This window comes from Odontesthes bonariensis, chromosome 4, assembly GCF_027942865.1.
Source record: "Odontesthes bonariensis isolate fOdoBon6 chromosome 4, fOdoBon6.hap1, whole genome shotgun sequence".
Lineage (NCBI taxonomy): Eukaryota > Metazoa > Chordata > Actinopteri > Atheriniformes > Atherinopsidae > Odontesthes > Odontesthes bonariensis.
The window spans coordinates 21024659-21093690 of record NC_134509.1 but is presented as its reverse complement, the minus strand read 5'-3'; the positions used below and the strand labels follow the sequence as shown (position 1 = coordinate 21093690).

General features: G+C 42.8%; 6 protein-coding genes across 11 annotated transcripts; 3 read left to right on the top strand and 3 right to left on the bottom strand.

The window, feature by feature from the left end:
* Positions 1–5135: 5135 nt before the first annotated feature.
* On the top strand, positions 5136–11969 carry LOC142378670 (E3 SUMO-protein ligase CBX4-like). Its single transcript, XM_075463455.1, has 5 exons — positions 5136–5360; positions 5544–5587; positions 6096–6161; positions 7355–7421; positions 9432–11969. The coding sequence occupies exons 1-5, from the start codon at positions 5292–5294 to the stop codon at positions 10890–10892; spliced, it is 1707 nt and encodes a 568-aa protein (XP_075319570.1). The 5' UTR covers positions 5136–5291; the 3' UTR covers positions 10893–11969.
* A 5930-nt stretch (positions 11970–17899) lies between these two features.
* Positions 17900–21004, top strand: cbx8b (chromobox homolog 8b). Its single transcript, XM_075464472.1, has 5 exons — positions 17900–18067; positions 18180–18223; positions 18433–18498; positions 18620–18686; positions 19500–21004. The coding sequence occupies exons 1-5, from the start codon at positions 17900–17902 to the stop codon at positions 20319–20321; spliced, it is 1167 nt and encodes a 388-aa protein (XP_075320587.1). The 3' UTR covers positions 20322–21004.
* Positions 21005–21899: 895 nt separating this feature from the next.
* c4h17orf67 (chromosome 4 C17orf67 homolog) lies at positions 21900–25299 on the bottom strand. Of its 2 annotated transcripts, none has more exons than XM_075464470.1 (4): positions 25188–25299; positions 24070–24170; positions 22679–22838; positions 21900–22076 (listed from the first exon to the last, which is right to left on the bottom strand). In XM_075464470.1, exons 1-3 carry the CDS (start codon positions 25240–25242, stop codon positions 22722–22724), a joined length of 273 nt encoding a protein of 90 aa, XP_075320585.1. In that variant the 5' UTR covers positions 25243–25299; the 3' UTR covers positions 21900–22076; positions 22679–22721. The 2 variants fall into 2 exon arrangements, with proteins under 2 accessions (XP_075320585.1, XP_075320586.1); XM_075464471.1 differs by having other exon boundaries at positions 22711–22838; positions 25188–25298.
* Positions 25300–33536: 8237 nt separating this feature from the next.
* Positions 33537–42839, top strand: dgke (diacylglycerol kinase, epsilon). The gene is made up of 10 exons (XM_075463454.1): positions 33537–34263; positions 35407–35686; positions 35769–35912; positions 37966–38123; positions 38390–38438; positions 38544–38657; positions 38768–38839; positions 40563–40690; positions 40864–40975; positions 42138–42839. Exons 1-10 carry the CDS (start codon positions 33812–33814, stop codon positions 42357–42359), a joined length of 1731 nt encoding a protein of 576 aa, XP_075319569.1. The 5' UTR covers positions 33537–33811; the 3' UTR covers positions 42360–42839.
* Positions 42840–45345: 2506 nt separating this feature from the next.
* Positions 45346–53536, bottom strand: LOC142378668 (E3 ubiquitin/ISG15 ligase TRIM25-like). 2 transcript variants are annotated; one of them, XM_075463451.1, is made up of 10 exons: positions 53300–53536; positions 52553–53163; positions 51260–51355; positions 50924–51157; positions 50407–50575; positions 50277–50303; positions 49924–49980; positions 49535–49726; positions 48241–48276; positions 45346–45764 (listed from the first exon to the last, which is right to left on the bottom strand). In XM_075463451.1, the coding sequence occupies exons 2-10, from the start codon at positions 53150–53152 to the stop codon at positions 45628–45630; spliced, it is 1548 nt and encodes a 515-aa protein (XP_075319566.1). In that variant the 5' UTR covers positions 53153–53163; positions 53300–53536; the 3' UTR covers positions 45346–45627. The 2 variants fall into 2 exon arrangements, with proteins under 2 accessions (XP_075319566.1, XP_075319568.1); XM_075463453.1 differs by having other exon boundaries at positions 53411–53536.
* Positions 53537–57531: 3995 nt separating this feature from the next.
* Positions 57532–68502, bottom strand: LOC142378667 (E3 ubiquitin/ISG15 ligase TRIM25-like). Of its 4 annotated transcripts, none has more exons than XM_075463448.1 (10): positions 68235–68502; positions 67332–67974; positions 65148–65243; positions 64784–65017; positions 62932–63112; positions 62651–62713; positions 62470–62556; positions 61267–61410; positions 61044–61103; positions 57532–60949 (listed from the first exon to the last, which is right to left on the bottom strand). In XM_075463448.1, exons 2-10 carry the CDS (start codon positions 67929–67931, stop codon positions 60420–60422), a joined length of 1995 nt encoding a protein of 664 aa, XP_075319563.1. In that variant the 5' UTR covers positions 67932–67974; positions 68235–68502; the 3' UTR covers positions 57532–60419. The 4 variants fall into 4 exon arrangements, with proteins under 4 accessions (XP_075319563.1, XP_075319562.1, XP_075319564.1 ...); XM_075463447.1 differs by having other exon boundaries at positions 67332–67942; XM_075463449.1 differs by lacking the exon at positions 62651–62713 and having other exon boundaries at positions 67332–67942.
* Positions 68503–69032: the final 530 nt, after the last annotated feature.

Sequence of the window (69032 nt, the reverse complement as noted above, 5' to 3'; positions counted from 1 at the left end):
TGCAGCAGTGACTCACACGTTGATCTCTCTGCAGACGAGCAAGAGAAGCTCTTTCTGTGTCCCAGCTGAGGCGGTGAAACAGAGTGATGGCAGTTTGTATTGTTCTGCCTCATATTGTCCGCTTTAACTGGTCCTTTTTCAAGGAAAAGGTTCCAAAGTATTCAACCAACACAGCAGAAAGGGAGACTTCACCAAAGGGGGCTGCAGGGGAGGATCTGCAAAGTTTAAAAGTGATCAGAGTTGGTGGTCAGCTGTTAAATCCATGTAAAGGTTTTACTTTACATTAAGATTATCAAACGTCTCCTCGGTTGTTCAGTGCTGATCTTGAAAAAGCAACTGCTGACAGTTTGAGTCTCTCCTCTTCTTTCCTGAGAGGTTAATCTTGCTGACTTTAAGCTAAACATCCTCACATCTGTACTGTTTAGGACTGGTGACGCTTCGTCTCTCACTCCATCTTCATGTTTCTTTTCTGCTGTCATTGGATCTGTAGTAACCTGTGATGCAGGCAGAGCGTTGCCTACAAATCTTAATCAGAGGGCCTTCACTCACAGAAAGAGCGTCATCAGACCCTCAGACATTTGTCCATGAACATCAGCTCTTATCAGCCGCCGCTCCTCCTCCTTCACACCGTCAAACACTGCTCAGAAGCTTTAAAGTGTTTTATGCAGAACTCTGTAATTAGATTATTATTTGTGATACAACGTGAAGAGATTCTGCGGTTTTTCAGGGAGGTTTCTTTCTATCGGTTTCACTTCTCTGTCACAGTCATGAGTTTCAGAGTATTTTGATGCTGTATTCATAACAGAAGTTCATATGTTTATATCTAAATGAGCAAATCATGAGAGAACAATTACACGCGGCTAATGAATTATTTCAGAAGTATGCTCTTCTTCTTTGGGTGATTAGAGTATTAGAGCAAACTGATAAAGAGGATAGCCGAGCTTCTTTCTCTGGACTTCTTATGTGTCATCTTTATCATCTTTTAAAGATGACACATCTTTATGCAGTCATTTTTATGAAAGCTGATATTTGCTCACAGCTCTTTCAAACGTTATTGAAAAAAGGGAAGATTAATTATTCCACGGAATTTCGCAGGAACTTCAACACAGAGGTTCTTTTTTCTTATGAAGTTCAGGTGAAGTCATTGTTTATTCATCACCTGTTTTCCAAATAATTTTCTCAGCCCACACGGCTTGAATTTCCACGCACGTGTCATTGAAACGAATGGCGCGTGTGACAGCTGGGGACAAACTGATTCCTTTCCATCAAAGACTCCAACTTTGTGATCATTTTCGTTTATTTTTTGTTGGGGTTTTCTTTTGGTCATATGAATACTTGGCACAGAGTGCATCGTGCACGCGGCATTTGGCGCGGTGCAGCTCAGGTGAAGTCTCTGCGAGACCACGAGCACGTGCGGCGTCACATTCCATCCATCCCTGGAGCACGTGCCATGTTCCACACCTCTACAAAACTGTCGCGTGGCCGCTGCGTGTCCATTACCAACCCGTTGCTCTGTTTGAATATAAAAAAAGGAGGTTTGACGCCTTCAGCTTCCCCTCGGCGCCACACTGATGACCACATTCCTTCTGCTCTGCCTTCATTTCGCAATGACGCAGCTGAATTAGCAGCAGCGCTGTGCTCATGTCCGCGCGATGTGGCTGCTGTGCGCGAGCACGAACAAGTGAATAATAATGGATGCTTTAACAGTCCCTGCGCTTCTGGACGCTGTTCTGGGGTTAATAAATGCGCGTGAGTGCGTTACGGTCGATCAGTTCATGCGACATTTCACTGCTGATTTGCGCTCTTTGCCTTATAAGGAAAGACAGTCGTGCCTTTCTGCAATAGGCCGAGCGCTGCAGCCTCCGGGAACCCTGCATTTTAACCCCTTCACTGCTGAATTTTATTTGGTCCAGTCGTCTGAAACAATGCAAGGGGGCTGCATTCACATTTTGCGGGTTTTTTTTAAATGCATGACAAATACTCTTTAGCTGCAGGTTAATATAAAAACAACTAAAAAACTACAATATGTGCGCCAGATGGGAAAATAAGCTGGATATGTGGCCAAATTAGTGACCCTTTTGCTCTCATATAAGAGTCTTTAACCTCCTGTGGGTGTTATTAATGAGCGCCAGCATTTCGGGCCCAAAGCCTCGGTTTTGTGCGTGAGTGTATTCGTGTCCTCTCGGCTGTAGGCCCGCGCCGGTTCACACAGGCCACGGGCACTCCGTGGGTTAGTGAAACAGAAGCGGTTGCAGCCTGTCCTGTCCTGTCGCGGCTCCGCTGCCCGAGATAACCCCTCCGGGGTTAAGTCTTCGCCTGAAGAGGGTGGCCTACATCGACTTAAAACTCAAGCACGAGCTATCTTTTAACCCCGCGGAAATCCAGCAGAAAATCCCCGCGACACGGAGCTGCGTGAAATGTCATCTCTTTGTGTGACCTTGACTCAGTGGGAATGGAAATCTGTTCATTGTAATGCGCACACAGCGGACTGGCTTTTGCAAGCAATTTAAGCTCACGCGGGCACTGATCCACAGCACCCTGTCATCATATCATCCAAACCGCAGAGTTTCAGATGGATTTTGCTCTCCTATTTCACCGGAATCCGCCTTATAATGGAAAAGGCCTAGTTATGGTTGAGGCGATAAATCAACGTCAAACCAGTTCTGGCCTTGACGTTGCTTGGGCCTGTTGTGAATGCGCGTGGAAGGTTTCTCTTACATTGGTTGTCTTATAATAGTATGTAAACCACTTAATGATGCGACCCGGGTCATAAATACATTTAAAAGAACCCCGCAGGTGCTGCTGAGAGCGCACAAATAAAAGACATTTATATGGAAATATATATTGCATTCCAATCTGTTGATGTGATGTAACTGAAAATACAGGATTAAATGGAAGGCCTTGCCAAGCAGCTAAATACGGGTTAGAGGGGAGCGCATTCAGGCCAGCATGGTTAAGAATAATACTGTCACCATTCACAGCAGCCTGTCATAGCTCCAAGTCCAGCAGCACGGGAGGGGGAGATGCTGCCTTCAGGTTCTCCTCTCAACTCGTATTTTATAGAACCCCCCAATGACCCATAGTGAACAGCTCTAACTTTTAAGTTGAGATGAGGAGTTACATGTGTTTATTTCACTCTAAGTCTGTGGCCCTTATCACAGTACCCAGGCTCACAAGAAAACGTGTAACAGGCACATTTGTCCACATGTCCAAAATGTAGAAGTGTGACAGTGAAAGCTCCTAAATTGTAACATGGCAACGTTTTTGTTTGTCTGTTGTGTTAATCAGCAACCACACAGGCACCACGATGCAAACCTGTGAGCATGTAACCGTGTGTTTGTTCATATTTATGTCTAATCGTTTTATTCAAACCTAAACCTCATATTGTTTTAAGCATTACCCTGACAAAGTAGAGAAAAAGCTCAACTTTTAAACTTGGGTCTCTTTCTTGACAGCCTCCCCATAAGCATTTTTACAACATGTGATAGTTTTGTCACTTTTATGACTGTTTCACTTAAAGGGATAGTTCGCCTCTTTTGACATGAAGCTGTATGACATCCCATATTAGCAACATAATTTATGAACATTGACTTACCTCCCGCTGCAATGTGAGGTCTGACTTTTTCTCTATGGACGACTTTGTGATGCAAATGTATTACTCTTTTGAACGCATATTGTTTTGAGAAGCAAGACGCTTTATTTTTTTGACCCCAGCCAACTAGCCGGACTACTTAGTTCAACACCAAAACGAGGCTGGAGCTCGGCTCACAGGACGCAGCAGGGGGTAAGTCAATGTTCATAAATGATATTTGCTAATATGGGATGTCATACAGCTTCATGTCAAAAGAGGCGAACTATCCCTTTAATAAAAAACATGAGCATGTTATCATCTGCAAAGGAAAACTTAGGAATTTCACGTTTGAAGACTTCAAAATATTGTAATTTTACCTTTTTTTGAGTTTCATGTAATGCAATATGCAGGTATAATTAGACAGGTTAGGATTTTAAAAAGTAGATGTAGACATTTGTAGACTTTGTAGGATTCTAGTAATTTCACAATATGTGAGTCTTTATTGCAAAACTGCTTGGCTTTGTGCTGTGAGACAACTCAACTGTTCAACGTTGTGGTGTGAAACTGAGTCGATCACAGAGACATGAAATGGATAAATGAGAAGCTGAAATGATATCAATGAAAACACCTGAGATGATCACAGGAAGATACAAGGCTGACGGTTCGAGACTTAAAATGGCCCTCGTGACCAAAAAACATTAACGCACAAAACAACCCAAGCAAAGATATAGCAAATTGGCACAAAATGCTACCAACTTTTATATAAAAATGCCAAAAATAAAAAAAGATATGACACAAACTGTGAAGAGGACAAAGTAAACCAAACACATTTGGGTCTTGAAAAAGACAAAAAAAAGACATAAAATAACCAAAATAATGGCTACACTTAGATGCAAAACAACTAAAGTCAAAATATTTTTACACAAATTGAACATGGGTTCAAAACTTTTACATAGATTCATTTTTTGACCAAAATGTCACGTAAAATAACCAAAAATGGGACAAAAAAACAACTATTACAGGATGCAAAAATAATCTCAAAGGGAGGCAAAATAATGCAAAAATGAAACTGTGGGCCGCCTGCGGGGTTCGTAGCTGTTTGGTGTCTGTTTCAGTGTAAAAGCCTTGATTCTTGTAAGTCTGTAGCCAGAAACCATTTTTTTCTTTCCAGTGAAACCAGTTGAGGTTTAATATTGGAACACTGTGAAAGTCCGAGTACTTTACAGGAAATGATTGCACCGTCTGATTAGTGCTGCAACAGCTGATTAAAAAAAAAAAGAAACATGTTGTGTAAACGTGCACGTATGTGACCAGAAACATCTCAAATCCCTCCTACTGTCACTCTGCAGGCGAAATCAATACGTGGTTGCCATGCTCGCCACTTTCAAGTCGTGATTACATTTTCCCCGACAACCCCTGAAAGCATCACGGGAACCATCCCCGCCCCCATCGCCTCCCCCAGTAGGACGTCACATCAACGACTATTTGCATGAAGTGTTTTCTGGCTGCAGCAGCCTGAACTCGTCTGCAGAGCGAGTCTGTTCGAGGGGGAAAGCGAGGGAAGAAGCGCAGTGAAAACAGGAGGAGGAGGGGGGTCTTGTCTTTCGCATCGGAGAAGAAGCAAGGGGGGGGGAAAGTGAAAAGGATCTGAAAGAAAGGATAAGGTGTCCCGTGACCAAAAAAAAAAAAACACAAGAGCCTTCTTCTCTTGTATTGGAAAATGGAGCTACCCGCCGCGGGAGAGCACGTCTTTGCGGTGGAGAGCATCGAGAAGAAACGCAGCAGGAAGGTTTGTCACCAAGGACGTTTTTACGCACATGCAAATTGTAGAAGGAGGACGCCGATTTCTCTTCGGTTTCCATGTTCCTTTTATCGGACTGCATCTTCCTTTTTAAATATATAATCATACACTAAGCTTGGCGGTGCAGCGGAGTAAAGTAACGCTCATTATCCCGTTTGTTCTCATTCACAGGGGAGAGTTGAGTATCTGGTCAAGTGGAGAGGATGGTCGCCAAGGTAAGTCCACCCATAGCCAAGCAGAGCAGATCTCATTATGGTGACACAACATTCAAAACACTCATGTGCGCGAGTGAATGTGAGCATTCTTGCGACCGTGGGCGCGCAGATGGGCGGTTGCGCGTTCTTGCCTTAGACCCGATGATGGATGTGGTTATAGCATGTATGCAATTCCCCGCGTGCCAATTAAAGGAGGACGTGTCTATAATTGAACACTGTTTTTTAAGAACTGCCCATAGATCTAGATTTGTGTGGACGCTGCCGTGTCCTCCCCCTTTTTGCACTGCGTAAAAGTTACTCATGATTTATTAGTCGAGTATGGGGGGGGGGGGGTAAGTGTTTCCCCGTGTTAACGCACGTGCAAACCTACAGTAACAGCTGTGAGATGATTCTTCAACTATCTTTTGAATTGGATGATAATCTCCTAAATTTGGAGAATCCAGCCATTGTCAGCCACTTCTTAAAAAGCCAACGTGGCCTCACTGTTTTCTCCCGTCTCTCTGGATAGATACAACACATGGGAACCAGAGGAAAACATCCTGGATCCAAGGCTGCTTGATGCTTTCCAAGACAGGTATGTTTAGTTTTGGATAAACCAGCTTCACAAGATATGAGGCCTCCGGTAAAAGTCCCAGAATAACGAAACCAGACAGGTTTTTAATAACAGGGCGTCCTACTCTTCCAGTTCTTGTCCCAGAGCTTGACTCATTTGTGTATTCGAGACAAAATAACAGAGACTTTTTAAACTAATTTCTGCTGCTTTTTGGCACTTATGGCTCTGATAAGTGATGTCTGAGGCAGGGGTTAGCATCAGGTTAGCGTGCGTAGGTGCTACCTGCCGTCCCACCAACCAGGCTGCATGCACACATGTTTAAATCAGATGTGCAGAGGAACCTCCTGACGCTCACGTGACAACAGTCTCATTACATCATTCTGCTCTGTGACGCTCAAACTCACAGCTTATGATGTAATGGAGCTGCAAGAGTTAGGACGACACATTTCTATAAGTCAGTCAAAACACAATGAAAGATCTAAACCTGTGGAGCTCCTTTGGCTGCTCGGCGAATGGCTGAACAGTCAGCTGAGTGGGTCTCCAAACATCTGCAGGACAGTGTGGTTTTTCTCGAATCCGAGGCATGTTAAGCTGTCACTGGCTCTTCTCTCGGCCTTCGCCTTCAGCAACCTTTTATGGCGCAGGTCGCACGTTAAAGCAAAACATCGACATCACTCTGTGTCTGTTTTTGCAATTATCTCTGCCTCGCTATTGAAACTAATTGCATGTCTCTCCGGGGAGCCAAATCGTCTGAATGCCAGGCTATGAAAATACACCGAGTCGTCATTGTAATTAGATGTGAGGGGAGGAGGGTGGGGGAGGAATGTGACATCACTCCTGTCTGTGGTGTTGACTTACTGGCTTAGAGAGACTTGCACGGAGACGTAGAAAAGCTAAAGGAAGTCTTTATCTTCAGCAGGGACAGACACATCATGGATAATGAATGTTCTTTGAGCAGGAACAAGCATAACTTTAAGTCACTTTTAAGGACCGAGATGCTAAATATTTGATTCTGTGGAGGGATAAACGCACAATGATTTAAATTGAGCGGATATTTTTATCAGGAAGAATAACTTTAACCTTTAGTGTGGGTTTTGTGTTTCCTAACTGAGCCTGAGGAGGACACCCATTACGATTACATCATGTTGCCATGCAACAGCGACTCATCCTTATGAAACGGCTCACTGATTGGCTGCTGTTTTCTACTCCCACAGGGAACGTCAGGAGCAGCTGATGGGGTATCGCAAGAGAGGACCCAAGCCCAAGCACCTTCTAGTTCAGGTTGGAGAGCCATGTTTTTTTTATCTCTTAATGATCTGAAATGTAAAGGATTCATTCTGTGCACAGTTTACATAATTTTTCTTGCATAATCCCCTCTCCAGCCTCGTGAAACTCCCAGTGAAAGAAGGATTTAAAATTTAAAAAATGATGCTGATGGCATTCCTGTAAAGCTGTGCTTCTCATATGAACTCATGAACAGCTTTGCAGCGAGCTGTGATATCCTGACTGTGAACTGTTGATGTGGCTCAGTCTTTGTTAACAGTAATTCTTACATTTACGACGGAGCAACTGAAGCATTTTTTGTTACATCTTCAATGCATGCTTGTGTGTTATTAACTCGAGAATTATAGATATTCCTGATGACATCATTAGATTTTGTTCCAGAGTCACAGTCCTTATTATACAATTCATATTTTATTCCAAAGAACCTGGCTTTCTGAAGGTCTTTCAAAGTTTTTCTTTGGACATTGGCTGCTTTTTCACTCATTTTCAGTCCAGTCCTTGTGAAGCCATTTTAAATTGGATCTTTAGGCACTTTGTCACCAGCCTGTCACAGAGACACATCATTTGTTCCCATTTCTTTAGTTGCATCTATGAAAAACAGCAAAGATAACACAGTTTGACAGACAGAAAATAGGATTTCTGCAGCAACAAGGTGATTCCCAAAGAGCTGTTAGCTGAAAACTTGGCATATCTCAGCATGGTGTGCAGTGTGTCCTTAAAACATTTGAGGAAACTGGACAAGTGGAGGACAAAAGAAGAAGTGTCAGGCCTAAAGAACTATCTACAGCAGATGAACAGGATCTGAAAGTGATGTCCTTAAGAAAGAGGATAAAATCCAGCAAAGACCTGACACAGGAGCTGAGAGATGCATCTGGACCTTCAGCTGATCCATCTGCTGTTGGCCCAAGCCTCATCAGTAATGGGCTCCATGGAAGGGTGGCTGTCAAGAAGCCGTTCTTAAGGAAGGGAAACAGGGAGAAAAGGCTGAGCTGTGCCAAAGGACACAAGAAGTGGGCTGAAAATCAGTGGCAACAGGTCTGATGGAGGGATGAATCCTCCCCAGAGCCCGGAGCTCAACATTACTGAAGCAATGTGGGATCATGTTGGCAGAGAACGGAACAAAAGGCAGCCCACATCCAAAGAAGAGCTTTGGGATGTCCTTCAAGAAGCCTGGAGAACTATTCCTGAAGACTCCTTAAAGAAAGGACAGAAAGCTGTCTGAGAGGGTTCAGGCTGTGTTGGAGAATAAAGGAGCTCAGAGCAGATATTCACTTTAAAGCTGCTTAGAACTGAACAAACTGTGGCCGAATAATTTTGCACAGTACTCTAAACAATGAGCTTGATAGTTAGTGCTAGAATATTTATTATCAACAGTAATTACACTAGTGCACGTTGTTATTGTTGAATTTTTAATGCTCCAGTTTCCTGACCTTCCAATTCTAGCTAAATGGCTGTGAAGCATTCATTTAGCGCATCAATCAAGAGCCCAAAAGGTGGAGAGATCCCCTCAGAGGAGTGTTTTTGTTCCTCTCAGGAGGGTGTTGGTGGTAATACATGGGATAGAGTCAAAGATGGGACACCAAGCAACCAGTGGCATTCCTCTGAGCTGAGGTCACAGCCACAGGAGACACTTTGAAATGTCACTGTGATGGCCGAGCCGCTGGCTCAAAGAGCTGAACGGGAGCTGTAGGAGGGCAGTGTGAACATGGACTGAAATAAACTGTGCTCTCATTTGGACCTCAGAAGAGCTCATTCACACATTCCAAGGAGCATTTCAGCTCCTGGGCCCCATGAAAGCGAGGCTTTTTGTTGCACCCCAACACAGATGCATCTATAGATACGGAAGTCAGGCCATCATTGATCAAATTCCAGGCTCAGAGGGACGTTTTTAAAAAAAAAAAAAAAAAAAAAAAAAAATGTATTCAAACACCAAATATAACCCGATTCTTCTTGTAACATTGACAGAGCTTGAGCAGCTTGAGTAACACTGTTTATCTTGTTTTGCAGGTGCCTTCTTTTGCCAGGAGGTCCAGCATCCTGGCGGACCTCCAAGAAGCGTCCCTGGAGGACGACAGCTGTCAGAAGTCCAGCCCCATCCAGATGCTGCGTCCCCAGGCCCAGCAGTACCAGTTAAACAGCAAGAAGCACCACCAGTACCAGCCACTGTGCAGGGAGCGTGAGGCAGAACAGCAGGCCAACGGCAAGAAGTTCTATTATCAGCTCAACAGCAAGAAGCATCACCACTATCAACCGGACCTGAAGGTGCACGAGCCGATGTTTGCTAAGCCTCGAGAGGTCAAAGCTCCAGAGCTGGCTAATAAAGGATACAACCTGCCCCCGGTGCTGCAGCAAAAGTGGGTTCGGGACAAAGACTCAGGCTGTCTGACTAAAGTGAAAGATATCACCATGGAGCTGAAGAAGCTTCCAGCTGATCTCAACGGGCACAAAGGGCCAGAGAAGGTGAAGGCTAAAGAAGACACTTCAGCGCAGGCTAACGGTGTCAGCAGCAGCAAACTAAAGATCGTGAAGAACAAGAACAAGAATGGGCGGATTGTTATTGTAATGAGCAAGTACATGGAAAACGGTATGCAGACGACCAAAATCAAAAACTGTGACTCAGAAAGTGCTGAAAAGCCACCGCAGGGACCCACGGAGAGCAGCATGGAGAGGCACCTCGAGAAGATGAAGCTCGTCAAAAAGCTCGGCCTCATGAATGGATTTGCAAAACACCCCAAAGACAAACCCACTGTTCTCAGCTCTGGATTGAAAGGAGATTGCCCCAAAGAAAAGGAGCTGTCACCTCAAATAGAGCCAACTGTGACAAAACAGGATAAACATGATGAGGTCAAGGGTCAGGGGCAGCTTCCAGCAGATCAGCCTTTACAACTGACAAGCAGTCCTAATCTGCTCTCCCTGCCTTTGGAGAGAGGAGCTCCCTCGTTGCTCGACAACAGAGGAAGTCAGGGTGGGTTTCAAGGACTAAAGCGACACCTCTCCGACACAGATGGTGAGGAACATGGCAGCAGTAAGAGGTTTTTGAGTTGCGGGAGCATCGGCGCTCCAAACACGGCTTCCTCACCCTCCCAAAGCAGCAGCAGCATCGACCAAAACGGACACCAGAGTCGCACTGAACTGCAGGACTGTGCGTACGCAGACCAGGAGGAGCCCATAGACTTGAGTATCGTCAAGTCGAGGCCCACATCTTCAGCCACAGCGCAGCCTGAGACGCACGGCCAAGCTGTGGCGCCAACACGTCCACAAGATGTGACACAAACAGAAACTCAAGCTCAGACTGAAACGCACGAACCTGCAGAGGAGCAGAAAGTTGACTCTGTGCCTGTTTCTGACCACAAAAAGAAAAAAGAGGAGACATTTCCTTCTTTCCAGCCTTTTCTTGGGAATATAGTCATCACAGATATCACTGCAAACTGCCTCACAGTTACGTTCAAGGAATACATAACAGCATGAGACACCCGGCACCCGGCTGTGTAACTGTATAAATGTATATGATATATATATATACATATACATATACATACATATATATAGATATAGATATTTGTATTTTTGGATGCTTGAATGTAAAAAATGAACCTTTGATGTTTTCTTTTTGTAAAGCTCAGATTTACAAAAAGACTCCTTTGTTGCATTTTTGCAGATTTCTACTTCTAGTCTGACCTGTTGTTATTTCTGGGGATTTTCTCACATGCAGTATCCGGTTTCAGCTTCTTCAAACGTAGTTTAATCTTCAAAATATTTGATCCAGTGAATGACAGAACTCTACTTGAAGGTGCACTTACTTTTGTAAATATTCACTTTTTCTATGGATGTAATTTGATTTGTACACTCAGCCGTCTAATGTCAGGCAAACGTAGGCTACGAGGAGACTTTTGTAAGGAGGAAAATCTATTGAATTGTGGTAAATTACACTGTGTCTGGATGTGAGTGAGTGTGTGTGTAAACAGATGAACAGTTTTAATCGAGAGTGAGTGCTGCTTGGACAGATGATGCCATTAGGCATGCTTAGACAAGCAGATAAAGAAAATAAAGCACCTTCCCTGTCAGTGGATATGATTTGTGTTGTGGAAAAGGAAGAGGAAAGAAGTGGAAGATTATTCATGTTTGATGTATGTGTCTCCTGTCATTTACTCTCCGTTCAGTGTGTTTTGAGTCATGGATACTGAGCACAACTCACTTCCATTTAAACAGCAGACTCGAGAACGACTATCCGTTGCAAATCTGCAAATTGAGCTGAGTTGTCCGTCAGATTAGGACTACCAACAGGGTGGTTTTTAAACACAGCATTTTCCATGAGGGCAGGACTGCCTTATATGGGATAGAATTGGCTTAGTTTGCAACACGGCAGCAAATAAAGTGTGTAATAAGCACATTTCCTTTGTCATACATGCCAACTTTTTGTAGGAATATCCAGTGATCTGCGGTGTGTTGAGCTGCTCCGTGAGAACAGGAGCACTTTTATGTGCAAGCTGAAAATTGAAGGCTTCCTAGAAAATGTTTTGCAATAATAAAATTGTTTGCAAATGACTATGTTTGGTGTGTTTCTTTCTGTGCTTATTACCTTTAAAAGATGAAATAACGAATTGATAAGAGCTGAGAATTCATTTTAAGGGGAAGAGGGGTTGTGCTGTGATGATCTTTAAATGGTTAACATTACATCAGAAGCAGCTGAATCTGTCCTTGGCTCTATTTGTGGCTGCGTGAAGAAGTCTGTGAGCAAGTGTGTATTTTCAGAGGAACATCGTCTAATTATGTAGGCCACCCAGACCAATACAGACCGTGCTGTAGCCCCACTTCAGCTGGGTTTCCTGGAGCATGGAAAAAGTTTTCATTCATCCAACATCTACAACTGGGGGGGGTAACTTATCCCAGCTGTTTCCAGCAAGGCCCATTCCCAGCGAAGTTCTTCTAAAAGCGACTAAACTCCGTTTTTTCTTCAGTTCCAGCCAATGAAACGTGTTACCAATGATTAGCAGTCTGTTACATGACAACAAAACAAAGATGACTGATTATTAAGTGTTCAGTTTACTGGGAGAGAAACCTCTGAAAATCAGTCTTTCTTATGATATAAATGAGCCCACGTGCCGTCTTCAGTAAGGCTAAAATGACACCTCTGACCCAAACAGCTGTTTGTGTCAGGTGCATGAATCCAGTGTGAAACTCAACAGGAGCCGACAGATTTCTTCTCCTGACCTATTTTCTGCTTAAATGACATAACGCAGCTATTATTTCCGCGGTTTCCAGTGTCTCACATTTCGCGCTTCCTTATAACAGTCGCTTGCTGCTCTTCTGTGTAGGCTAACTAAAGGGCGCGTTAAGGTGGAAGGATGTGCTGCGCAGCTCGGAGCTCTCGCGAACCCTTCCTGGATCGTAATTGGTCGGATTTGTCTGTTCGAAGGCCAAATGATTGATAAGCCTCTTGTCTGGCTTGACACCTCTGGAGAAGCGATGAAATTCGTCTTCGAGGAGACAGAGATGGAAGCGCTCGACCATTTCCTCCGCCGCAGCCCGGCAGTAAACCCGCTTTCCGTGCGCGTTAATGTGAGCAACGACAAAGAAAATGGCTGTCCTCGGTCTCCTCTGTGCACTTTCTTTTCTTACGCATCTCAGCGGTTGTTGGGGAGAACCGCAACAAAGTTGGAGTTGAAAAGCTGCAGCTGCAGTTTCTGCGCCAAATTAAAACTGGAAATAAACTCTGAACAAGTTGTGTTGCGTGATGAATAAAACAACGGTGAAAACTGTCAGCTGAAGCTGTGCGTCTGCATGATTAAGTTACAGTCCCACATTGCGCTCTGACAAAACTTTCATGTATTAAACGGGTCTTCTTGTGCTTTTTTAAGACATTTTATAGAGACAAAAATCCAACAATTAAAGTGCCCGGCGGGCCTTCAGCTTTCCCTGCCTATGTGCAGATGCTGCAGGCTGAGTTGCACATTTTGAAAGCAAGCCACGTGGAATAAACAATGCATTTTACACAAATCCTCCCTGTTTAACACCAATGTGACTGCGATGAGCTCATCACATGTGGATGGCTTCAGCTGTGCCGTTATCTGCTCCTTTGGATGACTTCATAGAGGTTAATTAATTCGGACGAAATTATTCAACAAATAAGAAAACAAAAGGGTTTCATTATCAGAATGACACAACAAATCAGTAAGAAAACCTTTAGAGCCGCATCAAGGCTGCACAGGTTGCGTGTCAGCTTCGTTTTGACTCACAAAGGGCCTTTTGGAGAGAAAAACACGAGGTGGAAAGAAACCCTCAGCGCGTGAGCGAGTAGAGATACGCGCTCCACCAACCGGGGACCTGTGTTTTGTCCATTTAATGTCAAACAAATGACCAAACCCTACATCATCCAAAGGATATTAGTCTAAGTGTTATATTAGTCTAAGGGTTATGAAGACATGTGGCGTTTCCACTCTAAAGCAAATTATACCCACTGACTCTTCACAGAGCTGAGCCACCTTGTACACGTACCTGAAGCGTTTGGACATGGTGAAGATGGCAGCCTGCAGGAAAATGTTTTGTCTTGCTGTCTTTCTTTCTTTCTTTCTTTCTTTGGAAATCATGACGATAAGAAGCCTGCACGTTGGCGCACAGATTAAACTGCCCTGCTGTCTGTTTCGATTAGAATGATCTAGCTATTAATTAAGATATGCAGTTGGAGAATGAAATGCCCCTAAGAATCATCGTGTTTATGCCCCGAGAAATTAAAAGGGTGCTTATTTTAGTGAAGTCATTGTTTCACTTCATGATCACCACACCTCCGCTCTCTGAAGCCACAAGAACATCTGATCTGATTTGTTTAATAGGGACGCGGAGTGCTTTATCCCCGCGCTCTTTCCTTCTCTTTCCATGCAGCTGTATTTTACATACTACTGCCTTTGTGCTGTGGCCGGGGTTTCCCGTTTGTACGCGCACTGGGAGCCCGCTTCTTGCCCGGATACAAGCCAACCAATTGTGTTTTAACGCGGCAGCGGTGCTGCACTGCAGGCGCGCGCAGACCAATCGCATCCAGAGTCTGAGCTGCGCCCTGCTTCTCTTTCTGCCCGTGCTGACAAATTGTTTTTGTGCGCTGAAAATATCGACCTGAGGACAAGATCATAACCCAGAGATATACATTTCAGCCTAATAGACGGATCAAGCCGTTTGATGGCGCGCGAGGGCGCTTCGTTATGTTCCTCATATCGTTACAATCCCACTGTGATCTCCATCTGATGAGGGTATCTTCCACTAAATAAATCTGATTATGCTCGGGATTTGTTTCATGAGGTCATTTCTGTGGAAAATAGTTTAGGTTTCAGTCTTACTGAAAGTGCTGAGCAAAGACTGGTGGAATATTTTCCGTCACTTTGCTGTCTGGACTTTGGATTCTGCGTCCCAGCCTGCGGGAGTTTAATTTGAAGTGTTCCGCTTTGATTGGACTTAAATGAGAAGGAAAAGCATTTAAAGATGAAGTGTATTCGTAATTTAATGAGGACCCTTGTGAACACTCAGCGCATTTTTCCACACTCTGCAATCACATCAGCTGATTAATAATTAATTTAACACGACAAATGTTGTGATTGTGTTAACTTGGATCAGAAACTTGGTCGGAATTAATTCACTGTCTCTTGATTATCACGCACTGTGATTCACCACGGCCTCTATAACAGCTTCATTCCGCGTGCTCACATGTTTGATAAGGGTCTTTCCCCCCGTTATTTAAGTGGCTCCTTTTCCCGTCCACAGCATGTTTACAGGCTTGATAGTCCTGACCAGCTTCAGCTCATCTGGGTTGAGATGTAAAAACTGATCTGTAACTCTGCTTTGGTCCGGAGACATGAGCGTGAACATGCATGTTTTAGCCCATAAATTAATCTGCCCAATTTAAATAATGGGAATCATAATCAACTTTATTATTGGTCATATAGGCCATGCAAACAAAGGATGTGAAAGTATTCACAGCAAAAGAAAATCATAGACAACAAAGTAAAGAAAAAAAATATTATAGAGTTAAAATAATTATTAGAAATAAAATAGAGTGATAAATAAAGCCTAAACAAAAGCTTTCTCAGAGAAATGTGTAAAAAATGATCAGATAAAGCTGATAGAAAGAAAGTCTGAGAAGAGGTGATAGATGATTATGCATGCTTAAAGATAAGTAATGGTGAGAGCTGGCTGTCAGGGGCCCCTCGGCCCTCAGGGAGGGCCTGATATGTTGTAAAAACATGTGTTAAAAGCTCTCAGTTGTAACATCATCAGGCAAATATCCCTTTTTACTAAAGAAAAACATTAAATAAACTTTTATGTTTTAGCAGAAACGAAGTTATGCTGAAATTTAGAGATTTTATTGAAATAATTAAGTTTCTCATCCTATCAGATTATCAGCTTTGTGTTGCTAGGAAGACAATGATCGCTGTCAGCTCTGTGATTGGTGGATCGGCTGTAAAATGATTGGAAATGACAGTGTATTTGACCAATTGTCTCGTTTCCCTAAATCAATGGACTGTGTAATCCCAAATTGTGTGAGAAATTCGGTCTGCTGTGAGATCACGAACCACCGGAATGTTCCTCAGTTTGAGTTTTAGCTGATGAACCATGCGCGCGGGGCCGCCTGTGGTGGTCAGAGAAGGGCGGATATGGCTCATTTTAAAGGGAAGTTGGAGGTGAGTTGGTGCATATTTAAACTATAGGTGTCATGGCCCAGCCAACGTGACTGATATGCCCCTGATAGTGAAATACTCATTCATTGCTGTCGTGAGAAATCTGGTGTCCAAAATTTCATCCAGTTTTGCTTGTGGTCGGTTATTTGGAGTTATTCACTGTGGGTGGATATAATCGCTCAGCCGCTCTGGGCTCATCCCTCTGAATAACATTTATTTCTGTTTGCCACCGAGATGTTTACCAGTTCAGAAAGTGTATCCCAGTCAGCCATTATGTCAGCATCAAATTAAAAACACTACTGGTCATCTTAAAGTTCATTTTTGGAAGGTTATAGCAGAACTAATCATTCGGCTAATTGATCGGGAGGATTTGCATCTTCATCTCAGACTATATCATTAATTTGTAAAAGTCATTTTTTATTGGTCAATTATGTCGTTGGAAAACTAAAGGTTTTTTTTCTCCCGACGAGGAAGATAGGGTCAAATGGCCCGAATTTGGGAGTCACAGTTCACTGCTGGTCATAAGAAATTCATATTATAAACGCCCTCCATATTTATTTCAATATATCATTTCCGCCTCTTAACATCGCTCTCTGCCCCTCAAATTAATCTATGTTCCTTTTTTATTTCCTCGGGCCTTAAACTGACCTTTCCCCGAGACTCTTCACTCATACAAATTAAATCTAACTACGAAAATAAGAGAATGAAAAAGTGAAACAAATGAGCGTAAACTATCCTAAAAAGTTTAATTCAGAAATAGAAAAAAATCTCTGTGTCTTTCTTTAATATTTCTAATATTTCTTAGAAATAATTTTCTCCTCGTGCGTTGAGCTTTAGGTTAAAAACAATACTTCAACAGAGGCTCGTGTCATTTATCATCCAATTTGCAAAACATTTTGGTTGTCTTATCCTATTATCTGGATGGGGAGAAATTAACCGACATAAAACAACTGATAAAAACCTCTTCTTTTTTTTAACAGATCAATAAAAAAATGTCATTGACAGGCTCAGAGCCTCTCCACAATCAATGTCTCTCCTAACTGTGTGGACCATTAAAACATTTTAATTTTATAAAATTTTATAGCCTAGATTAAAGTCAGTAAACATACTGCAGATCTATAGAAAACCCCACGGACTCTATTTCACCAGGAATTATGATTAATTTCTTAGGTTGTCTCCACAGTTAACGTTCAAAACAGGCTATTCTGACATGTGTCTGCACTTATATTAAATAAATAACCAATTAAGAATATATCTAAAGCTTTGATTTAAAAGTTAAAGGGCGTTTATACGAAATTATATAAGAAATTCCAGGTCTAACCTGTTGTTTTACATCACAAACTAGAACATGGATCTTCCTGACACATTAAGGCGGATGCGTTTTTAAAGAACTAATACAGTTACAGTCTGTTATTGATTATTTCCGCTGTCAGCTGATAATGCGGCGCTTAAAAGTGATCATATAGCCCACAGTTTCCTTATAAATCAAGCTGAATCGTAATCAGTTCCACGTTTGCCTATTTCCGTGACGAAACTGTCTAATCCTTAGAATCTTATTCTATTGATACCACGTGCATTTTTTATACATATCACATAATTTGCGCGACATTATTCGCGGGTAAAAGAGCCACCCGTCCCTCCCCGCCCTACCTAAAGAATTCACCCAGGCGAACGCTCCTCCCCTCACTTAGCAACCCGAGCACGTAGCAACGGCTGAGCCAATGGGCGTTCTCCTCGAGGTTCCACCGACTGCGGTTCCCTAGCAACGCTGTAAAAAAATTGCGCTGACGTCCATTCTGTTTCGGGAGTATTATGGTCTGTCGGGAATTCAGAGTGGCTGGGACTGAGGGGAAAAAAATATCTGCCGTGCTAGCGCCCAGCAAGCTAACGGTAGGTAGCACTGGAGTAAACATGGAGCTGTCTGCCGTCGGGGAGAGGGTGTTCGCTGCCGAGTCTATCATCAAACGGAGGATAAGGAAGGTAGGCGAAACATGCTCATTTTCTCCACGAGTGCCGAATGCAACGCAACACCACTGTACCGTTGCCCTGTGAGCTAATGAAGTAATTTCTGCTTGTTTCTGGTGGCATGCAGGGTCGGATTGAGTACCTTGTGAAATGGAAGGGATGGTCTCCCAAGTAAGTCCCGCTACACGGCCACTCTGACATATTTTCAACCCGCGGTTTGCAGTGTTGTGGCTGAGGTTAGCTCGCCACAGCTAGCGAGGCAGCGGGATTAGAACTGAGCACCATGATTTTTAGCTGGCAGGCTAACGCCGCGGCGGTCCGCGCAGAGACCGCCTGTCAGCGGTCGCCTCCTCGGTCTGACTTGGTGTTTTGCTTCGCAGATACAGCACTTGGGAACCGGAGGAGAATATTCTGGACTCCCGCTTGTTCGCCGCTTTTGAGCAGAGGTAAGACGGTGTTGGCCTTCACGGGCAGAGACGGCGAGCGTTTAACACGTCCAGAGAGTGTGCGGTGCTCGGTGCACTTTGCTCCTGTGACACTTCAAAATGGGTGTCTTGTTTTTCTCAGGGAGCGTGAAAGGGAGCTCTACGGGCCCAAAAAGAGAGGACCAAAACCCAAGACATTTCTGCTTAAGGTAAATGTAGCAGCGCTTATTTTTATCATCACGTTGCATGTTCGTTTCTAATAATTTGACAGCGAGATTCAACACTTGCCCTGCTTGGTCCAACATGAACACGTTATTAGTATCGGACTGTTTCCTAAATGCTTTATTTAGTCTTTTAAACGCCAAAGACTCTGCATTGATGCTAATTATGCACATAAGAAACGGTTCACCCATTACTGGGTGTGTATTCAGCTCGCTCATTAGCAAATGAGGATGTGCTGTCAGCTTTGAATATCTTTAACAATCAGCTGTGTGCTCGATGTCATTTTATTTCCACGTAAAATCGTTATTTTATTATGATGTCTATCAATAAATTGGAGTAAAAAAATATTATTGTGTAAATGTAGTTGGTTTAAGTCGTTTTTTCTAGTTATCCAGCTTTCAAATTTAGTTAATATCGGACAACTCGTCTCCAGAAAAATACCGCAATTTCTATTAATGGAGCTGTTGTTTAACAGGTGTATTAGAATCGCTCCTATGAAATACTTTGGCCTCAGAGGTGACAATATTGTAGCCTATTAATAAACACATTAGCATTATTTTAAAGTGTTAGACGCATTATTGGCAGTTGGATGTTTCGGGCTTAGGATCTTGTAGCATTTAACATCCTACAGTAGGAAAATATAATAAAAATCTATGATTAATTAACTCAGTTTCATGCATACTGATTCATTATTACACGGCCTGCTGAGAATAGGGCAGGTTAAGTAAAGAAATGTAATAAAACTTTTTGTCTTTTTTGTGTACTTTTTTTATTTAATATTTCCCTCCCATGTCTTTTAGGCCCAAGCTAAAGTTAAATCCAAGTCCTATGACTTCAGGAGCGAGGCGGTCCGAGGGATGCACATCACCTACCCGACCCCAGAACCGATTGTCACTCCCAGAGCCAGAGAGGGCCTGAGAGCCGTCGTCCCCACCATCTTCCCACCGAGCACGGTCAACCGTGGGGAAAGCGTACGCGTTCGGCCGCCTGAACTGAGCGCTCGTGAACACCATCGTTCAGACGGACTCCTCCACGTGCCCAAAAAGAGAGGGCCGAAGCCGAAGCCCCGCTTTAAGGACGGCGGCTGCGGCCCTTCCGTCTCCGAGCCCCACAAGAGGAGAGCGGAGGAGCAGGTGAGCCCTCACAAACTGGCCAAGCTCCAGGTGAATGAGGAGATGAGGTTGGTCAAGTTGGCCCACAGACATCCTGAGAACCACGGTCACAGTCACAAACACCACCATCACCACCACTACCACTCGCAGAACCGCAGCAGCTCCTACAAACCGCTCTACGCCGACCGCAGCCTGCATCCACACAGAACAGACTTGGACGCTCACAGGACTAAGGACAGCTCCGGCTACGTGGTGCCTGCGCACTTCAAGCACCACTCCAAAATGAGCAGCATCCTGAGCCGACCGGCCGCGCTGCCGCAGATGGAAAAGCCTTACTTTTTGGACAGGCCGTCGCCGACTCGGCTCGACGACAACTTGGGCGAGGTGACGTGGAAGCCCTGCCTCAACAACGTGGAAAAGGTCCTGGTGACGGACGTGACCTCCAACTTCCTGACCGTCACCATCAAAGAGAGCAGCACCTCTAAGGGCTTCTTCAAAGACAAAAGATGATTCCTGACCGAGTTCCTTACGCTTTGTTTTCTGACTCGCATCAGAATCACTCTGAAGTTTAGAAGACGTAGTGTGATTAATAAGCAGTTTTTGTACGTAATGTATAAAGGCAAATTACTTTATGTGTATATATTATAAAGTTGGGCATCTATTTAATGTGTTGACCAAATCAAATGAAGTCCATTTCCCATCATGCATCAGTGGACATGAGTTGCATGTTTTCTTTTGCAGCAGGAGGCGACTTTCTGCACAGAGCTCATAAATTTGACTAATTTGCAATTATGACTAACTATAATAGTTGTTTTCACTCTTCTCTTCCCACCCGAGCTAAGCTAAAAAGACTGAATATTTTTGTTATTTCAACCGATTAGACTGACGGATCCTGTTCAGTTCGTTGCGGCTAATATTTAAAAAAAAAAAAATATGAACTCAAGCACTTTGAATTCAGAGGTATTAAAAAATATATATATGTTTGTGTTGTCTTTAAAGACTGTCTCAAAGTTTTGTAATGTTCTAAATCTAAAAGATAAATTAAATCCAGACAGAAGAGTTTTCCCGAGGTGCATATAACTACTTTTCCATTAACATTCTATATTTTACATTTTCATAGAAATGTTCATGAAGCTTTGATGTAACAGTTGACTGCTTTTTAGACGCTTTTCAATAAACCAGTTTTCACATTTCTCTGTTTTATTGTGTGGTTTTCCCTCAGCTGGAAGATCCACGCCTACTTTTACAAATAGCTTCTAATAAAGAAGTTAAAGCTCAGTGGTTTTCTGTGGGAAAAAACGCAATTTTTTCTTTGATTTAATTCATTTAAACTTAATTCTTATCGGGGATAAACAGACCTCCTGCTCACGTTAAAGGCCTCCTGTTCTTTACTCTGAACGTAAACGACCCTGCGGGTTTTGAGTAAAAATAATAAAAAAATGGCGCTCTCTTCCACAAAAGGCCGCAGTTTTGCGTTATTTTTTACGCTTCGCCTGTTCTAAAATGGCCTTATTAAGTTGAATTATAATGAAAAATTAAACGCAAAAATATATTAGAGGCCCAAATTACCGAGTCCCGTTTCAACCTGGTTATTCTGCCTTTTTTTTCAGTTTCTTCTCTGAAAACGAAGCGTTTTTATTTATTTGAACGTATTTATTCGTTTGACTGATGAACTGACGCTGTTACTTTGGCTGCTTTGACTCAGCACACGTCACGGTGCTTTTAGGTGAACAACCTCCGAGGTTTGCACATATTTGCGGCTCATTCACATTTACCGCCGCGTGCACCGGTGCTCTGGGCTTTTAACAACACATGAAGAAGAAGACAACAAGCGTGGCTTCAATTAGCCTCAAAACAGCACCGCCACGCATATAAATAAGATAGATGGGCGCTAACCTTTTTGGTAGAAATAAGGTTTTTTTATAAAAACGAAAGAAACTCATATTTTTAAAATAAACTATCCATGAGTGACGTTGAGCCAAGTTAAATGACTATAATCCTCTGATCAGAGGCATTCATCAAAATCTTAAAATAATAATAAATCAATTCCACAATATTAGTCGTGATTTATTTATTTTTTTTGGTTGGTACAAACTTCAGTCTGTAAAACATAGAAAATAAATGAAAAATCCACTAAAACAGCAAGCAAACTACCAGCTTTTAAAAGATAACACACGAGGACATGAAAGGAAACAGAGAAGGAGAGAAAAGGTTAAGACGTTTTAAATGTTGTTGAGTCCATGTTCAGTCACCTCGGGTCATTTTCTGCACACACAGAGAAGGAAAAATGACATTATTCTGCAGTCAAATATGACAAACAAGACCACGTGGGTTTGTTCTTATTATCTTGAATAACTTATTTATAATAAATCAGAATTAGTCTCACTAATGAAACTCAATTTCATGTATATTTAAATGAGCAGCTCTTTACAGGATACAGATTCTCCTGTTTATGACTCATTCTCATTGTTTTCATGGTAAAAATGAAACCTACACGAGTGAAAAAAGTGTCCATTTATCAGTGACAGAGCTGCTCAGTTTGGTTTGGTTTAAAACCAAACCAAACTCCAGACTCCACTCAGCTTCAAATATCCACTGAAAAACAAATTATTTGAACAAGAAAACAATGAGCCTGAGTCTGTAACTGTTCACAGAGCTTCAGGGTTTCCTGTTGTGCCAAAAAGTGTTGATAAAAAAACAAAGAAGGGGAAAAAACAAAAGAGATATGACAGGAAATGTGTCAGTTGTCTGCAGATGAGTGAAAAGATGACGACTGCTCGTGTTTCTGGGGAAATCTTCATCAGATAAAAGCTAACTGCTATGCAGCAAAGACACAGAACACAGTGATGCCTTCATGTGTCATTTACATTAGGGGTTGAAAGTGCAAACTTATGGCGACCTTCTTCATCCTCAGACCGGGTGTCCGTAGTTCCTGTCGCAGCGTGGGGGGCAGTGAGGATTCAGCCAGTTCTCCATGTTAGTCTCCTGGGCCCTCTGGTCCAGAGCCTGCATGTGGAGCAGATGCTCCTGCAGAGAGAAGAGTGTGTTACTGAAGAAAAAGACAAATGAAAGCAAAGCCACATTTGCAAAAAAGAAACCAGGTGCTGAATGATGGAGTTTCGCTGAGTCAGGCTGAAACCCTGCATGGTAGAAAGTGAAATTACAGAGATGAGTGCAGACAAAAGACAAGTTCAAACAAGGACACTTCAATGTTTCAGTTTCTTCAAATGTTTTAAGGACACACTGCACACCATGCTGAGATATGCCAAGTTTTCAGCTAACAGCTCTTTGGGAATCACCTTGTTGCTGCAGAAATCCTATTTTCTGTCTGTCAGACTGTGTTATCTTTGCTGTTTTTCATAGATGCAACTAAAGAAATGGGAACAAATGATGTGTCTCTGTGACAGGCTGCTGGGAACAAAGTGCCTAAAGATTTTTTGGTAAGTTGTTTGTTATGTGCCGACACAACACTGGTTCATTCCTTGAGTTAGGAGCCTTTTTTTAAGCTACAATGATTCATAGGTCAGAGTTAAGTGGCTTAAAAAAAAAAAAGCACATTCCCCTGAAAAAGGTCAGATACAAGGACTGGATTGAATGAGTGAAAAAGCAGCCAATGTACAAAAAGAAACAGCTTTAAATACCTTTAGAACCTCCTTAAACAATTACAAGAAAATCTGTCTGCTTGGAAGCTAAATATTCAGAAATTAGAGGCGGATCAAGACTTTTAATGTTTTTGGCTTCAAATTTGTTGCTTTAATCTTATTTTTTTTTTTTTCCATCTGTTACTAGAATATTTTGATGTTTTAACACAGAATTATTTTGATAAAACAAATAATAAGCTGAAGTTTAAACAAAGACTTTGTAAAAACTTTCACAAACCTTGAATAAAATCAGCTTTTCCGAGCTCACATAAGAATTATTGCGATTAGATGCACAAGTGAAACATTATGAGACTTCCCTAAACAAGTGTTTGATGTCACACAATCATAAAGCTGTATTTATATCTACCAATACAACTTCATGAGCCATAAAGCCTATTTAAATGGTTTTAAACCTGCTTATCGAGCTTTCATTCATTGTTATTTCATCAGTAATAAATTGGAATTGACATAATTGATATAAAACAGCTCACAGCCATAATTTGAAGTTGCTTTTTAACTGCTGACGACAGTAAAACAGGGACACTTATCGTATGACCTCGCGGTGTTACTGGATACGTTTATTGCCGTCTCAGTTCTTTGCTCAGACCGGAGCTCACCCTCATGGGCTCATCGGGGTGGCCGGCCTTCATCGGCCGCTCCTGCCTCTTGCTGCGCAGCAGCTGCTTGGCGAAGCTCTCCTTGATGACAGGGTTGGCACCTGAGGAGGATGAGAAACGTAACAGTTTGTCTGCAGATGTTTAATGTCCTGCCATACACATGTTCAGTTGTCCTGCTGCTGCTGAAAGAAGAGCGATGATGGTTTTCAGCTGCTCTCCTGTGGACGTGAGTCAGTGTGTGTTGGTGACTGCTTCTGTTTTTCATTTATTCTTAGACTCAGAGGCACAGACTGTCTGCTCTGAGTTTAACCTCTGCCTGATTTTTCTGTTTTTGTTTGTTTTTCCATGGACGTAACAGCTGTTTTCTTGGCAGCTGCTTGACCCTAACAACATTCTTCTCACTGAGAGCTGTGTTCAGACCCATGAATAAACCTCTCACCGCTACCTGCTGCCAGCGAGTCATGCCTGCTCTGATCTGTTTAGTTAGTGTCCATGTGATGCTGTTTATTGCTCAATGCAGGCCCCGGGGGAGCTGCTCTCTGCAGAGTGAGGAGCCGCGGTCCCCCTCTCTGTAAACCCAGCACTGTATGATTAGGCCAGGAAGGTAACAAAGTGCCCATTCATCCTCCTCGCTCCCCGGGGAATCGAGTCTGTGCAGCACGTGACTCCAGCAGGCAGTCAGGGAGACTCTGTTTTCCTCTGCTGTGGAAATGAACCCAGTTCTGTCAACACAAGGCCGGAACTGCTGCCGCTGGGCCCTCACAGCAACGTGGCAAAACACTCGTGAAGATTCTCCAACTGTCTTATCAGAAAACTCTCATTTGTGACACATCCTGTTGATTTATGCTGTTTTAAAGCAGGTAAAAATGAAACATTTGAGAATTCAGATGCAGATTGAATAAAAAGAGATGCAAAAGACTAACCTCAGATTGCTTTCTGTTGTTGCAGCAACAAAAAAACACACGCAAAAACTAATTAAACCTTTCTAAATAAGGAATTTCCTCAAAATGACACCATTTTACGCTGTAAAGATGCCACATCACTCCCTGCTGAAACCCACGAGACGGATGTTTTATAGCGGCCCCATAATTCACTGTGACGCCCTGAGGGCTTCCTACCTGTGGAAACAGCCATCAGGACGAGGCAGAGCAAAAACACCACCAGCTTCTTCATCTTCTTCACCTTTTCCTGCCCGTGCCTTCACTGCTCTGAGGTCCTGACCAGAGCCCAGAAGGGGTGCAGGGGATATTCTCCTCCTCCTCTTCCTCCTCCTTCTCCTTCAGGCTCACGTTACAGAGGGGATGCTTCCAATAAATCACAACAAAACATGCTGCTTCCGCGCACAACAAAGCGATTTATACTGATTAGATTAACTGATCTAAAGGTGAAAAATCACAGTGGAGGAATATCTGGTATTTAATGTGCATTTGGGGGATTTCTGCTAAATGAGGAGGCTTGAAGGAGTCTGTCCACTAGATGGCGATGCAAGCACACATAGACTCTTTGAGCCCTCTCAGTAGAGGAGGATGTGAGCACTTTGTGAAAATGTTCTTTTGAGAGCATTTTGTATTTTCTAAAGAAGAACTAACACCCGAGCAGTTCAAAATGCAACAGAACTGTCTGCAGCTCGTTTCGTTGCAGGCCGCCTGTTTTCTCTCTGTCTTTATCAATCTGGGATAATTATATTAAAACAGCTTCATTATTACTCTTATTTTAGATGTTTTCCCCTCTTAAACTTTCACCAAATGTAGACATTTTTAAATCCAGGTTAAAAACATTTCTTTTCTCGTGTGTCTATGCATGAAATCTGCACGATATCTTTTAATTTATCTGGACTGTTGCTTGTTTTTAAATTCATTTAAATGATTTTATTTGTTTCTCTTTATATTCTTTTGTGTATTTTTAATGCTTCTTACACTCCCTGCTGCAATGCTTTTATTTTATGTGAAGCACTTTGAATTGTTTTGTACATGAAATGTGCTATACAAATAAATTTGATTTGATCTGATTTTGAATTAATTTAGCCTGGAAGGTCCCTGTGAGATATAACATTTAATCTTCTGAGGAGTCCTGGTCAAAATGGCAACAAATCCTTTTGCATTTCACACTTTGCAAGCAAACCGAGACCAATAATTTCAGGCGGACTAGGTTCGCCTGTTTGGTTGTGATGAGCTTTTTACACCCACTCAAACGAAGCTGACTGTCGGAGGAAACAAGCTCTGGTCTGTTTAAAGCTGAACAAACAGCTCTGGAATGAAAGCGCCCGAATGTTAAAAAATAACAAAACAGGACAAGGCCATAATAACTAAATCCAAAAACCTGCAGAGCCCTTCTAACTCATTTTTGTGGAAACTGCCCTGGAGCGCGCGGAGGGCAAAGAAACCACGTTCATCACTTTGGTTTCTTTGTCGTTTAGTCAGTTAACATCTTTGTGGCTTCTTCATGTGCAAACGTGCAGATGATTAATCCCAGCAGCATTTTAATGTCAGTCATTAAAACCTAAACACTGAGCCATCAACATGCCTTTTCTGTGCCCTGAGGAGTGAACAAACACAAATTATTGCTTCACTTTGTTAGTAAACTAATGTTTTCCACCTCTAAGTTTGTCTGTTCACTCATTGATGATTACAGCTGGGCATGCGACTAAAGACTAAAATCCTCAAACTTTCCATCTGAGCCATTTGACGACCAAAACAAACCTTTTGGGGAACATTCCTGCAACCAAAGAGCAACAATTACTAGATGGTTCTAGGAACCAAAGCTAAGCTGGGTCAGAATGTGAACAATTGCTGATGCAGCTGTTTTACTAAACAGCACGATGACAAAAACAGATAAGTGAAAGACAGTCCCAGAGAATTCACGGGTGGATGTGAGTTTACATGTCAGAGAGAAGCATTCATCCAACGTTCTGTGAACTTCAGGGTCAAATCAGGGGAAACTATCAAGCTGCTGAGAGTTCTGATGAGATCTGGAGTTTAAATTAATCAGAATCAGCTTTATTGGCCAGGTTTGAGTAAACAAACAAGGAATTTGACTCTGGTTAAACTTCACTCTCAAAGTACAACACTCAACAATAACATAAAAGAATAAAATTAGAAATACAGAACAGTAAGAATAGAATTTGAGTACGGGTGGTAAAAAAGGCTGTGTATGAGAATAAATAAATACAGTATGTACATTTGCAATAAATATATGCTATTTGGGTGCTATTCCTGGGTGTTCAACAGAGTGACTGCTTGGGGGAAGAAGCTGTCTTTGTGTCGTCTGGTTTTGGCAAGCAGTGCCCTGCATCGTCTGCCAGAGGGGAGGAGATTGAACAGTTTGTGAGCAGGATGTGAGGGGTCTGCAGAGATTTTTACTGCCCTTGTCCTGGCCCTGGACCAGTACAGGTACTGGACGGAAGGGAGGTCAGGTCCAATAATCAGCTCTGCAGCCCTAATTGTCCGTTGCAGTTTGGCCCTGTCTCGTTTGGTGGCTGACCCAAAGCAGACAGTGATGGAGGTGCAGATGACAGACTGGATGACTCCTGAGTAGAAAGTGGTCAGGTACTTAAAGCCAGAATATGTTCATCTTCCCTTCTAACCCTATGCAGTAACAACGCAGATGAGCTTTAAATGAAAACAACAGTCATTGATTCTATTAAAGAGATAGTGTTAGTGGTTATATACATCGTTTATGGAGCTTTATAGAAACTTAATTATTGCTTTTTTACATCAAAACAAACATCTTAGAGCTACGTCATGACGTAGTTGTTGTTATTTCTCTTTGTTCAACCTTTGCTGCTCCACCGGCCAAACAGCTGGACCCTACATGTTTAAAACAAACCGTTTTTTTTTTTTTCATTCAACACAAGCACCAGCCGAATCTATGCTGTTTCATTTCTATGTCAACACTGCATCCGAGCACCGCCTGTGACGTTCAAGGGAAGACGTCACTGTGCGTCACTCTTTCCGCTTCCGCATATCGTTATGCCTTCTCTATAAATATTTGTTTCCAGAGCCGTGTGGACTTAAACGGCAGTGTTACTCTGATTAATCACTTTGTTCCCTCCATGTGATTATCTAACGTGCGCTGACCTGACAATGCAGCGCAGAGCGCATGCGTCCTGAGCTCCAATCAGAGATGATTTTCATGAGCAGAGATGTTTAACTTCCGTGTTTAAATACATTTTTCAGTTGGTCCATTTCATCTGCCGAGGTTCTTATTCATTAGATTAAAATAAGTGGAATCTGCTTCTTGGAGGATGCTCATTTAGCTTTTTAATTTTAAGAAATAAATAATATGTCACAGATACGACACAAAATAATTTCATTTAACAGTTAAACATTCTGGCTTTAAGAAAAAAATAATTTAATTTAATGTATATTTCTTTCTTTTCTCAAATTTAAGTAGAGAACCATAAACCCAAAATAAAATCAGATAGGCCTACTACTTAGTTTCAGCTCCTCTGTCTTTTCTGACAGCTTCGATTCTTTGAGGACTTCCCTAATTAAAACAATATCACTAATAAATCAGGCTCCAACTTTCTTTTACAGCAGCTTGACGGATCAGATTTGCATGATGGAGCCTCGTCATGAACCATTTTTCTCAGCTTCCACCATAAATTTAATCTGGACTGTTTGCTGGTCATCTCATTGAGTGGATATGTGTTCCTGAGGAAAAGTTTGAACGCTCTTTACTCTGTAGAAAGACGAATTATTGATGGAATGAGTGTCCAGAACGTCAGAGTCCACCTGAACATTTACTGCAGAAGTAATGGCTGCCATCTCCTCTGATCCTTTCTGTTTCATTGGACCAAGTTCCAGCATCATCTCCTTGTTCGATGCAGATTAGTGATTCATCCAACCATCCACAGTCCATGGCTGCTTCTCTTCAGCCCACTGTAACCTGGTTTTCTTCTCTTTAGGGGCTAGTGATGGTTTATATTTGACTTTTCTGGATGGAAATCCCATTTTCCTTCAGCTGGTTTCTTTCAGTTCGCTCACAAACTGACTCCTGTTTCTGCCCATTTGTTATTTATTTCTTTTGTTGAACATTTTCTATTTTCAGACTTTTTTCAGAGTTTTCTCTCCTGACTTTGTGACCCGTATATTCCCTTTTACAACCTTCCCCTCTTGTTTGCATATATTTTAGACATGTCTGACTGGGGACAACCAGCATCTTTTGCCACACTCTGAGTTGAATTACCTTCTTGAAGAATTTTTATAATCTGTTCCATTGTTGGGGCCATGTTTCTTGTTATTTATCCTGGTGCATTAGCTCATTAAGCTCATTAAGCTCTGCAAGAACTCAGAATATCCAAACATACAAATTACAAAGTGATGCTATAACATTTTCACTGTGCTCAGCTGTTAATTTTGAATCTTTTTCTTTACAAAATAAAACAGGTGAATAAACATTCGAATAGAGTGGTGATTCTATGTTTCTTGCCAGTAATTAGATGAAATATCTGAGCTGCAGTCAGCGCTTCAGCTTCTGGCTCTTAAACCTCATTACAATGATCAGAACATTCAAGCTCATAAGCTAAATATTTCTTTCGATTCTAAATGCAAATTCCAAGTTAGAGACATGACTTTGGAGATGATAACTGTGCATTCAAGTTGCATAAAAGGCAAAACAGAGTTTGTCATTCTAATGATCGGCTGCTGGTAACAAAGTGCCTGAAGATAGAATTTAAAATGTATTTCTGTGCTTAGTTGTCTGTTGTGTGTAGACACAACACTGGTTCATCCATTGAGTTGGGAGCCTTTTTTTTATTTATTTCTGAATGATTCATAGGTCGGTGTTACGCAGCTCAAAAAACAAATTCCTCTGAAAATGGTCAAGTACAAAAACTGGATTGAAAATTAGTGAAAAAGCAGTCAATGTCCAAAGAAAAACTTTGAAATACCTTCATAAAGCTTGGAGAACTATTGCCAAAGACATCCTGTTCTAAAGAAGAGCAATCTTGATGCCACAGTACTGAACAACTACCGGCCCATATCAAACCTGCCATTCTTAGGCAAAGTCCTAGAAAAAGTTGTATACCAACAGCTTAGTGACTTTCTCCTGACCTGTCTAACAATGCCTTTGATACTTTCCAATCAGGCTTTAGGCCCCACCAAAGCACTGAGACAGCTCTGATCAAGGTGACAAATGACATCCGCCTGAACACAGATGCAAGTAAAGGCTCAGTTATAATTCTGCTGGACCTGAGTGCTGCCTTTGACACAGTTGACCATGCAACCTTATTACAGAGTTTAGAAGACTGGGTGGGAATCTCTGGTCGTGCTTTAAATTGGTTCAAGTCCTATCTGGAGGACAGGAAATATTTTGTTGAAATTGGTAACTGTGTCTCAGACCAAATGACTATGACCTGTGGGGTTCCCCAGGGGTCAATCCTGGGACCCGTATTGTTCAATCTGTACATGCTTCCATTAGGCCAGCTAATACGCAGCTATAATGTGTCCTACCACAACTATGCAGATGACACTCAGATCTACGTGTCACTGACGGCAGGAGAACACGGGCCTGTAGATACACTGTGTCGCTGCATTGAACAGATCAGTGTGTGGATGCAAAACAATTTCCTCCAGCTAAACTCAGACAAAACTGAAATCATTGGGCCTCATGCAAGAACATTTTCGTATTTTTATTCTAAATTTCTCTTACTTTTTTCGTAAGAAGGTCTCGTACGAACACGCCACGTCAGATTCAACAAGCGCTCTTAACTTCGGAAAAAGTGTGTAAACGACCTGCGTAAATGATGAATCACACCTGTGCGTATCTTAAGTTCACGTGCACGAGGATAGTAGATTTGCATACTCCACGCCCTAAATGATACCATATAAGGCTGTGCTTCCTCTCTCCTGTGCCAGGAAGTGTTGAGTGCTGAGAATACGGGCTCTGAGATTAAAGTTCTGCTTTAAGAGATCCAAAAAGGAAAATCTGTCATTTTTAGCAGTGTCAGCAGTGGACGGGACCTGCTAAAGTGAAGAAATGGGAAGCAATTACGAGTGCTGTTAATACCATGTCAGCGAAATAAAAAAATAAATGGTTTGATATGAAAATGGCTTAAAAAAAAACGTCTCGCCATGGGCAGGCGATCGATGACTGCAACTAAAGCCGTGCAATCAGTTGTTGCCTCATCATGATGGCACTTTGATGGGGTGGTCCATGAGGGGGGTCTTCTGGCACCACAGCTTCTTGTCTGCCTGGGCTGGTTCAGGTTGTAGGAGACCCTCGTTCATGGCAATATTGCGCAAATCTGGCATGCCTCCTCTGGGCTATTTTGCCCCCCCGCTGTATCGAGACACACCCACCTGGCCTTCAGCAGTGCGCTCCACAACGGCACGGGTGTTTTGATGCGTATATGTCTCGTGCTCCAATTATGATTGGCAGTCCAGCCACGGCATGAAAGTCCCTCTTAATTTGCACTTGTTGGACAGCGGTGTATGGGTATTTGATGTACCATGGTTGATAAACTGATGAGAGCTTTGATGACCAAGGGGAGCGCACGACTCACAGAGGACTGGGACACCCCCGATCTGTCTCCAATCTCCCTCTGAAAGGTTCCCGTGGCCAAAAATCTAAGGGTGGTGAGGTCCTGGACGTGTGGTGGAATTGGGTTTGATCAGCGTGTTTCTCTCTGGAGTTGTGGCTCTAGCAATTAAGCTGCATATTTGCAGCAGCACAGTCCTTGGCAATCTGAATCGCGATCTCAGCCATTCGTCTGTCTCCACACGCTCTCTTCCAAGAGCCTGACGCGCTGAGGCATCCAAAAGTCGCAAGTCAGCCGCTGGTTACGCTTCCCGTTATATACAGATTCAAATTAACCTTCGATTAGTGCATATTTGAAGTCAAACAGAATAATGTCAGCATCATTGTTGGGTATAATGTATATATTTATTTATGTTTTCTTCAAAGTAATTAAATATACAATCCATTAGTCAAGCAAACGTGATTTGAATAACAGCGGACTATTTTACGAAACTCCTACGACAGCTCTGGATCACTCGTAAATTCTGTTCGTACCTGAAAGAAAACGTAAAATACGAAAAGATTGGTGAATGCGCAAATTCTCTTAAATCACTCGTACGGACGATTTAAGAACAAATCTGTGCGTACGAACGGTTCTTGCATGAGGCCCATTGTCTGTGGCCCACAGAAACAAAGAGAAAGTGTTATCAGTCACCTTGAGACTCTCTCTCTAAAACCTAATAATCAAGTTAGAAATCTCGGGGTAATATTGGACTCAGACCTGAACTTTAACAGCCACATTAAATCTGTAACATCAGCAGCTTTTTACCACCTAAAAACATTGCCAGAATCAAAGGAATAGTGTCTAAACCAGACTTAGAAAGACTGATCCATGCGTTTGTCTCCAGCAGGTTAGACTGCTGTAACGGCCTGCTCACTGGGCTCTAAACAGGCTGTAAGACAGCTGCAGTACATCCAGAACGCTGCTGCTCGAGTCCTGACTAGAACCAGGAAATACGACCATATTAGTCCAGTGCTCAGGTCTCTGCACTGGCTTCCTGTCGCTCAGAGAATAGACTTTAAAACAGCTCTGCTTGTGTACAAGTCTCTTCATGGTCAAGCGCCAAAGTACATCTCTGACATGTTAGAGCCATATGAACCAACTCGGGCTCTGAGAACCTCAGGGAGAGGTCTCCTGCTGGTGCCCAGAGTCAGGACTAAACAAGGTGAGGCTGCGTTTCAGTTTTATGCTCCTAACATCTGGAACAGTCTTCCAGAAGATGTGAGACAGGCCTCAACTCTGACAATGTTTAAATCCAGGCTGAAAACAGTTCTATTTAGCTGTGCATATGACACCTGAAAGTATTTTATCTGCACTCTTCAATTTTTTTTTTTAATTAACTAATGATTATTTTAATGGGTTTTTGATTATTATTATTATTATTTTTTTTTTTTTAATTTCTTTATTTTATTTTTGTATTTCTTTTTAATGATTTTATTGCCTTCTTGTGATTTTATGTAGCTGTGAAGCACTTTGAATTGCCCTGTGTATGAATTGTGCTCTATAAATAAAATTGCCTTGCCTTGCCTTTAAAAGAAGGTTTGGCAGCTTTGAAGCAAAATATGAAGAAATGAGGGCTTGATCAGGACTTTTATACCTTACTGTAAGTAAACCACCCTGTAGAGGAACAGTTACTGTGAATCAGCTGCACCGTGAACTGATTCAACAGTAAAAGGTATATCCTGCTTTAAAGTCTTAATTATTTAGTGTCTTATGTGGTAACACAGATAGAAAGTTATTGCATCAGTTTCATGTATATTTGGCTCGTTACAATCTTCTTTCACTATTCTAGGTTTGAATTTGAATTGAACGTTTAAAACGTCGTATTTATGTGTTGCATTTCTAATAAACCATGACTTTATTAACTGAGGTTCACTACAGCGGAGGAGAAAACATTTCCTGTTTGGTCAGTTCCTTGTCGGAGCTGCGCATGCGCCACCAGTGTGGGTGAGTTATCTTGACGCGTGTGGACTCTCTGCAGGTGGTGCGTTAGCGCGTTAGCTCGCGGGTACGACGTCACTTCGTTTCCCTCTGGTGTCCTGTTGGTTCTACGTACATATGTTTTCATCTGAAGAGGAGACAGTTCCAACAGCCCGTCGGTGTCCGTCAACATGAGTGTTGCAGCGCAACAAGGCGCGCGCTCCGTGTTGTTTACATTAACTTCTTCTTCGCTGATTTCCGCTCCTTAACATCGTCCACAGCCAGTGCTACCGTCCCGCAGAGATGTGTAGGGAGGGGGACGAGGCGCAGGACGACTGCGGCTCCCGGGAGGAGTGGACGCTGCTGCTCTGGACCTCTCTGGCCGTCATCGTCCCGGTCGTCGTCACGCTGTGGTGCAGCGCGCGGAGCTCCAAGCGGAAAACGCACATGAAGGACTTCTTTCGGAAGAGCAAGCACGGCTGGCATTACACCGACCTGTTCCACAAGCCCACCTACTGCTGCGTCTGTTCCCAGCACATCCTGCACGGCGCCTTCTGCGACTCCTGCGGCGTGTGCGCGGACGAGCAGTGCCTGCGCCGGGCCGACCAGAGCCTGACGTGCAAGGAGATCATGGCCCCGTCCGGCTCCGACGGAGCCACGGAGCACCGCTGGGTCCGCGGAAATGTGCCTCTGGCCAGTTACTGTGCTGTATGCAAACAGCAGTGCGGGACCCAGCCGAAGCTGTGCGACCTCAGGTAGAGTAGGCGGCGCGAGATCATCATTGCACCGGCCATACCAGCAGCTGTGATGATAAGAGATGCATCAATAAGACGCATTGATCCACATTAATTACATATAAACAAATAAAGAACCTACCGTGGTTAAACAGCCAGATGACTGCGTTGTACAGTAGGTTAGGCTCAGTATTATTACAACAAAAACAATCAATCAACAAATACATTTGTTCAAATAATACTATGCAAAAGTCTTAAGCTACCCCTCATTCTCTGACATATATTTCCACCTTAAAAGGAGACCCTAACAATAATGTTGAGGGGCTCTGGGGAGGATTCATCCCTCCATCAGACCTGTTGCCACTGATTTTCAGTCCACTTCTTGTGTCATTTGGCACAGCTCAGCCTTTTCTCCCTGTTTGCCTTCCTTAAGAACGGCTTCTTGACAACAACTTCTTCTTTTGTCCTCCACTTGTCCAGTTTCCTCAAATGTTTTAAGGACACACTGCACACCATGCTGAGATATGCCAAGTTTTCAGCTAACAGCTCTTTGGGAATCACCTTGTTGCTGCGGAAATCCACATAAGTGGAGCACATTAAGCTCTCAGATTGATCTATTTTAACATCATCTGTGCACATGTGAAATATCATGCTAACACATTTAATTCTGAATAGGATTAATAGCAATGATTCCTGATGATCTGACCCAAACACCCTAATTTTTTATCTTAATATTTGTCTTTTATCCCACTTGTAGCACTTTGAGATTTTGTTGTAAATGTAAAGTGCGTTATAAATAAAATTTATTATTATTATTAATTTATCCACCACAGTTAACACTTGATCTGCCAAATGGAGCTGAAACTTTAGCTGAAAAGATCTACTTTTTCCCCCTAAAGCTTGACTCGAATAGTCTGACAGACTGATACAGAAGCAGAGTTCCCTGCATTAAAGCAACCCTCTGAGGGATTTGTGTTATAATGGAACGCAGTTTACTCTAACTGACTGCTGCCGTTCTGTGGTGCCGGCTGGTTGAGATCACACTCGTAATAAGACTTTGGCAGGTCGGAGACAGAGCAGCCCCACGGTGGATAGTTAAAGGTCTTTCTTCTTCAGCAGCAGAAGCTTGTTTCAGAGCTCTGTGTCCTTCTGCCCTTCTCTCAGGTGTGTGTGGTGTCAGACCACAGTGCACGATGACTGCATGGACAGCCTGGAGGATGCAGATGTGTGTGATTTGGGCGAGTTCCACAGCCTCATCATCCCTCCTCACTACCTCTACCGCGTCAACAAGCTCCGGCGCCGGCACCCCGAGGAGTACAGCAAGCTGGGGTCGTCCTGCGGCAGCGGCTGGACTCCGGTGTTGGTTCTGGCCAACACGCGTAGTGGAAACAACCTGGGGGAGGCTCTGCTGGGGGAATTTCGCACTCTCATCAACCCTGTGCAGGTCAGCTACATAAGCTGAGCTCAGATGGCTGTTTCACTTCTGTTGTCACTGGTTCTGATCGGATCCGGTCTTCTGTCTGCAGGTGTTTGACCTGTCTGAGCTGACTCCTTCCAAAGCCCTCCAGCTGTGCACCCTCCTCCCTCCCGGCAGTGTTCGGGTGCTGGTTTGTGGAGGGGATGGTACTGTGGGCTGGGTGCTCGATGCCATCGACACTATGAAGCTGAAGGTGAGATGTCTGTGTGCTACGAGCTTGTCTTGATCCACTCATTTCTTTATATTTTCCTCCAAGCAGCCAGACTTTATTATAATTTTTTAAATGGAGCAACAGTTCTCCAGACTTTATGAAGGTTTTTTCAAAGATTATCATTGAACATTGGCTGTTTATTCACTCATTTTTAGTCACTTAAAGCAATACAATGTAACTTCTCAAAAATCCCACTATGGAGCTCCCCCTACAGGCTTGGAGGTAATGTACGGTTACACTGTCGTAAATACAACACCCTTTCACTTTCACGTTTCACGTTTGTTGACGAACCGGCGAGGAGTCAGAAGGTGCAAGCTATGTCGACCGAGAAGGTAAGAGTAATCAAATGTACCTGGGAGCGTGAGAGGGGTCTATTTGTTTTTGCGGTAGGTGTGTCAGAAAGCAAGTCAAAGTACTTCCGCTCAGCTCCCGGGCCAATCCAGCAAAGTTACATAGCGCAGTTTTTCCAACTCAGACCCCCGAAGGGCATAGGAGACAGGCCAATCGTAATATTAAAACTCATTCTAGCCGCACAATTTTTTTCAAGCTGTTATTTTAAGGTAGAAATGTTACATAGTATTGCTTTAACACTGACCTATGAATCATTCAAGCATAAAAAAACAGCCCATAACTCAAGGGATGAACCAGTGTTGTGTCCACACATAACAGACAACTTACCAAAGAAGCCATTTTAAATTGGATCTTTAGGCACTTTGTTACCAGCAGCCTGTCACAGAGACAAAGTTTTTACAAAGTCTTTGATTAAACTTCAGCTTATTATTTGTTTTATCAACATAATTCTGTGTTAAAACATCAAAATATTCTAGTAACAGATGGAAAAAAAATAAAATAAGATTAAAGCAACAAATTTGAAGCCAAAAACATTAAAAGTCTTGATTCGCCTCTAATTTCTGAATATTTAGCTTCCAAGCAGACAGATTTTCTTGTAATTGTTTAAGGAGGTTCTAAAGGTATTTAAAGCTGTTTCTTTTTGTACATTGGCTGCTTTTTCACTCATTCAATCCAGTCCTTGTATCTGACCTTTTTCAGGGGAATGTGCTTTTTTTTTTTTTTAAGCCACTTAACTCTGACCTATGAATCATTGTAGCTTAAAAAAGGCTCCTAACTCAAGGAATGAACCAGTGTTGTGTCGGCACATAACAAACAACTTACCAAAAAATCTTTAGGCACTTTGTTCCCAGCAGCCTGTCACAGAGACACATCATTTGTTCCCATTTCTTTAGTTGCATCTATGAATAACAGCAAAGATAACACAGTTTAACAGACAGAAAATAGGATTTCTGCAGCAACAAGGTGATTCTCAAAGCGCTGTTAGCTGAAAACTTGGCATATCTCAGCATGGTGTGCAGTGTGTCCTTAAAACATTTGAGGAAACTGGACAAGTGGAGGACAAAAGAAGAAGTGTCAGGCCTTAAGAACTATCTACAGCAGATGAACAGGATCTGAAAGTGATGTCCTTAAGAAAGAGGAAAAATCCAGCAAAGACCTGACACAGGAGCTGAGAGATGCATCTGGACCTTCAGCTGATCCATCTGCTGTTGGCCCAAGCCTCATCAGAAATGGTCTCCATGGAAGGGTGGCTGTCAAGAAGCCGTTCTTAAGGAAGGGAAACAGGGAGAAAAGGCTGAGCTGTGCCAAAGGACACAAGAAGTGGACTGAAAATCAGTGGCAACAGGTCTGATGGAGGGATGAATCCTCCCCAGAGCCCGGAGCTCAACATTACTGAAGCAGTGTGGGATCATGTTGGCAGAGAACGGAACAAAAGGCAGCCGACATCCAAAGAACAGCTTTGGGATGTCCTTCAAGAAGCCTGGAGAACTATTCCTGAAGACTCCTTAAAGAAAGGACAGAAAGCTCGTCTGAGAGGGTTCAGGCTGTGTTGGAGAATAAAGGAGCTCAGAGCAGATATTCACTTTAAAGCTCTGCTTCTGCCTTATTTACCTTATTTTCGCTGTACCTATTACTTGTTATTTCTAGAAATAAAACGAGGGGTTTCTTTCCTTTTTTTTACTAGGGCCAAGACCAGTTCATCCCCCAGGTGACGATCCTCCCTCTGGGAACAGGAAACGACCTCTCGAACACTCTGGGTTGGGGTGCCGGGTACGCTCGTGAGATCCCTGTGGAGCAAGTTCTTCGTAACATCCTGGATGCTGAAGTGGTCAAAATGGACAGGTGGGAACAAGTGCTGCTCGGATCTATGAGACTCGGCTCTGTGGTTTTCTCTGGATTCTCAGAGTTTTTTTTGTGTTAAAAGCCGTTTGTGTGCAGCAGTTTTACACTTTTCTAATACATTACAGACATATTCTGGATTCTGTTGCCTTTAGGTCAACACATTTAAGTGTTTCATCACCAGAAGTGTTTCAGTGTCCGTGTGGAGAAGGATTTGGATCTAAAGTTGGAGAAAATAGTCAACCTAACCACCACTTTAATGATTTCAGGTGGAAAGTGCAGGTAGCTTCCAAAGGCCTCTACTTTCGTAAACCAAAGGTGGGTCTAATTTTTGGATTATTTCTTTATTTATCATGGATGTATGCCTTTACCTGCATGTGCAGCCATATTTACAGCAGGCACACTAAAGCGTTTGCTTCTCAGGTTCTGTCCATGAACAACTACTTCTCTGTGGGGCCTGATGCCCTGATGGCGCTCAACTTCCACGAACACCGCGAGAAAACCCCCTCCGTCTTCTCCAGCCGCATCATCAATAAGGTCTGAACTCTTCATTTGAATGCACAGATCAGAGCTTTGTGTTTTCATGTGAATACAGAAGCTTTGCCTCTGAATGTGCAAAGACAGCCGTCTTTTCTTTCTTTCTGCAGGCTGTGTACTTCCTGTATGGCACCAAAGATTGTTTAGTGCAGGAATGTAAGGATCTGGATAAGAGGATTGAGGTACTGTAAACGTTTGCGTGTGATTAAGCTTCATGCCAGCTCTGTTTCCATCTATAAACAGCAGTCGGCTGCTTTCTGTCAGACTATGTGATACTTCCCTGGCAAACCTGCATGATTACAACTTTTTGGGCATTTTTTGGACTCATTTGGATTTTAAGAAACTTGATTTTGATTGTTTTGTGGCTTATAATTGGCTTGAATTAGGCTGTATAATTATTTTTTATAAATGCATTTTATTTTATTTTTTTTATATTTTTTGGGCTTTTTATGCCTTTAATGGATAGGGCAGTTGGAGAGAGACAGGAAGCAGGGGGCAGAGAGAGGGGGAAGACATGCAGCAAAGGGCGGTCCAGTGCGGGACTCGAACCGGGGCCAGCTGCAGCAAGGACTGTAGCCTCTGTACATGGGGCAGCTGCTTAACCCACTACGCCACCGACCTCCCCAAAGGCATTTTAAATTTAATTCAAAGTTGAATAATAAGTCAAAATAATGATACAATCTCAGAATTAAGACTTAAGACAACAGGTTTCTGTTGGATTTTAATGCATCTAGTCACTACAGGGGTCTCAAACTGATCCATGAAAGGGCCGGTGTGGGTGCAGGTTTTTGTTCCAACCCTGCAGTCAAATTCAAAGCGATGATACATTTTTCTTTGTTTCAACTCTTTAAATGTTGGATGAAACTGAACGTTAGCAGAGGGATCACCTTGTTTTAAAGGGGATAGAGAATCAAAATCATCTTTTTCACGTTTTTGGTGTTAGTTCTGAGTCTCCCCGCTGTGGGGAGTACACACGAAGTGCCAGCAAGTGTCAGAACCTCTGTTTCAAGTACTCCCCTTTTTTGAATAGCCCCCAGAATATCCCCCAATCCGTTTTTGTGAAAAAGTGACGTCACTTCAATTTATTTTGAACAGCATCCCCAGTACATACAACTGTTTTTTTTCCCCCCTTGCAGTTGGACTTATGAACACTTCATAATCACCTCATAACCTGCCCCAGTCACTTTACCATCATTCAAATTGCACTAATGAAGCTGCACTGTTGTTGCTCTGTATATTGGATACTGTGTATTGTTGTACACACCTTGTACATTTTATATTCATATATTTTTATTCTTTATTATTATATCCTATGTTACATGTTTGCACCTTACGCCGCAGCAAATTCCTAGTTAGTGAACACTGTAACTAACAATGGCAATAAAACGAATTCTGATTCTGATGAGCTTTCTTTTCAGTCAGTGTATTACTCTATAGCTCTGTTTTCAGTGAGAGCAAGGGCAGCCAATCAAGCAACGGCAACCGAATAGCGCCAACACCTACCTGCATTTCATAATGAGGTTGCCAGATAAGCTCTGAAACGACGCCAATAAGGGAAAAAGACGCATTCTAAACCCAGCATAGTAACAGCTGTTTCAGAGAGCCTTTTAGGGAGGTTCTGAGCCATAACAGACCCAACCAATTTTTTTTGGGCTACATATCACATCACAGAACATGGATTAATGCCCCATTCAACCATTCTCTATCACCTTTAAAGTAACACCAGAGAATTTGGCCTTTTTTTTAATGCTGTTTGGCTCCCCCTACAGGTGTGGGATGGAATATCACTCTTATGAGTCTTGTGCACGTGCAGCCACACACTTTATTATATTATCTGAGTTTGAATCTGGTCACAACTCTGTTGGAGGTTCAGTACAGTTGTGTTTGTGCGTGTTTCCGTAACAGCTGGAGTTGGATGGGGAGAGGGTGGCGCTGCCCAGTCTGGAGGGCATCATCGTCTGTAACATCGGCTACTGGGGTGGAGGCTGCAGACTGTGGGAGGGTATGGGAGACGAACCGTGCCCCCCGACCCGGTAAGACCCGCTCGGCCATATGCAGCTGTTAGTTTTGTTCTTGAAAATGTAAACTGGGGTCAGACGGGAGCAGAATTGTTTATTTTTTTTGTCATTTTCAGAGCTTTGCTATTTGATCTAATGCCTTTGTTTTTGTGAGCAGCTGTGTTGTTTTTCCCTGTCTGGCGCCGCAGGCTGGATGATGGTCTGCTGGAGGTTGTGGGTGTGTTTGGCTCCTTCCACTGTGCTCAGATCCAGGTCAAGCTGGCCAACCCCGTACGGCTGGGGCAGGCGCACACTGTCAGGGTGAGGCGTGCACTCACTCACACACACATTTCTACTTCCTGTGCTTCCTGTTTACTTCATTAAGTGGGCGTGCAGAAGCATGATGAGGGAATTGAATTACTTTGCACTGCCGTTCGCCTCATGCAGCACTTGAGGATCTAATTTTAACTAATCTGATTCAACACATGCTGCTCGCCTCCCGCATGTGCTCATTTTCCCTCTTTGCTTTCACCCTGCAACATTAAGCCCTTCAGAAAAAAAATCCAGTTTCACCATCAATAAAAGCCCTAAAAATGCTCCTGATGATGCACAAAAATCTGACTCAGAGATTTAAAAGAGCTCTTAGACAGCAATAACCGCATTTTTTTTTTAACGACAAGAGGAACAAGATGGCTGCCGCTGATGTGTACCTGCACGGTTCTTTTCCACAACTACCAACTTATCACAGGAAACACACCTGAAACTACTGTTGAATGCCTTATACAGTTATGATTTTAGTTATTAAAGGCATTCCTGCTAACTGAGCATGTTGACTTAAAGGGATAGTTCGCCTCTTTTGACATGAAGCTGTATGACATCCCATATTAGCAATATTATTTATGAACATTGACTTACCCCCTGCTGCGTCCTGTGAGCCGAGTTCCAGCCTCGTTCTGGTGTTGAAGAAGGTAGTCCGCTAGTTGGCTGGGGTTTAAAAAATAAAGCGTTTTGCTTCTCAAAACAATATGCGTTCAAAAAAGTAATACATTTGCATCACAAAATGTTGTCCAGGCAAATGTCAGACCTCACAATCATTTGGCGCTATTTTCTCTCCCTTCGTATCACTGCGTGCTGTGCAGACCGAGCAGACCGAAGTGCAGACCGAGCAGTCCCCTGCTTCAGAGCAGTAAACACCGTTACAGACGCGGCTGTCAGCAGGCAACTCTGAACATAAAATAAAAAATAAAGTCTGAAATAAAGTCCAAAGGATGCAACGGCAAAGTTTACTGTAGTTAAAGTTGAAGTCGGTCCAACAAAATCATTCCCATGCTGTAACTATGAATAAATATGGCTGTAAATGAAATAAATAAGTATTTCTGAACGTGACATAAGGAGCCGCCTGTACTGCTGTGCAACATCTGGGATCATTACTTCATGGCACTGTGTGGTTCTCACATGGTGGGTGTTGCTCTTCACTCTGCAGCTGGTTTTGAAGAGCTCCAAGATGCCCATGCAGGTGGACGGGGAGCCGTGGGCCCAGGGTCCCTGCACCGTCACCATCACCCATAAGACGCAGGCCTTCATGCTGTACCACAGCGCAGAGCAGACCGACGATGACGACGATGAATCCAGCGCCTCTGAGACGGAGAACCCAACGCCTCGTGACTCTCCGAGGCCCCCGGGGCCGGCTTCTGCTCGAGCATGACGCCGTCACGTGACCTAAAGCTCCTCTTGTTCTCTCCCTTTACTCACTCTAGTGTTATTGATCCATCGTTTGCTTTAGCTGCTCTCCTGTAAGGTCTTAGTGCACAGCGTCGGGTTTGATAGATCAGGTGTTCACATCTTTCAGAGCGCTCACAGGAATTGAAGGGGTCCGTTAGGTCCGTTGTGATAACTTCACCCAATATTGTAAAGCAGAACTCAGGAGGAGGTGAATATATTGCAGAAAAACTGCTGTTCATTTGCACTGATCCCACATACCATAAAGTCTGTAGTTGACTTTAATGTATTTATTATAATTTATTAACGATTCAGTCCCAAGTGAGCCATTTTAATAACGTTGTCCAGGTCCCATCGACCCCTAAAAGCCATGTTTAAATCAGCAGGTGTTGAAGATGGAGGGCCATGGGAGCCTGACTGATGCCACCTGCCTTGAATGCTTTATTTTCCATATTTTATGAACTGCCCACGAAGCACAAACAATCAGTGAGGGGCAGAAGGTAAATGTCCAAAGTGCTCAGATTCTCTGCTGATGAACATTTTTCATTCTCTTCTTTGTCGGCCAAACTTTGAAATGTGTCTGAATGTGGATGGAGCGACTCCTCCGTCTGTCTTGCCACTGGACCATGACGTAGGTTTGTTTAATTCATGATGCACTGTCTCGAGTAGCTTGCCAAACCGTTGGGTTACACTGTGACCGAGTCTGACTGCTACGTTCCTGTAAGAGTTACGGCCTGATCTGGCGGGGTTTAGTGCTGCCAAGTAAGTGAGGATCCGCTTTGCCAATGTGTAAAAACCTTCGTTTCTCCTCGTCCTGACGAAGCTCCTCCTGTTTACATCTTTTCTGTTGCACTGTTTTGGCAGTTAACTTGTATACATGATGCTGTAACATTTTCCATGTTGCTGCAGATACCCGACACCTGCTGATGAGATTTCACGGTTTGTGTTTTAGCTTGTCGTCACCACAAGGTGGCAGACTAAACACAGTTTTTCTGTTAAACTCCTACTCATGCTACTGTAGTTGAATATTTCCGGGATCACTGCATGCATGTACCTGTGGTGTTCAGGTGACATTAAGCTCCCTGCCGGGTGTAACTGACTGCATCATGTCTGTGAATCGGATGTTTTTGGTTGTTGCAAAGCGCCCGTTTCTTAGAGCCATGTCAGAAAAGTCTGTTGAATGTCACTTTGTGCTTCGTCATGAACCTGGAGTGAACTTGCTGCTTGTGAAGCTGAACGGGGATCAGCTTTTAGCCGTGTGATGCCTACGCTTTTTAGATGCGCGCCTGATTGGCAGGGAACCAAACGTCCTGGTTTCATCAGCCCCTTTTTGTTTGGTGAATGTCTTGTTACCTTTTTATTTCTTTACCAGAGCTGTGTGTATTGCACTGAACTTGTTTAAAGGATTTTACAGCATATATCTCCCTCTAGTTTCAAGCCATGCAAGTGTTTCCTGTGTAAAGATGATCTGATAGATTTTAGTGGGGGAGGAATGACTGATGCACCTGAGTTTGTCAGATCATAGCAAACAGAAACTGTATTTACTTTAGTTTATGATCATGTGTAGATGACCCGAGCTGCTTCAGCCCTAGAAATTCAGTTGATGTCCTCGTTTCCTTGTGTTTTGTGTACCAAAATGTTTTGATTATTGATAATTGTGTATTGGAATGTGCTTTCTTTTGCTGCAACACATTGTTAAAATATAATACAGTACTTAATCCCATTAATCAGTTTAATTTTGACCACAATGTATCCCAGAAGGAGGCCTTATGTGTCCTCAACTTCAACAGAAAAATACAAAGAAAATCAGTTTGAAAGAAAACAGGCTTTAATGCTTAAAATCATTTAAAATATGGATGTATACAGAAGGAGGGAAAATTTTGATTGAAATGAATGTAAAGAAGTGATCTTTTGAATTTGAAGACATTCCCATAAATATTTTCATATGCAAGTCAGGCGTGTCTGTGTTTTCACTGAAATACACGAGACTTGACTTCAGGAGAAAAAGCAGCTGGTGTGACGACCTGGTGAGAGATCACAGCCGTCACGAGCCAATAAACACTGACATCACTGCACCGCAAGGTGTTAATCATTCACCAGTTTAGCAAACACCGAGCTACTGTTCAGACTCATGCAACATTAAAGTGATGGTTCGGAGTAGATTCACCCTAGGGTCATTTGAACCGTGACATCCAGCCAAGTAGCCCACCCGAAGTTTTTTCGATATTGGCTGAACATCAGCTGAGTTACTGAGTTATCCCGAATAGCTTCGTACAAGGGTTAATGGATCCTGGCAGTATCTCCAAAATTACCACACTAAAATCACATGCCATGACACCAAACTTCTACAGTAATACAAATATGGTCTGTACTCCCAAAACGATGCATTTGGAAGTTTGTACATAGTCCAGGAGTTTATTATTATCAACACAAGCCTAATAGCTTCTCTGCTGCTAAAGCTGCGTCGACGTCACTTCCTTGATCTGGGAGCTTCAAAGTAAGATGAGGGTTGATCTACTACTGTAGACAACAAAGTATGTGCTATATTCTACATGAATTTTTATGTTGTAGAGTTGTGAATTTATTTTATCAATGGAGAAATTGAGCAGCCTTGCTTTGTTGTCTACAGTAGTAGATCAACCCTCATCTTATTTTGAAGCTCCCAGATCAAGGAAGTGACGTCGACGCAGCTTTAGCAGCAGAGAAGCTATCAGGCTTGTGTTGATGATAACAAACTCCTGGACTATTTTCAAACTTTGAAATGCATCGTTTAGTGAGTACAGACCATATTTGTACTACTGTAGAAGTTTGGTGTCATGGCATGTGATTTTAGTGTGGTAATTTTGGAGATACTGCCAGGGTCCATTAGCGCTTGTACGAAGCTATTCGGGATAACTCAGTAACTCGGCTGATGTTCGGCCAAGATCGGAAAAACTTCGGGTGGGCTACTTGGCTGGATGTCACGGTTCAAATGACCCTAGGGTGAATCTACTCCGGAGTATCGCTTTAATAAGATTGAACCCATCAGGACATAATAAAAGAAACTGCCATTTAAAGACCATTTGGACTGCATCATTCTACAGAGAGAAAGATTATTCACATGGAAAACATTCAGAGAGATTAGTTTTTAAGAGTTTAATCAATAACTGAAGAAGTGCTTCTTTATTGCACTGTTATGTGTCATGTGATATGTTTATGATGCACAAGAGACACAAGTCTTCATATCAGAGCTGCAAATGTAAATGTTGCAGCCTCTACTTGTTCTTTTTAGGATGGTGCCCTGCTGGTTTCTGTGAAGGATGGCTTTTGGGTTTATCTTTGTGGGCTGGATTGGGCCCTTTAGCAGCCGGCTTCGGGCCTCCTGCAGCACTCTGTGGCCTTCTGTCTTGTTCTGAAAGAACAAAACGTTTTTCCTTGGTTGCTTGTTTTCAGTTTCTGTTACTGAGATAAAACAACTCTTAAGAAGCTGTTTTAATCGGCATTGAGGACTACAGGAAAACAAAAAAATACTGTCTTGTTTCTTGGGAAAATTCCTTCTGTTTAAGTCTGGCATGAAAAGAACTGAACTTCTTCAGAAATACGGATTGTCTTGAATGGTTGAATATCAGAGCAGTCCTGCCTGTTGACCTTTTTAAAGCTTCTGGATATCTTAAATAAATATCTATATACACTCACCGGCCACTTTATCAGGTACCTGCTAGTAAAAGGTTGGACCCCATGCTGCCTTCAGAACTGCCTTAATTCTTCATGGCATCCTTTCAACAAGGTGTTGGAAACATTCCTCAGAGATTTTGCTCCATATTGACATAGCATCACGCAGTTGCTACAGATTTGACATGGTGCATTATCCTAATGGAAGTAGCCATAAGAAGGTGGGTACACTGGTCATAAATGGATGGGCATATATACATATATACAGTATATATATATATATATCCGTTAACGCGTTAGATTTGACATATTTATAAAACGTGCGCACGTTAATATTGCCTAAAAAGCTAATTTTGCGTTAAAACATTACATTTCAGTTAAAGGAATAGTTCGCCTCTTTTGACATGAAGCTGTATGACATCCCATATTAGCAATATCATTTATGAACATTGACTTACCCCCCGCTGCGTCCTGTGAGCCGAGTTCCAGCTGAGTTTTGGGGTCCACGAAGCTAGTCCGGCTAGTTGGCTGGGGCTTGAAAAATAAAGCGTTTTGCTTCTCAAAAAAATATGCGTTCAAAAGAGTAATACATTTGCATCACAAAATCGTTTCTCATGAAAAAGTCAGACCTCACTTCGCTTGGCGCTATTTTTGCCTCCCTTGATATCAATGCGTCCAATGTAAAACTGTGCAGACCGAGCAGACCCTAGACACCTAGCGATAGCTGCACCTGTTACGGTGTTTGCTGCTCGGAAGCAGGGGACTGCTCGGTCTGCTCTTCGGTCTGCACAGTTTTACATTGGACGCATTGATATCAAGGGAGGCAAAAATAGCGCCAAGCGAAGTGAGGTCTGACTTTTTCATGAGAAACGATTTTGTGATGCAAATGTATTACTCTTTTGAACGCATATTTTTTTGAGAAGCAAAACGCTTTATTTTTCAAGCCCCAGCCAACTAGCCGGACTAGCTTCGTGGACCCCAAAACTCAGCTGGAATTCGGCTCACAGGACGCAGCAGGGGGTAAGTCAATGTTCATAAATGATATTGCTGATATGGGATGTCATACAGCTTCATGTCAAAAGAGGCGAACTATCCCTTTAACCAATTAACCCCGTAGCGGAACTAGCTTTGCTTTCACGTGACGTCACGTCGCTGTATCGCGAGAGCGGAAAATTCAGATGGAGGGCAGGAAGTGAACTGAGGATCTGCCGTCTGAAAAAAATGCCTTTTTTGTGTGGTTTACGGTTGCTCTAATCGTTCTAACCGAGAAAAGGAAAGTTTTTTTTTTTTTTTTTTTTTTTTTTTATAAATGAGTACCGAAGATAGTCGTTCACAAAGGTGAGAAATGTAAAAAGCTCACAGAGCAACGCCGTAAAAAGTGGATTTTAAACCTACGTCAGCGGTCGGAAGGAGCAGCGAGCCCTACGTCAGAGGTATGTTAGCTCGCTAACTTGGTTTTTGTGGCTGTGTTTATATATCATTAGTTTGTCGTTAAATGCTCATTTACTTAGTAATGATTATGAATTTACCGGTAGTGGTTGTCTCTGAGAGTGGTTTACCTTGAAACAAAAGGACTGTCAGGCTCACGTCGTCGTTAAGATGCGTTGCATGTTTGTTGACATTATAGCCACTACTGCTAGCTGCTAGCATCTTAACACATAAAACAATATAAGATTGTCGGCAAATCCTTAGGTTCTGTCTAAAAGTCGCTCATCTTCATGAGATACGGTCCCCGTCGCTTCAACATATTTGTTTATTAAATGTTTGTAACTTAGTCTCGAAACTGGCTCTAAATCCGTACAATACGGACTCTCTGCAACGGTTTCCTCCATAGACGTAATCTCCATTTTTACTTCCTGTGCGTCATCATAATCACGTGACTGAAACCCGGCTATTGAACTGTTCAGGTGTTCCTAGTAAAGTGGCCGGTGAGTGTATGGCTCACACTTTAGGTGAATGTGACATTCAACCCTGTGTTTTAGCATTGTTTGACACTACAGCATGTCGATTTTACTGACTAACACAAAAGCTGTGCCATAAAAGTTGTACATATTCAGGCATAACTTAATAATAATTCTGTCATTCTAGCTAAAAACAAAAACCTTTTAAAATTAATAGATTTTTTTCAGCAATATTAGAAGCTTTGGGGCTAAGCCTGGTAATAGTGTGTATCACCAGCAATACATCAAACAATAATATGAAGGTAAATGACATACTGTGAGAGGGTTGGTGACCAGAATCACTCTTCCACTCTGAGGAAAAAAACAGAAATTGAAAGAAATATGAGACATTTGATGGCGTTTCGGTGATAGCATTGTCCTCCGGCCTTCACCTTCATCTAAAGAGAAACACGGTGTTGTGACATTTATCACGTTTGAACACGGTAACTTGCATCTAATGCCATATAACTCGAAACAACATGCTGAAATCTATATATATCTATAGGGAAAGATAATTGTGTTCTGCTAATGTTGGTTAACTGTAACATGTTCATTATGGACATTTCCATTTATGTTTCCAGCAAATCCTTAGTGTTAAATCCTCTGTATTAGGAACTGTGTTCAGTTTAGTAAACAGGTATCACTTTAAAGCATACAAATATGCAGCATATTAGCATCACTGTTCAGTGGGGTGACACCCAGTTTAAGCTTCTTTCTTCAATGCTCTGTGATACAGCACCGGCGTGGCAGGTTTCTTACCTGAGATCTCCTCAGAAAACCCTTATTCACAGCCTCAAACAAAAGCCCAACTAAGCCCTACCTGGAAATATTCCTGTAACAACAACAAACAAGCCGATCTATGTCAGAGGTGCAATCGGTGAAAAGAATCAAACAGCTCGCTCGATCAACAAGTTCTGCCACTGATGCCACAGTTTCTCTGCATCAGGGATGAAATGCCAGGTGGTTTTACGCCAATCCTTGTCTTTACAGACGGTGTTTTTATATAATAAAAAATAACACCATGTCTTGGGTTTTCATTCGCTCTCTAAATCTCTGCTTTGAAGTTTAATCTTTAAAAAGTGACGTTTTTCTCTCAGTCAGCACTCTCTAAAGCTGAAACTCCGACTTTTATCCACCAAACTCGAGTCTGAAGCGTTTCCTCGAAGGTTTGTGAGGCAACAGGTTCACCAGAACAGGCCGAACGGACAACCACAGAATACGGTGACTCTGGCTGTGGACGCCCTTCTTTATAAAAACCTACTTCCTTTACCTTTGTTTTTCGGCGTGGGGCTCTTGTCTCCAGCTTTGTTTGGTATTGCTTTATGCGCTGGTTTGCAGACGGTTTTCTTCTCTTTTTTTCCTGAAAACGTCTTGTTATGGCGCTTTTCCACTGGCTCTGTAGAATTCTGTAAGTTTAACTTTGACAGACGGACATTGACCTTTCCCCACACAATCCTTCCTTTTTGCTGATTGTTGGATTACTCCGATTACTTCTGCTTTACCCCTTCCTCATTAGATACACTAAATTAATTTTAATGACTGTGCAGACTGTGTGTTTTATGTTGCTTACTTGGATTTTTTTGTCCTTGAAAAGATGGAGGCCCCCTGGCAAAGCCAGGCGACTGTCCCTGTGAACCCTGAGACATCCATGGTGGTTGTGACTGTATGTAGAAGGGGACGGGAACCGGCTGGAAGAGGGGCTGGATGGGTGGGCGACCGGGACTTTTGGACCTGGAGCAAGGGCTCTGCTCTGCAGGCGTTACTGAAACAGACGATCAAATAAAGAAGTTTAAATATTTAATGAAACTGTAAAGAATAAGTTAACCATAAAAGTCAAAATATTTTGGCTTTCTTTTGTCAAATCATGTGTGAATAATTATCATATTCATGAGCAAACATGAGCACATCACAGTCTTTAGATGTTCAACTACCGTAATTGTTTTTCAGAGGTGTACATACAAAATTCTGGCCGGCGTGCAACACTTTCATGTCCTGACGTGGAAGCTTCTTTTTCATCTGTAAAAAGGTAAATGAGTTGCATTTTCTTCTCATTTCATTTACCCGCTCGCATTATACATCTCAAAATGACGTGCAACGAAGCTCCGATCAGGAAAACTGTGGATTTCCCGTTAAAGGACGCGTAATAAAAGGAGGAGCTGGAGATCAAACTGCCTCTCCAACATTCAGTGTAACGGCTGGAGACAAAGAACTTCACATGCTGAATTTAAAGTCAGCCGACCACAAGAAAACACAGCATCTATGTAAAAATGATTACTTCATTATCCAGTATTTCTCATTGGACTTGAACTCACCAGACGCGGCACTGCCAGCATTAAGTTCTGTAACACATTGGAAAAGACTGGCTTCACTGCATGTTTTCTTTTTTTCTTTTTTTAAATCACTGCTATCAATGTAAAACTTGCAGTAAAATGTGTCATTTACCTGGTTTAAGTAGTGGAACTCTGGCCTCGAAAGGCTGTGCGAGGATCTCCGTCAGACTCTCCCGCAGCACAGCAGCAAAGCTCTGAGCCGCAGTCACCTTCTTTGAGTCCAGGTTGATTCGAGGCGGGTAAGGGTCAAACTTAACAACTTTTGGCAACTCAAATGAAGCCTGAGAAGAACAAGGGAAAGTCAATAATTTCATAAGAACGATTTTATCCCCAAGGCGTGTAAATAGTGCCTGTAAAGGAGCATTCCTTAATTTAATCCTCTTTTCCACAAAAGTGTTTTCACTGCTGGTTCAGAGCCCAACTTAGAACCAGTTTGGAGACTTTCTGCCTGCAGAAATTCAGTGTGCATGAGAGTAAGGTTGAAATATGATGATGCGGCTCTTTGGATGCTCTCTGGCTGTGGAAAACCAAATTGAACTTTAGAAGGCAGAAGCTGATCCACCTTAAAAGCGGCTCTACCGCCACTCAAGCAGCAGCATTTTTAATACGACTGAAAGCTTTCGTCCCACCTGCAGAAACGCCAGAGTTTGGGACTGACTCAGCAGACTGTTGATGTCCTCTCTGGCTTTCTTCATCCTCTCACTGTTCTCATTGAACCTCCTCGTGAAGTCCCGAAGTTTGGTCTGACCCATCTCCAGCTCGCAGTCCACCTCGTGTTGGGCCGCCCGCTCGTCTTGAGCCAACATATCCCTCATCTGCTGATACACAGCAGCCAGGGCTGTCTTTCTGCTGTTTGCTGCGTCCTGGATTCAAGGACAAATGTTAACAGACAACTTTCAACAAATCACCGAGTAACCTGCATTCTATTAACGGTGAAATGTGACGTGTGAATGTGCTACAAATACCTTAAGCTTGCTCTGCATTTCATTCATCAGCTGCACAACAGCGTCGGTCCTCTCAATCTTCCCGACCACTAAACTCAACTTCTCCTTGAAGTCGGACTACAGACAGACATCATAAAGCACCAGTACAAAGTTAATTATTTGGGCTTGGAAAACTTTGCCCTGCAGGACCAAACATGATGCCCCTTTTTATAGGGAAGGTCTTCCTTTTTTCCACCAAGACGATACCACCGCACGTTTTCAACGAAATGCTCAACGGTCGAACCTGCAGTCCAGTTCTGAGACACAAACTCAGCAAAGGAAGCCCAGGCTGTTCAGGATCAGACTATATTTGTGTCCTTATATCTTACAGGATATTAAAGGACAGCAATAGAAAAGAAAAATAAGAATAAAATAAACCAACGTACTAGTTCTAAAAGTACAAACGCTCAAATTCCACGAATAAACGGAACAAATGAACAGCTGATTTTCAAAGAAAAGTTGAGTTTAGTTTGAAAAACACTTGTCTCTTTGCTGCCTTCAGGTCTTCATTAAAGGGATAGTTTGCCTCTTTTGACATGAAGCTGTATGACATCCCATATTAGCAATATCATTTATGAACATTGACTTACCCCCCCCGCTGCGTCCTGTGAGCAGAGTTCCAGCCTCGTTTTGGCGTTGACGAAGGTAGTCCGGCTAGTTGGCTGGGGTTTAAAAAATAAAGCGTCTTGCTTCTCAAAACAATATGCGTTCTAAAGAGTAATACATTTGCATCACAAAATCGTTCATCCAGAAAAAGTCAGACCTCACAATCGCTTGGCTCTATTTTTTGCCTCCCTTCATATCAATGCGTTCAGCCACCTGCCGACAGCCGCACCTGTTACGGTGTTTACTGCTGGTCTGCACTTCGGTCTGCACAGCACGCAGTGATACGAAGGGAGAGAAAATAGAGCCAAGCGATTGTCAGGTCTGACTTTTTCCTGAGAACGATTTTGTGATGCAAATGTATTACTCTTTTGAACGCATATTGTTTTGAGAAGCAAGACGCTTTATTTTTTAAACCCCAGCCAACTAGCCGTCTTCGTCAACGCCAAAACGAGGCTGGAACTCGGCTCACAGGACGCAGCAGGGGGTAAGAAAATGTTCATAAATAATATTGCTAGTATGCGATGTCATACAGCTTCATGTCAAAAGAGGCGAACTATCCCTTTAAGATGAAAAGGATCTGGTTTATTTTGTATTATAAATGGGTAATTATAGTGTAAATGACGTCATCTCACCCAGAGCTGCAGTTAAAGTGACTGAACCGAAGCTCACCTCCTTCAGGCTCCTCTGCTCCTCAGGAGACATGAAGGAGCAGCCTTTGTGGACCTGCTGCAGGCACAGGCTGCAGATCGGACGCGCGTGTTGGCTGCAGAAGAGCTCCATCAGCTTGTGGTGGTCGGGACAGATGCGCTCCGCCAAGTCGACGAGCTCCGTCAGCTGGTGGAGGCGAAAGACAGGGTTTTCCCGGTGTGGCCGCAGGTGCTCCTCGCAGTATGACGCCATGCAGGTGAGGCAGGTCTGCGACGCCTCTGCTTCCATGCAGGCATCGCAGCGGATGACCTCCTCCTTCTTGGGTTCACTTTCCTCTACAGGCGGGCTGGCTTCGCTCTTGTTGGACCTCAGGTTGAAGGTTTCCACGACGGTGCTGAGGACCGTGTTTTTCTTCAGTTCGGGTTTGGTGGCGAAGACGGTCCGACACTGAGGGCAGCTGTAGGAGTCCTTCCAGGTGGTGAGCAGGCAGTCCTGGCAGAAGTTGTGTCCGCAGGGGATGGTCACCGGACAGTCAAAGGTGCTCAGGCAGATGCTGCAGGTCAGCTCATCCTCCAGACTCATGAGGGAAAACTCAGGCTCGCCCGCGTCGTCGGCCATCATCCTCAGATGTACTGGAACAGAGAAACGAAACTTAGGCCTAACGGTGTCCGGTGAAAAGCTAACCAACGCTGTTTAATTCATCCGCACATCCGGAACAGCTGATTTAATTTAATTAAATTCAGTTTAATCGATGATTGTTCCACTTACCTCTGCTGTGTTCGTGACTCCAGCAAACCGGAATAAAGGCGATCTTGCAGACTGGACGGTCTCTAATTTAATCACGTGATAATAACGGTGACGTCATTGGTTAAGCCTTACCTGGGCAGCTGTCAGTGGCAGCCAGATGAGGTGTGTGTGTGCAAAGGCCAGTGGGGAAAAGATGAGCGGAACTCAAAGACTTACGACACAACAAAGCCCCTCCTCAGAAGTATTTGGACTACAAACACTGAGGGGAAAAAATAGAGGAAGCTGATTATTTCCGCCTCTTATTTCCAAAATAAAAGCAAACGTATCCACTTAAAGTCGAAATGTTGTGAAAAAGCTGTTGAGAAATCATGTCGATATGACAGAAAGAAAGTTGGCATTCAGTTTAAAGATGAAAGTTTAAAGGTCGACAATAAAGTCTTTGAGATTAGTCTAAATCGCATCAAATTAAAATGAATTTATTTACAACTTTGCTTTCATGTCTACGTAAGAGTATTAGGGCCAGGCATAAGAAAAAATAATAATATTTTGCCTGTCGAGATTAAAGTCGAATTTTCGAGAAAAAAGTTAACTTCTCTGGTCCATCATCTAATTACTTTATTCTCGACATTTCGACTTTATTCTCTACAGGCAAAATATAAATATTTTTTCTTATGCCTGGCCCTAATACTCTTCCGTACATGTCTGTAACTACAGAGTTTCGTTTTTTAAATTTCTTCTCTGGGCCAAAGGGACTTTAGTGACTAACCCAACTGTCAGAGACAAAATACAGATTTATCCTGATGCAAATACGCAGTCTTTGGTTTAATTATATAAAATGGATGCAAAAAAACCTGCAAAAATAGAATAAAAAATGTCTTTATTCAGTTATTCTGATGATATTCTCAATGAGCACTAATTCAGTGACTCAGACTACATGAAAAACTATAAAACTGTACAGTCTAATAAAAAAAAGGTCCCTTTATAGGTCTTTTTGTTATTTTATTGGCCGTTAACTTGGTTTACGGAGTTAAAATTACAATCTTCTGGATTTTATGATTGTGATAACAGCAGAGAATCTGGCATTTCTTTCCTCTTTGGGTCCCCCTACAGTTGAGGGATGAAAACAGATCTCAACTTCAGCCATACACATTAATATGTCGTCATGTGGAAGAGGCCACAAAAATGGGCCAGCGGCCATCAAGCAAAATAACAAAGGGTCACTTTTAGTTTTCCAAAGTGGAATACAGAGGTTAGAGTGGGTCGTCCAATAACCGGAAGGTCAGCGGTTCGATTCCCACTCTCGCCGCTCAAAATAGATTGGTGGACTGACAGCTGGAGGAGTAGCATTCCACCTCCTTGCCACAGCTGAGGTGCCCTTGTAATTTCGTGTTAACATGAGAATAAAAGTAATCTTAAAAAAGTTCAAGGAAGAAGGAGTTTGGAAAGCTTTGGACACTTTAACAACCAGCTTCTCAGTTAAGAAGAGGTATATCAATGAGAAAACAAGTGCTCAGTTTAGGGAGGCCATAGTTATGTTACCAACAATGAGCGCAGAGTCAGTTGAAGGAATGCTGGATCATTTTAACTTGAAAATTTTTAATGTAATGGAAGCTGTTGCACCGATAAGAATCAAGAGCACCTTGATCAAACAGAAAACCCCATGGAGAAACACCACTACGGTCAAAAATCTGAAAAGAGAATGCAGGAAAGCTGAACGTAAATGGAGGAAAACAAAGCTTCAGATTCACTATGAGCTATATAAAGAAAGCCTGCGTAGTTATAACAATGAGCTGTGCAAGGCCAGACAGCTGCATTTATCTGAAATGATTAATAAGAATGTCAACAATTCTCGAACTCTGTTTGCTATGGTTGAAAAACTCACAAATCCTCCTAAACAGTCAAACCCAGACCTCTCCACAGAGAAATGCAACGAATTTGCCCACTTTTTTAGCCAAAAAATCAAAACAATTAGACAAAACATTCACGCAACACAGACAAACAAGAAAACTAATCTGTGTCTAAAACCTAGAAATAACTCTGACGTTATGTCACAATTTAATGTTGTTAATTTAAAAATCCTAGAGGAAACAGTTCGGCAGCTGAAATCAACAACTTGTTCTCTGGACATAATACCATCCGACTTTTTAAAAACTGTTTTTACCTCAGTAGAAAGTGATCTCCTACGAATAGTTAACAGCTCACTGGCATCAGGCATTTTTCCCAAGTCACTAAAGACAGCTGCCATTAAGCCACTCCTAAAGAAGAGAACTCTAGACGCCTCTATGATGAACAACTACAGACCTGTCTCTAACCTCTCTTTTATATCCAAGATTATTGAGAAAGTTGTATTTAACCAGCTCAACGACTTTCTGAATGAAAGTGGAAGTCTTGATAAGTTTCAATCAGGCTTCAGACGTCATCACAGCACTGAAACAGCTCTGGTCAAAGTGTTAAACGACATTAGGTTGAATACTGATTCTGGTAATGTTTCAGTCCTGGTTCTGTTGGACCTCAGCGCTGCGTTTGATACTGTAGATCACAGAATCCTGTTGCACAGGCTGGAAAACTGGGTTGGGCTTTCTGGAGCGGTCCTTAACTGGTTCAGGTCCTACTTAGAAGGCCGGAGTTATTTTGTTACTATTGGCAGCTATGAATCTGAGCGAGTGGCCATGACTTGTGGAGTCCCCCAGGGGTCAATTCTTGGACCTCTTCTGTTTAACTTGTATATGCTCCCTTTGGGTCAGATATTGCAGAATTTTAACATCAATTATCACAGTTATGCAGACGATACACAACTTTATGTGTCTCTGTCACCGGACGACTGCAGCCCAGCTGACGTACTGTGTCAGTGTCTGGAGGAAATAAACACCTGGATGAGAGAGAATTTTCTACAATTAAATGAAGACAAAACTGAGATCATTCTGTTTGGTAGCAAAGAGAAGAGGGTCAGCGTTGGTACATATCTTGAGACTCGGGACCTTACAATCACTGACCAAGTTCGTAACCTCGGAGTGTTGATAGACTCAGATCTGACTTTCAGCAGCCACATCAAAGCTGTCACCAAGGCAGCTTTTTACCACCTCAGAAATATCAACAGAATTAAAGGTTTCCTCTCCCAAAAAGACCAGGAGAAACTCATCCATGCATTCATCTCCAGTAGACTCAATTACTGTAATGCTCTTTTAACTGGACTTCCCAAAAAGAGCATTAAACATCTGCAGCTCATCCAGAACGCTGCTGCTAGAGTTTTAACCCGGACTAAGAGATCTGAACACATCACACCAGTTTTAAAATCTTTACACTGGCTTCCAGTCAGTCACAGAATAGATTTTAAAAGCCTGCTGATGGTTTACAAATCCCAGAATGGTTTAGGCCCAAAATACATCTGTGATATGTTCAGAGAATATAAAGCCAGCAGAGCTCTTAGATCCAAGGACTCAGGTCAGCTGGTCCAGTCCAGAGTCCAAACTAAACATGGAGAAGCAGCATTTAGCTGTTATGCTGCAAATAAGTGGAACAAACTGCCAGTGGAGATTAAACTTTCACCAAATGTAGACATTTTTAAATCCAGGTTAAAAACATTTCTTTTCTCATGTGTCTATGCATGAAATATCTTTTAACTTATCTAGACTGTTGCCTGATTTTAAATTCATTTAAATTATTTTATTTGTTTCTCTTTATATTATTTTATGTATTTTTAATGCTTCTTGCACTCCCTGCTGCAATGCTTTTATTTTATGTAAAGCACTTTGAACTGTTTGTACATGAAATGTGCTATATAAATAAATTTGATTTGATTTGATTTTGATTTAAACAGGCTTCTCCTGTTCACAGCTTGACTTTCTGCGGAGGGTTCTACCGGCTCTCTGTGCTGTACTGGGGCTGAAGGTGAGAAACCGCTGTCACCTGATCCGCTTCCCATGCTGCTGATAAGTGAATGAGTCGGTGGGGTTACATGGCACTGAAATGATCGGATTATTGGCTAAATTAAGACTGAGTTGCTCCTTATTTGAGCAAAGGTAATTATCCTTGGATATATGGCGGTGAATGAATGGAATCATAGGCACAAATCATGTCATACACTGTATGATAGGTGGCGCTGTACCCATTTCAACTATTGCTAATAGAGCCACTTCTTACTGGTCTGTTACACAATGTTTTCATCCTTCTGACACTGAAATAATGTGTTTCTCCTCATAGATGCTGATGTCACGCAATGCTTCTAAAACAAAAAATACAAATAAATGAAACGGTTCAGACAGAAAAGCTTTAATTAGATGGCATTTGTTTACATTTATAGATTCAGAAACATGAGCAAGAACACACTGCTGATTGCTGAAGCAAAATAAAGTTTGTTTTAATGTTGAATAATGACGATGCTCAGGTTACAAAGAGCCAGCATGCTTTAAAACTTACTATTAAAAACAAAAATCAGTTTAAAGACAAGAAAAAAGAAGCTGTAACCAACCAACATTCTGATTAGTTCCACTAAATCTACAAAGAGACACTAAAACAATGCGTTTTAAGCTTTATATGAAGAGGAAACAGGTGCTGACATGGTGTCTGCACCGATCCAACGGTCAGCACTCTGAGAATGAACGGAAAACAGTGATAACAGCAGAGTTCCCCGTGCGGCTTCAGACCAGCCATATTAAAAACAGCTGCTCTCACAGTTTATACGCACAGACAGATCTTCACTCGATAATGGTTACGGTTTTTGATGCAACACCTTTCATCAGCAGCTGGATTGATCAGCCTGCACACTGACCAACCAACCGCCTCATCGCCTGCAGTGTTGCTGAGTCACTGTAACTAAAGCTACCAGTGTGCTCAGCACATCTTACAGGTCCGGTTAAACTGCATCTGTGCCACACAAAACATCATTCATCCTCGTATAGCGAGAAGCCGACAGTGTTGTGACGGCTTGTTGGTGTAACGTGGCCACCACCGAAAAGAAAAAAAAAAGTATTCTATAACAGTCCAGGTTAAAATCTGTTCCTGGATTACTGCTGCGCATCTAATCCGTCTCTCCTCGTTATCTCCCCGCTAAGACCAACAATTAAAGCAAAATGCCTTAGAAGCGATCCTAGTCTAGTCACGATTGAAACAGAGTCTATGTGACTTCTGTTTTAATCAATCAAACCAGTCACAGAACTGAGGAAGTGAGCATTTCAGGCTGTGAAACACAAACAATATATTCACTCATCTCAATATAACCTTCATGCTAAGAAATGCAGAAACCATCCAAAACGACAAAGAAGTGTTCAAGCCACCAGATAAATTCAGACCTTTTCCCATATCAACGGAATAAATATTACAGCCACACAGAGGTTTTCAAATACAGTAATAATATCTGCTTCACTGCTGTTTTCTTTCCACACCGACATGAACTCACCTGCTGCAGAAGTCAACAATGAGAGTTTCATATGTTTAGCTTTTAATCGGGATATGGATATATATATATATATATATATATATACACACACACCTCTTAGTCACAGGGGAGGGGGTTTCGTTCCACAGATAGAAAGTTATACTGCCTTCCAAATTCACAAACTGCCCAGCCTCTGTCTGAGTAACCACGACAACGCTGCACACGTGAAACGCCAACTCACTCGCAGGTACTGCCGCTTTCCAAAGCCGACTGTACAATTTGGAGACTGAGAGACGTGTGCCTACTGCAACTGTAGCCCGGTGCCTTTTAAAACCAAAAACCAGTGAAAAAGACGTGCCAAGTTCCTAAAACCACCAAAAAATGTGTTGCTTTTAGGTGAACCAAAGCGTGGCATTTAGTCACGAGCACACGGGCTGAGACGGTTCATAATCACCAAAAATGATTACCTACCTGACAAATTCCGAAACAGTAGCATAATCAGATCCAGCCCTACAGCTGTTACTGAGAGAACCCTCCCAGCTGACTTACACTCTGTATCCGAGTATAATTCCCAACCTTTTATCCAATCAGGATAAAGGATGATCGCTTTTTATTCCCTCTGCACACGAGATGATGCTTTAAAAACTAAAACTCTTCTCATGAAGTGACAGGAACAGTTCTCTCTAAGATAATCATGATGTAAACAGCACTTAGTCATGCGGCTTTTACTGTGAAAAGCAATCTCGGCTTCTCTTTTGCCGTCACATGACCACAAATTCAGTCGCTGCACATCCGACGCAGTCACCAACAAGAGCTAAAGACATTTACGACAAAATGCCATCAACTCCAACGATGCCTTCATCCATCTGTCTGCTAATATTCCCAGAGTGTACAGAATCATCACCTTCAATTTCTTAGCATCCTCCTTAGCGTGCTGTGAGCGACACGATAAACAAGAAAATCTTTCCCCATATTTCCCTTCATTAAAGCCAATATCAAATACATGCAATAAAAAACACCCAAAATATTGCAGAGGCATATTTAGCAGAATATTCCTCCAAAAACCAACATAAACACCTGATGCAGAAGTCATCCATGTTAAAAGGGAGGACTTTAAGCTTGTGAAGGTGTTTTTCTCTGCACCGATCCATCCCTCTGAGACAGTGACAGTGTGGATGTTAGTTTAAACTGCACACACACATGTTCCAGTGGTAGAAAAATGGACTTTTACATCAAATCCAGTGAGGTGGTGCTTTCACGCAGGGATGTGTGCGTGCGTTTGTGTTTTAACGGCTCCGAAACAACCAATAACTTTACCGCTGAGCATGCTTTTGAACAAATTCAGAAGAAAAAAGCATGCTCAGCAGTATGCAGAACACATTTAGTAGTTGGGGTGATCATCATTTCACCTGAATCATCACAACTGCAAAATATGCCGATCAAGTTTAAGTGTGCAGGTTTAACAAAGACCACACCTGAAAAACCAGTTTGATGGGGTGCTGACCTATTTAGCCCACACACAATATATGCCTGCGTCTCACTTTCAGACATTACTTTAACTTTTTAAAAAATTCTTTAGTTAATGTTCGCTTTAATTTGAGTTTTTCCAAACATCCGAGACTGGCTTTATAACCAGCTTTTGCATTATTAATGGACCGAGGTGGGTAGTAACGAGTTACTTTTACTTGAGTACAATTTTTGGCTACTCTACCCACCTCTGTTAATGGAAGCAATGAGGGGAAATGACCGCCCATCACGCTGCGTGTGCTACTGCAACTTGCACAGAGTAATGAAACAACCGCTCGAAAACATCCAGAAGGCCGGATAGACGGCCTCAGTGAAGGGAAACTCAAAGGAGTGGAAGGGGTACGCCCTGTCTGCCACGTTATAGAACGTAACCCTGCCTTCTTCACAATCCAACAGCACACCCACACGCTTTGGATTGGGATTAACCAGCACCGTCTCACTGCTGTTGTGCCAGGCTGACAGCTTCACATTGAACCACTCAACACACCAGGACAAAGGGTTGCGGCCCAGTCGACTGGTGGGACCTTTGCGGTCCATGCGGCTGTAAGCCAAGCCTATTCCAGTGAAGTTGTTGCTGCTCAGTCGGGCCTCCCAGTAATGGCGCCCTGTGGAGAAACCCTTGGTGGCGAGCACCTGGGAGCAGACTGCGAAGCGTTCGGGGCAGTCGGTGTAGTTTACATGATCATCCGACACAGAGGCCTTGGTGAAGCCCTCACTCAGCACGATGCGTTTATGGGCTGTTCTTGGATCAAAAGTGAGCACAGTGCCATCTGAGTGGGACGAAAGAAACAAAGACCGTTCAAATAATCACAAGAACACACATTTGTTTTTAAAATAAAAGGCAAAGGCACCTGCTACACTTACGTTTGAGAAGCTCACTTCTTTTTTCAGAGGAAGTTATCTCTTTGGGAATGTCTGAATTATCTACAAGAAAAGGAAAATGAATCAAACTGGTGATCCAGCTCAGACGTCACATGACAGCTGGACTCTAACCGCGCCATCATTAAAGCCTGTACAGTGTAAAGTGTTGCAAAGTGAAGTTGGGGTCAGTAGTTAGTAGCAGAAGATGGTTAACTCTGGTATCTACCTGGCTGCTCTTTGGGTTCAGCTGCAGGAGGATGTCCTCTGGGTTGGTCTTTCCCACCAAACTGTAACAGGTTCTCCATAGATTTGGCTAAATTTCCTTTCAACAGAGTGTCATCAGCGGGCTGGGGAGGCTTTTTGGGGTTTTCTAAAGACAAACATATGATACATTTATTTTGCAACTACAATGTAAACTTGCATGAACAGATAAAACTACCAAACTACACTGGAAAAAACACAATTCAGCATCATTTAGCGCCTCAAATCCTCCTGCCCTTGTATTTGCGTCGCGGTGAAGATTGCGGCTGCGGAGCGCCTGTAGTTGGTGTCCTGCCGAGAGATCACGGCACCGATCCTCCCGAGCAGGTCATCAAACTGGGTCCTGGTGAGCCTGAAATACCGCTGGAAGCGGCCGTCATGCAAATCCTGGAGAAGGCGGTGATGTCACTGACCCAGACACGACTCCATTTCAGCTGCGGAGCGCCTGTCCATCTGTCTCCACGTCACTGTCGTCCAGAATCTCAACGCTTATAGGCTATCGTGACGCGAATATTTCGCCAAAGTTGGATTTTCTGAACTCGCGCGAATTCGCATCTTTTCATTCGCCTCATTCGCGCCGCCAGCTCGAATCCACGTCTATTCGCGTCTTTGCATTGACTTTGTATGTAATCACGTCGCGCGAACGATTCCGGTCTGAACGCACCGTAAGGGTGGTCACTCAGAGTGCTGAGACATGAGAGACACGCCTCCCAGGGTCATTTTGATAGACTGAACACAAAGCCGGAGGTAGCTGATGCCACTCATTGGTTTGCGGGATGTAATTTTGAAGCTTAAGATCTTCAATACAAGTAAAGGATGCCACAGAGACCCCATGCAAGTCCAGAGGCTAACTCAGCCATAGCTTATAGCTGACAGCTTTCAATCTCAGAGTTATAATAGACTGCTGAGTTATTACAATGTCTATAGAATGGATGTGCTCTTGTAACCATTATCCTTTTTAAATGCAGTTTATGAGATTTACTCAGTACTTTAGAAGAGGTCTCCATGATCGGATCATCCAACACACATTAAAGCCAAGTGTGAATGGAAAATAGGAATTGCTGCATTCAAATGCATCAGTTTCAGCTAACTCTGGCTAAAAAAAAAAAAAAAAAAAAAAAAACCTGTAGTCTCTGTTCATGCAATATGTTCCTCAGAATTTTCTTACTTTGTGTTTTCTTCTTTTGGCCTGCTTTGACCTGAGGAGCTGGATTGTGGGGCATTGGGAGCCTCACAAGCCCTGGGAGAGGTGGCTCTGAAAAGCAAAAGAAAAGACATTTCACTATTGATCTTTCAAGTCTCAAGTTTGCTTTAGAAACATAAACCATGTGCTTGACAGATTAACATACCAAACTGCATGTAATTTCCAGGGTTAAAAGGTATATATCCTGGACCAAAAACAGATTTTTCACCTGAAAACATGTCACGACATCATCTTTTTATCCACATCACTTCAAATTGTTACTTTAGTATCCCACCACAGCAAATCACTGCACCTGTTGGGTTATTTGCTTTGATTGGAAACCATTTCAAACCCTTCCGAAACCATCTGCAAATATGTCAGCGTTAACTTCTGCAATAAAATTGGACAACGCATCATAAAAATGCCAAGTATCAGACTTCTAACTACCTGGATATCCACCTGCTTTGAGCATCGGTATTCTGGCCTCAACGGGCTGTTTGAAGATCTCCGTCAGATGCTTCTTCAGGGCAGCGGCGAAGGCCTCTGATGACATCACCTTCTTGGATTCCAGGTTGATTCGAGGGGTGTAAGGGTCGAAATTTGCGGCTTGGGGAAGGTTGAATGAAACCTGCGAGGAGAGGGGAGGAACACCAAGTTGTTTTCTTAAATGGAACAAGATTTTATAACGCATATTTATAGCATGCGTAATCTGATCTCATGTAGACAGCATATATGTAGAAGGGCTGGACAGAAATTCTGAACCCTTTTTGGGCCAACGGTTGGACGTAAACGCAGATCCTGCACTGCTGATATCCCAATGTTTCATTCAACCCATCTGTGCATCAGTATACGTCAAAATGTGGGGCCTTTCTGACTTCTGAGGAGGGCAAATTAATGGAACTGTCAACGTCTGGGGCGTCAGGAGCTGAAAATTTCAAAAAGAAACCGTGCCAAACGCCATGCTGGCATTCCAAAACCAAGGAAAAACCAGGATGGAAGGCAGAACTCAGTGGCAGGAGCCATGCGGCATGAACAAGCACAACTCAAAATCCCTGCAGAGCTTCAGTTTTATGTCAGACTACAGAGCTAAACCTACATCTCACCAGCCCAGCATCAACATAAACAATACGTCAAAGCCTCACTGCAGTTGGATACGATGGAACGGATCACCACTGCCAAACCTTTGCTGTCCCCCATCAATGCTGAACAACACATAAAAGTGATGCCAAGACCACTGAAGCTGCACAAGGGGCCAGTGGAAGAATGTTATGTTATCTGAGGAATCATACTTCATGCTTTTTCCTTTTCCAGAGGACCCTATATGTGGTGGACACTCATGAACCTTTAATACCGAGTCCCTGCCCCCAACCAGGAAGCATGCAGGTGGATCTCTGATGGTTTGGGCAGCTGTGGGGGTCTCTTGGTCCAGTAACAGCTCTGCAATGTTGGGTTACTTTCAAGAAGTATTGATCAGTTTTGAGTGACTAAGAACTTCCCAGTGAAGGTCCCATCTTTCACATAAAATAGTTAAGAAGTGTCATAAAGAGCACAGCTGTGATTGGACCACTTGGAGAGGCTTCCATGATGGCCAGATTTTAGCATGATCAAACATCTCTGGCGTGGTTTGAGCAAAAAGTGTTGAACCGCTTTGAGGGATGGAAGAGAATTCTCACATACCACATCTGGAATGACTGTCTTCTTCTATGTATTCAAGCAGTTGTTGCTGCCAAAGAAGAACCAACTCATTACAAACTACCGTATTAGCTCAAAGGACGGCTGACGATTTTATTTACTAAAACAGCGTTGGATACCAGGCCGTCAGAATTTAGCTCGAGCACGTTGAAAAAAACCACACTGTGTGCCACAAACTCGGATAAACGAATTAGCCAACAGGCTAACAAAGCCCTAGCTTGACAAGCACCGGATCATTTGTACAGCTACTTTGACAAATGTGAAACCAAGTACAAGAAAATCTTTCAAATCTGCACTGAAATGATCAGATAAGTGTTTTTTTTTTTTTACTCTTATCCTTCCTGCCCAGTCTGTTCTGGGGGTCACACCTCCAGCTGTTATAAAAGGCCCAGTTTTTAATTAAGGAAACATGGTAACACGATTAACTTAATGCGTTTCCATCCGTCTTGTCCAACCCTTGTATCTAAAGGACATTCTGCATTCTTAGCAAAGAATGGGGATTTTGTCCCAAAGATTCCCAACATTTTCCAGATTCTTGTGTTTGTGGCACATGTGGGAGCAGGTTATGGTACCGTCAGCTGTACACAGTGATACTCAGCAGTCCCACCTGTAGGAAGCCCAGCGTTTGGTTCTGACTCAGCAGGCTGTGGATGTCTTCTTTAGCTTTGCTCATGTTATCAACGTTCTCAGTGAACTTCGCCACGAGACTTCTGATTTTGGTCTGACCGCTCTCAACCTCTTGGTCCATTGCGTTCACGGTGTCGAGCTCCTCTCTGGTCAACAGATCCCGCATGTACTGATACTCAGAAGCCACAGCTCTCTTCTTCTTGGTGGCAGACTCCTGGTGGGGAAAATCATGACGGCAAAATAAGTGTCTATTCAATAAAGAAAAGTTCTATAAATTATAAATAAACAGGAATCATTTGAGTCTCTTTTTCACAAGAATAAGGCAGTCAAACGCAAACCATTACCTTGAGCTTGTTCTGCATGTCCTTCATTTGAGATATAATGGTCTCATTCTTCCCAATCTTTCCATCTAACAATCCCAACTTTGATCTCAGGTCAGACTGCAAACAGAAAAATATGAAACAGTCACTTAATGCAGACAGAAGCTAGGTTTCCACTAGGGATGCACCGATCCGATATTTGTATCGGTACTGATATTGAAGAAAATTCTAGATCGGGTATTGGTGACAATGCGCCGATCCATATCGGCTGAACTTTTTCTTCTTTTTTTTCCCTTAACCTTTTCAGCATTTCCAGACAGTTGCTCTGCCAAGGGGTTTCTTAAGCCTGAGCTTGAGAAATCTGCTTGAGCAGGTCACTGACAGTGTCAGTATGTGTGTGACTTAAGCCTCAACACTAGCCTGGAAATTCCCATGCTGCTTTGCGCGCGATTCCATTCACACTGCAAAGGCAGCCTGGAAACCACCGCCCTTATTTTTGCCTGAGTTAGGGAACCAATCACAGAACGGGGGGGGGGGGGGGGGGACAGCAAGACGATGACGACGTCTATGCGCGACACCGAAGCTTGTAAAGTGTTAATCCAACATGGCAGCGGACACAACGTTACCGTTCGATGCAGCCTTAGAAAGTGTTTTAAGTAGCTTAGAACGCAAATTTACTTTTAAAAAAGAGCATCGTCTTCTCATACACAGTAAAGCGTCTTCTTCTTCCTCGTCGAATTTCTGTCGCTCCACATATGTCATCTGGTATAAGTGATACAATTGGCTATGAATCGCGCGCAAAGCAGCATGGGAGGAACCAGACGCCATTTGATAGACATTCGTAGCGCCCAATAAACGGCTCTAGGCATTCGTAAACCACGCCTCAAATACGAGAAAATGCACACCTAGTTCCCAGACCACCATCTCATCGAGATTTCGACGCGTCAGCCAGGCTACCTCAACACAGCAAAATCTTTAAATGTTCTCTTACTGGATTGGCATTCATCCAACGGCCTTCTGCCCCCTCTAGTGAAACTTGTCAGGTTGGGACTACCTCTGATTTATTTTAGTTTTGTTTTTGTTTTGTTTTTAGTTTTTACCAAGCTAGAGTAGCTATTGTTTTGTTCAGATGCTTTTGTAATGGATGTTTAATTCCCATTTGCACTAAACTATATAAAGAGCTGACAGGCCTTTATTTTGAAAGTCTAGCAACCAAGCCAGTAAAGCTATTGTTTTTTTCTTGGTTTCAGCTCCTTTATTATGGAATATTTATTTTGTTTTACATTGTATTTTGAATCCCTATTTACACTTAGACTGAACCAGTTCCACTTGTTATATTTTTATGGTTCAGATTGTTTTACTGGTGCACAATTATTAAATAAATAAGTAATTCAGTACATTTATATCTGTTTATTAATTTTTTTTTAAATAGGAAAGATATGTTGAAGTCAAGTCTGATGTTGCCTTGCACAAAAGAATGATCTCCACACAATGAAACTTACCGTTTGTTACCATAATTCCGCGCTGTTTTTCTGTATCGGATCGTATTGGCCGATACTAAACCTCAGATATCAACATCGGCTGTGAAAAAGCAGATCGGTGCATCCCTAGTTTCCACAGCTGTGTTTGATTCGTATTTAAAAGGATGAATAAAAAAGGAGGATAGAAATGCTAAAAAATGTGAAAGAATTTAGGTTTTTTGCTTGTTTTAAAGAAGACTTAATGCACAATGGGGAAATAGAAACATTTAGACACCATGATTCACCAGCCGTTCCTGATCTGAGGCGGAAAACAACTAAATTCTACTGAACATCGTCAAGCAGCGCAGCATAAATCACCACCTCCTGGTGACACGATGCAAACTAGTAATTTGCTTCGAAGCTGTCGATGGAAACGCGCCTGATTCTGCATCTATTCTAAACGATAACTTCAGATTTGAATGAAAACCCGGCTAGAGACTCATGCAGGTCAGACGTACTGTGTCCAGTCATCTCAAGCAAAAGTTTGGTGAAATAGTGGTAAATAAAACTAAATAAAAGAATTTCAAACGCAAAGTGCAAATGCTTGGAGCAGAATATCCTTTGCAGCTAGATGACCAAAAGAAACTGTGTTTCCGTGAGTCGAGTCTTTGAAATTAATTCAGAGTCTTTATGTGAGATCTTTGTGTGATCTGCTGGATCATCGGGTAAACAGTGGCACACAACGCACCTCCTTCAGGCTCCTCTGCTCCTCAGGAGACATGAAGGAGCAGCCTTTGTGGACCTGCTGCAGGCACAGGCTGCAGATCGGACGCGCGTGTTGGCTGCAGAAGAGCTCCATCAGCTTGTGGTGGTCGGGACAGATGCGCTCCATCAGGTCTCCGATAGGCTCCGTCAGCTGGTGGAGGCGAAAGACAGGGTTTTCCCGGTGTGGCCGCAGGTGCTCCTCGCAGTATGACGCCATGCAGGTGAGGCAGGTCTGCGACGCCTCTGCTTCCATGCAGGCATCGCAGCGGATGACCTCCTTCTTCTTGGGTTTACTTTCCTCTACAGGCGGGCTGGCTTCGCTCTTGTTGGACCTCAGGTTGAAGGTTTCCACGACGGTGCTGAGGACCGTGTTTTTCTTCAGTTCGGGTTTGGTGGCGAAGACGGTCCGACACTGAGGGCAGCTGTAGGAGTCCTTCCAGGTGGTGAGCAGGCAGTCCTGGCAGAAGTTGTGTCCGCAGGGGATGGTCACCGGACAGTCAAAGGTGCTCAGGCAGATGCTGCAGGTCAGCTCATCCTCCAGACTCATGAGGGAAAACTCAGGCTCGCCCGCGTCGGCCATCATCCTCAGATGTACTGGAACAGAGAAACGAAACTTAAGTCAAGACCTGGAAACGAAAGTAAAAAAGAAATAAAGAAAGGTCTAGAATAGGCTACCCCCCCCAAAGCAAAATGCATTCGTTCAGTAAACGGATTTCCTCTCATTAATAGATTTACAATCAAAATATAAAAGCTGTCAATTTTAAATGCAAAGAAAATAACGACGTGAGCGCGACGCTGAATCCGCGTTTTTAAACGTGCCCTTCCTGCGTAAAACACCCGCAAAGACACAGTGACTGTTACATATCCAGCTTAGGTTTATACGTACCTTCAGTATTTGAGTGTCGTAAATGTAGGACAACTCAGTCCAAAGAGGTTTCGGTTAGTTGTGTCGGTGTGGAGCTGAGACACAACCCGGAGATATACGGTGACAAAAATAAAGACCCGCCCTCCCTGTGGTTGGTGCAGCCGGGGCAGGACCAGCTTTACCGGGGCAGCTGCCACTCACCTCTCTGTCAATTATTTACAATTTAACCTCACTTTTCATGGTGAAACATTAAGTTATCAAGTGGGAATTTGAACCAGTCATCATCGTGGGCGGGTTAGATCTCACTGCACGAGTTGATGCGTCATAACAGGAAATAAACATTTTTATTTGAGGGAAGTCCTTCCACCTCCTGTTCAGAAATGATGCTTATCTACTCGTCACCATGTCGTACACGTGCCAAATATCCAGGAGAAATTAAAAGTAGAAACAAAATGAAAGAGCATGTCACGAGATTGTCATTCAGTACACCTGTCATTTTTAGGCTTTCAAAATAGCTCTATTATGGTATCCAAACATAATCAACATACAAAAATAATCAATCTGTCTGAAAAAAGTTGTGGTGTATGGAAAGTCAAAATGGTTGAAAATCTCCAACTTTCAACAAAGTTCATCTATTTAAGACCACCGGGCATTAAATATGGTGAACTAAGTGTCAGGTATGTGACACCTGAGACCAAGTCCTGCCTTTGATGTTTGATTAACGCCTCAGATATAACCTACAAAGCTGCCTTGACTCTCTTCCCCAGCTGGTTTCACAAGCATTCACACCTTGAAACATTTTAAAATAACCTTAACCAG

What these genes read in the sequence shown, in the direction of transcription:
- LOC142378670 (XM_075463455.1), top strand. Translation starts at nt 5,292, where the DNA reads ATGGAGCTACCCGCCGCGGGAGAGCACGTCTTTGCGGTGGAGAGCATC. An exon ending in TGGAGAGGATGGTCGCCAAG is followed by an intron (nt 5,588 to 6,095) that starts GTAAGTCCACCC and finishes CTCTCTGGATAG; the next exon opens with ATACAACACATGGGAACCAG. An exon ending in CCAAGCACCTTCTAGTTCAG is followed by an intron (nt 7,422 to 9,431) that starts GTTGGAGAGCCA and finishes CTTGTTTTGCAG; the next exon opens with GTGCCTTCTTTTGCCAGGAG.
- cbx8b (XM_075464472.1), top strand. Translation starts at nt 17,900, where the DNA reads ATGGTCTGTCGGGAATTCAGAGTGGCTGGGACTGAGGGGAAAAAAATA. An exon ending in TGGAAGGGATGGTCTCCCAA is followed by an intron (nt 18,224 to 18,432) that starts GTAAGTCCCGCT and finishes TTTGCTTCGCAG; the next exon opens with ATACAGCACTTGGGAACCGG. An exon ending in TTCGCCGCTTTTGAGCAGAG is followed by an intron (nt 18,499 to 18,619) that starts GTAAGACGGTGT and finishes TGTTTTTCTCAG; the next exon opens with GGAGCGTGAAAGGGAGCTCT.
- c4h17orf67 (XM_075464470.1), bottom strand. Translation starts at nt 25,242, where the DNA reads ATGAAGAAGCTGGTGGTGTTTTTGCTCTGCCTCGTCCTGATGGCTGTT. An exon ending in CCTGATGGCTGTTTCCACAG is followed by an intron (nt 24,171 to 25,187) that starts GTAGGAAGCCCT and finishes CATCCTCCTCAG; the next exon opens with GTGCCAACCCTGTCATCAAG. An exon ending in ACCCCGATGAGCCCATGAGG is followed by an intron (nt 22,839 to 24,069) that starts GTGAGCTCCGGT and finishes TTCTCTCTGCAG; the next exon opens with GAGCATCTGCTCCACATGCA.
- dgke (XM_075463454.1), top strand. Translation starts at nt 33,812, where the DNA reads ATGTGTAGGGAGGGGGACGAGGCGCAGGACGACTGCGGCTCCCGGGAG. An exon ending in GAAGTGGTCAAAATGGACAG is followed by an intron (nt 38,124 to 38,389) that starts GTGGGAACAAGT and finishes TAATGATTTCAG; the next exon opens with GTGGAAAGTGCAGGTAGCTT. An exon ending in TCTACTTTCGTAAACCAAAG is followed by an intron (nt 38,439 to 38,543) that starts GTGGGTCTAATT and finishes TTTGCTTCTCAG; the next exon opens with GTTCTGTCCATGAACAACTA.
- LOC142378668 (XM_075463451.1), bottom strand. Translation starts at nt 53,152, where the DNA reads ATGATGGCCGACGACGCGGGCGAGCCTGAGTTTTCCCTCATGAGTCTG. An exon ending in AGCAGAGGAGCCTGAAGGAG is followed by an intron (nt 51,356 to 52,552) that starts GTGAGCTTCGGT and finishes GTCTGTCTGTAG; the next exon opens with TCCGACTTCAAGGAGAAGTT. An exon ending in AAATGCAGAGCAAGCTTAAG is followed by an intron (nt 51,158 to 51,259) that starts GTATTTGTAGCA and finishes CCTTGAATCCAG; the next exon opens with GACGCAGCAAACAGCAGAAA.
- LOC142378667 (XM_075463448.1), bottom strand. Translation starts at nt 67,931, where the DNA reads ATGATGGCCGACGCGGGCGAGCCTGAGTTTTCCCTCATGAGTCTGGAG. An exon ending in TGAACCCAAAGAGCAGCCAG is followed by an intron (nt 61,104 to 61,266) that starts GTAGATACCAGA and finishes CTTTTCTTGTAG; the next exon opens with ATAATTCAGACATTCCCAAA. An exon ending in AAGAAGTGAGCTTCTCAAAC is followed by an intron (nt 60,950 to 61,043) that starts GTAAGTGTAGCA and finishes CGTCCCACTCAG; the next exon opens with ATGGCACTGTGCTCACTTTT.